The sequence below is a fragment of the Dermacentor andersoni genome, chromosome 1, assembly GCF_023375885.2.
Source record: "Dermacentor andersoni chromosome 1, qqDerAnde1_hic_scaffold, whole genome shotgun sequence".
NCBI lineage: Eukaryota > Metazoa > Arthropoda > Arachnida > Ixodida > Ixodidae > Dermacentor > Dermacentor andersoni.
Window position 1 is genome coordinate 339,884,493 of NC_092814.1, and position 72,089 is coordinate 339,956,581.

The following is a 72,089-nucleotide window of genomic DNA, read 5'->3' on the forward strand; positions in this document are numbered from 1 at the left end:
AGCAGACCATTATATGTCGCCTTTTTAGACATTACAGGAGCCTATGACAACGCAGACCGCAACATTTTGTGGGATATTCTGAAAGCGGAAGGCTTAGGTCACGATTGTCTACAGCTTTTGAGAGAGATTTAGCTAGAAAATACCGTTTGCGTTGAATGGGAAGGGATGAGGAGCGAGGAGAAAGTTCATATCAACAAGGGACTGAAGCAGGGGTGCCCTTTATCCCCGCTGCTGTTTATGATGAACATGGTGAGGATGGAGAGGGCGCTAGAAGGAAGTAATATCGGGTTTAATCTCTCATGCAAACAGGCGGGGACAGAAACAGAGCAACAGCTCCCAGGTTTATTTTATGCGGACAACATTGTGTTGCTAGCTAACAAGCAAAGTGATTTGGAACGTCTGGCTAATATCTGTGGGCAGGAAGGCAACAATTTAGATTTGAAATTTAGTGTCAGAAAATCAGGTGTTATGGTATTCAATGAAAACAGTGAACAGACAGTGGAGATACAGGGTCAGGAAATACCTCGGGTAACAGAATACAAATACCTTGGTGTATGGATAAACGAAGGCAATAGATATATGTAAACACGGGAAAAAACAATAACAGTGAAAGGGAAGAGAAATGCCGCCATAATGAAGCACAGAGCGCTATGGGGATACAATAGGTACGAGGTCCTCCGAGGTATGTGGAAAGGTGTAATGGTTCCAGGACTTACTTTTGGAAAAGCACTTGTTTGCTTTAAATCAGGGGTACAATCAGGACTCGGTGGGAACCAAAGGTCAGTGGGTCGCCTCGCATTGGGCGCTCACGGGAAGACTACAAATGAAGCTGTGCAGGGTGATATGTGCTGGACTAGTTTTGAAGTAAGGGAAGCTCGCAGTAAAATTCAGTATGAAGAACGGCTGAGGAACACGGAAGAAAGTAAATGGGCTGGGAGAGTGTTCAGGTATCTCTACAGAAAAAACATTTACTCACAGTGGAGAAAAAGAACTAGGAAGCTTACCAGCAAGTATGCGGCCTGTAGGGTGGGCAACACAGCAACGAAGAAGGTCAAGCGGAAAGTCCAACAGGCTGACATAATCTCATGGGTGGCGGCAATGGAAAAGAAACCTGCCATGAGTAACTACTTAAGAGGAAAAAACGAAATCAGGAAAGAAACCATTTATGATAATTCAAAGGGAAGCTCATTACTTTTCGAAGCGAGATCGGGATGCCTTAGAACACGCACGTATAAAGCGAGATATAAGAAGGAGGAAGAAGCATGTGCTTGCTGCGGTAAAGCTAGGGAAACTATGGAGCATGTTTTATTAGAATGTGAAGACGTCTACCCAGCTGTTGATTTAGGCACCACTGGCCTCCTTGAAGCCCTTGGGTTCAGCGGGAGCAGTGGAAAAATAAACATGTACGGAATAGGCATTAGTAAGAGGCGATTGTAGGATTGGTGGAAGAGTAGGCAAACGACAAAAAACGGAGACGTACAAAAGCACAGTTCGCAATAGGGGATCAGAAAATTTCGGTGTTGTAGTTCATAGTGTTTTTTTTTCTTTTTTTATTGTTTAACCTAGGTAGGGCATTAAGCAACATAATACCAAGAGCTTGGTGGCGTAACCCACCGCCCTGTTCCAAAGGGGACGCTCATAACATCCATCCATCCATCCATCCATCCATCCATCCATCCATCCATCCATCCATCCATCCATCCATCCATCCATCCATCCATCCATCCATCCATCCATCCATCCATCCCATCCTTGGTTGCGATGTCTGGCGATGTCCCTGGTTGGTGGTTGCGCCACCAAGCTCTTACTTGTGGCGCAACGCACTGCCTTGTTCCAAAGGCGACGCTCATAACATCCATCCAGCCATACATCCATCCATCCTAATTCCTGGTCGTGGAAGTGTGTCCCAAATTGCGTGCCCGTATCTATCTCGAGATGGCCGCCATCGCTGCCGCAGCCGCAGCACCACTTACACGGCGATAGGGAGGAAAGCTCCCCATTGTTCCTGACCTCGCCGGACCGGTTGACCTCGTCGGTCGCCATAGCGTGACGAGGGACGAGGTTGCCTCGGCGAGGAGCAGAGTGGTTGGGGAGACGGAGCAGCGTGGTCGTGCACCGAGAAACAGCTGAAGATGTGGTCGGCAGGCTGAACCCCCAGGCCGCAATCTTCGCCGGTAGATCGACAGACGGTGGTACGTGCCTCTGAGCCAGCAGACCAACGCCGGCTCATCCAGCACGCCGTGGAAGCCGCGGCATCCCAAGAGATTCCCGCCGACCTCCTCTAAGCATGCGCAACCGGTCCTCGGAGTGGTCCTCTCTTTTTTGGCGAAATAAAGAGTTCACCACCACCAGATTGTGCAAGTCCATCAAGATCTTCGGCAGCGAGGTACCGGTAGCCCGACGCTTCTTCAGATCGGGATCTCGGTGAGCACGCCACAGATAAGCCTCGCGTTCCAACCTGCTCTCAGAACTTTCCGACGCACTCATTCTTTTAATCGCGTTTCATCTTTCATTTACTTATTCAACGCGTGTTGATTTTTGTATGTTGTGTTAGTGTAGTGCTTGCCGCGTTTATTGTCGCGTGTATTTTGCATTTGTGTAGCGTAATTGTTTTTTTATTTAGAGAGTGTTAAAAATTCCCACGTGGTGGGCTTTGTGTCGCGCGTCAGGTCAGAGTTGGTGTTTTGCGTGACCCGCACGCCTTCCGCGAAGCTTGGTACCATCTGTTTCCAGTTTGCTTATTCTTTTTTTATCATGTCGTTGGCGTGATCTTATTTTATTAAACTGAGTGTTTGTTTGTACGTCGCCTCCCGTCTCATGCCTCTGGTCCACGGTCCATCAGGCATGGACCTTATCGCCGGTCAGCAGTCGAACCATCCATAAATGCACGCGGAGTGGATTTGCTGTCGCCCCATCCCCTCCGGAACGGAGAGTGAGGTAATCCAACCACCAATGTTTGACAGAGTCACGACCACTTGATTACGATGGAATGCCCAAGAAGGGCTGACGTGGGAGAAGGTGGTATGACAACAACCGCATAACGACAAAGATGTAACGATGACTGCTTGACGTCGAAGGCGTGGCGACGACGGCACGACGACAGTCGGATGACGAAGTTAAAATGATGATGGATGGACTTTCGACGGTATCACAACAGTATGAAAAGGAATGCATGATGGTGACTGTCAGATGACGAAGGGATGACTATGGTTGTGTAATGACAATGGCGTGACGAAGGCTACATTGCAAAGCCTGTATGTCAAGTGCCTGATGACGAAGCAGGAGTGACGCCGATGAAACGATCACGACAGCATCCAGACGGTGGTGTGACAACGAATGCAGGACTGTCTGACGACGATGGCGCGACGGTAACAGCGCAAGCACGGCGCCATGGCGAAGGTTGGACTACAATGCTGGAATGATGACGATGCAACAACCACGATGGCATCCCGACGAGGAGCATATACCTAGCGGTGCAAGCTCTTGTATAACGCGGACCAATGGGTCAGCGTAGAAGACGCGACGACGACGGCTTCACGAGAGTTAGATCACGAAGCTGGAATGACGACGACGGCATGACAACGATGGCATCACGATGAAGAGCGCAAACCTAGTAGCCCAAACGGGCAGACAACTTGTGTGACTGTGCGTGTAGTGGATCGATAAATAGATAGGCTCAAAACGTCTGAATAGGCAAAAAATGCTAATCACATTAAATGTCGTGTAACCTATTAGTTAAATATGTGGTCATCTTTAGGGCCACATAACCCGTTTTGCGCAAGTTAACCCCAGAAACTGCCTCAGAGTCATTTTTTTCTAGGAATATGTGTGCCGGCTAACGGTATGTGTAGCTAAGTACCAGGTGCCGCGAATTCGCGACATGACCACAGAGTTCATAGCGAATTCAGTCTTCACACAAAATACCGGTGGCACTTTGTTACGAGGGTGAAAAGAAGTTAAAATCTCGCGAATATTTTTTCCTGCCGTGCCTGCAATAATTCCTGTCACTAATGAAATTTCGCACCTCTGCGTGGCACACAATTACTCATCTACGGCGACAAAATTTGAAAGACGTATTTGCAGCAATCCCACGGTGACGCTGTTTGCGTCGGAGCACCGATAGGTAGCCGCTGCCGTCAGCGGACCGGCGAGCGCGCGACGTTTTTGCATTATCTGGTCGGTCGCGCCTCTCAAGCAAGCCGAAAACGGTCCCCGCCTAAAGAGTGCATTGCTGACACCGTGCACTGTAGTGGGCGACAGGCGCTCTAACCTGAAACAGCTTTAGAAGGTACTGCAATACGGCAGTTTTTATTTTACAGAAAAAGTTCCGTTTTGGTGCTTTACGCTTGGCTAATGTGGCCGATTTACGAGCTGGGACGAGCGTGTGTGTTACTTTTTCTTGTATGAAAGCTTAGTTCGTTCTCTTTTTTTTTTGTTTTAGTTGTGCTGCACAGACCGTCATGTCGCCTGAGGAAAAGAGCAATGGCGCCGAGTATTGGAGGTGTCGCTGGGCCAACCGCATCATTCCTTTTCACAGGCCTTCCCTTCACCCGTGAGTGCACTGCTTGTGTTAAACCTGTGGCGTCCTTCTCTATTGGCATATATATATATATATATGTACACACGCTCTCTTAATACCTCAAATTCAGATTTAAACACGGAAAACTGAGTGCATAGCCTAGCGTATCGTTTTTCATACGCCGGAGAAAGTTATCAGTTTTGGATACTTTAGCAATGCAAACACTGATTATTAACTGGTAATTACCTCCTTAGAATTCGGGTTGTCACTCGAATAACATTTCAACGCTTTTTTGTACAAGCGTCTCCATAGCCGTAAGTGAAAGGGAGCATGTTCTAATTTTCCTTGATGTGCAAGTGTGTTCAACCATTAAAGGGTTACCCAACGTTTAATAATGTGGCTAGGTCAAAGCTCTCTGTCGTGCAACCATTTAGTACACTATATTGCACGGTAGCATGTAAACGGAGTTTCTACGTTTTGCATAGAGTTTGTGTAAGTTTTCGTAGTTATCGATCATGATCGGTCTCACCTGAAACACAACGCAAAGTTGTGTTTCAGGTGAGAACCAACTTAAGCTCGTCAAGTTGTAATAGAGTAGCTCTAAAAATTATTTAGTTTTATTCGTATTTTACTAACCGCCTACAATAAAACAAAGTGATTGCATCCTACGAGTTGGATTGTAAATGCAGAACAAAGCAAAACTGCACTGTTATTTTCCGCAGTTATTTCCGGCACGCGAAACTCATATGTGTAATATATCTGGTTTCAAGAATGAGTATAATTCCCTTGTAGCATTCCCCTACCCCTCTCCCCTGCGCGACAGCTGCTCGAGGCACTTTGCGTATACTCGCGAGCTTCTTTCACGCTCGGAAAAAGCACTTTTATGTAGCACGTATCGAGCAACGGAAAGCTGTATCGGGAGCTTTTCGTGTTGCTTTACAATTTTCTTATTGACACTTTTCATCTGACTATATTTGAAAAGTTGATTAATTAATCAAGACTAATGATCGAATTAGGCGGAATGAAAAACATTATAATCTGAGCATCTACAAGCGACGGCAAGCAACATTCTCTGGTTCTGTCGCGCTGCGTGACATATTTGCATATTTTTAATGTTTGGCTCAAGTTACGTGCGACACCCTGTATATGCGCACAGGACCTGAAATATCAGGCCATGCGGTTGAGAGAAGAATAACAAAAGAGGAAGAGGAACAGGCTTGCGATGCGATGGTGTAGAGAAATAGAAAATACATAAATCAGATTGTACTTTAAAATACGAAATGCATGGTGTCATATGTGTATGCGGAATTAACGAATCTGATGGAACGGCATCTAACTGCTTCGATGGCGTTTTTTTTTTTTTTTAGGTATGCTTGGTGGGGACCCGATATGGCGCGATTATATAGTCTAGTTTCGATTTGACAAGTGAGCTTTAAGCTAAAAATTTTGCATGAGGTGGCGCAAGTGGCGCTTCAAGTATGCCAGGCTTTGGGTAGTAGATGCCATAACGTTCAGTAACAAGCTCTCGCCAAGACAAGTGGCCAGAAAGGGTGACACCAAGTTACTTGAAGGACAAGAATAGTTGAACGGGGACATTAGAAATTTTGTAGGAAACGTGGAGTTTGTCGGTGAGTGAACTTTACATTTATTAGGGTCAAACGTCACGAGCCACTTATCACACCATTCCTTCACGTGGATGATATAAGTTTGGAGGACGGGTTGTTCTAGTCGTTAGTGATAAAGGAAATTAATTACGAGGTTTCACATGCCAAAACCACGATCTGATTATGAGGCACGCTGTAGTGGGGGACTCTGGACCACCTAGGGTTCTTTTAAGTGCACATAATTCTAAGTACACGGGTGTTTTTCACGTATATCTAAATCGTGTTTATTTAGCGATGCCCTGAAAATGCGCGTTGTGGTTTTTTTTTAAAGAATGGACATATAAGTACACGGCTGTTTTCGCATTCCACCTCCACAGAAATGCGGCCGCCGTGGCCGGAATTCGATCCCGTGACCTCGTGCTTAGCAGCCCAACACCATAGCCACTAAGCAACCACGGCGGTTAGCTCTAGTGATTATACGGTTTATAACACAGTCGTCGACGAACATGTGCATGTTGCAGGAAACAGATAGCTGTAAACTGTATATGTAAATAAGGAACAGAAGAGGACCAAGAAAGCAACCTTGGGGGAAGCCTGACCTACCTGAAAAGGGGTTAGAATGCTGGTCATTTATGACTACTCACCGAGAGCGGCGTGTTAAAAATTATCCGATCCAGTTGAGTATGCTAGAATGTAAGTTATATTGTGAGAGCTTCAGCAGTAGGCCTAAGTTGGGTACTTCGTCAATGGCTTTACAAAGTCCAGGAAGACCTCATCTGTTTCAAGGCTACAAAGAAGGTTGTAATGGGTGTAGTGCGTGAAGATGGTCAGTTGAGTTTCGTGGGATAGGCGTTCGCGAATATTGGAAATAAATTGTTTGAGTATGCTGTGACGTAATCAGTCATGCGATAAGTCATTCGCATGGCATATTCGCGTGCTCGTAAGCTACTGTTGGATGCGCATGCGCCGAGAGATAGCGCGTGCATATACACGGGCCCCGAGTATCTTTATGGGCTCTATTGTTGAATTGAGGCTACCAGCGTGCGCCTCGATCATCTCGGTCTTTCATCAACATTTGCTGTTGTAGATTTCGCCTCCTTGAGCAACGTGCCGGCATGAGCTCCCTCGAATGAAGCGCCCCTCTTGCATCCTTTCACCATAGGAAAACTTCCCAGGGGAGTCTCGGATACCGACAGCCGAAACATTTTCTCGAGCGGAATTTTATTGCGATAGCAATTATATGGACACTCCAGGCGCATTTCTGCCGTCGCCGTCGCCGTGAGGTTCCATGTAAAGTCCAAGGGCGATAAAATCGTCGCTGCGCGCCGTATACTGTATGTGCGAGGGTAAGCCGGCGATCGCGGCTCAATCTGGCGTGCGCGAAGGAAGAAAGCGCAAGGCAAACGCGCCGTCTTCCGTCGCGCGAAAGGCCGTGGAGGGATTGGAGGGAGGGAGGGGGGCGGCGTAGTGCTCCGGCAGCAACTGCGCATTTCGCGATAGGGCGCAAGGGGAACTGACGATCGCGACTCAATCTCGCGCGACATATATGCAGGAAAGCGGGGGGGGGGGGGGGGGGGGGGAGGGCGTCCTCCAGTCTGTTACTCCGCCAACAAGTGTGTACGTTGCACGGCCGAGGGCGGCAGCGCGCCGTATCTTGAAAGGTATCTGCAGACGGCTCCATGCATTTGCGCGCGCTGTTTTCTCGGCGCTGTTGTGTTCAAGCGATAGACCACACGAAGGTCACTTCGCACGGCGCTACTGCCGCGCTTGCTCACACCAGGGTTTTGACGGCGAGTGTCCGCCCTCATCGAGTGTGATGGGTTCAACTTTTGATTGTGTGCGCGGACACCATGGTTGGTAATTCAGTCAGTAAGCGCATGTTTCCGAGTTTACAAGGTTGATAAAGCTACTGTCCTTACTTCGTATAGCTGTCTGCTAACGTGCTAACGCAAATCCATGCTTCGCTATTGGGGCGAAACTGCAACTTTTTTCGTGATACCTCACACAATGTTAATAAAATCGCAAAACAATCCCAAATTCGTGAAGGTTACGAAAAATGCGGAGGAGTTGACGGGTATGTTACAAGTGACATGCTGTTGCCTTTAAATATAGTGTAATGCATAGTGGATGACACATTACTGGTATCGGGGGCACAACTAAAGGTGATTCGCTAGTAAACACACATATGAACACAAAGATTTACGAACAAGTTAAGTCAGGGCGCTGTCTGGTGCCTCTTTCCAAACATACCCAATCCAAGACAATCCATTAGCGGCCATTGTGCAGTTTCTAGGGCGACGCGTCTCGTTAGGCCTATGGACGCAGGAATCGCCAAACGATCTCGGTGATTGGATGCGCAACGTACTCATAACGAACGTTTCAGGTGAGCTTGGAGGAAGGGAATGCTACTTTTAGGTTACTATCGATCAACGATAGCGAGAGTGTATCTATCATGAGAATTCACGCTGAAGCGGAGGCCGTGACTGCCTTCACGTTCGATAACGCAATTTCTTAGCGTACTAACGTACGACAGACAGTTTTAGAATAGCGTTTGCAGCCAAAAGTAAACGCACCATAACGTCCCACAAATGTGCTTGCATTTAGCCTACATAAGGCGACAAGCGCTGTTCTAAAACCGTCTATTAAATAGCGTACGTAGACCGCAGAGCCGAAATAACGTACGGAGCATGCACAGTGAGGATAACGCTATTTATTTACAAGCGTAATGCATTTACATGTGGTTCAAACGCTAATTGTAAAACTCGGTAATATCAGCGAATAGCTTCTACGTCTCGATGTGGAGACGTGTTCTTAGTTGCTTCTACGGTATCTGTTCGTCAGGTGCCGAGTTTAGAGGGGAACAGACCTGAGATTCCCTGTAGCTGGTCCTTTTATTCCCTCCTTGGGTGTGGGCTGCTTTCCACGAACCCCGCCGCGTGTAGCCCTCTTCAGGTAGAACGACCGGTCATCCACCCCTTGATGGCCGGCATTATGGGGTAAGGCTCCAAGTTGCGTAGGCCACGTGCTCCTGTGTGGGTTGTCTCCGGCAATGCTTTCTCTGCTGCCGTCAAGCGCTTTGTGAAGAAAAAAAAAAAGGTCGTTCGCGTGTTCAATATTGTTTTTCGATATCTTTCGTGAAAATAGGGAGAATCGATAATGGTATGCAATTTATTATGTTTTTTCTATCACCACCATTCTGGATCAGATACACTTTGGCAACTTGTAGACTCCTTGGAAATGTTCCGTACAAAAATGTTAGGTAGCACGCAAGTTTACCAGCGAACATTGATGCCAACAAAGTGCTAACGTGCCGTGCGTTGACGCTGTTTCTTTTATGTGGACAACAATTGTTGCATACTGCTTTAAATTTGTCATTTAAAATAGCGTAAGCCACATCCGCGTCACTGCCGTGAAAAAGATATTCACAATTGAGTTTAACGATGCCCTTGCAGCATGTTCCCAGGTGATCTTGCTTTTTTGTCTAAAACATTTAAATTACTTGTGGAACCTCTAAAACTTATTTTTTTATTTCAACCGGTGAGTACATAGGCAGGTCGCTAAAGCACCGGAGTAAAGCGGCTGAATGATATTGTTAGTAATGAATACGTAAATCATCATTGATTAGATTGGATGGTAGCAGGTTGGATGTTTTAAGCATCAAGTGCTTTTAGCTCCCGTTGTCGACGACCTTCGAGTGAGCTCTAGCCAAAAGCCAGAGCCGTATCCGGGCACTCAAACGAAAACATCCGGGCATGTTGCGCGAACTAAATGAGAACATCTGGGCAACCAGTCAAAACTTAAGAAAATATGTATCTGGCCCCCAACCCTTTGCACAGGACCACATTACAAACGTTAGTTACTGTCCAAACAAGTTACAAAAACTATTGCTACAATATCACTCAAGGTGTAACTTCTGTACGCTGAAGTTTCATTTGTCATTTCCAATAGGCGACGTTCATAAGGCGGACACAGGGCACCATACACTTCATTATCATCTTTTGGCGCTGAGGCGGGGTTGCCTGTGCTCTTTTCAACGTCAGCGGTCCGTTGGTTATGCGGCGCGGGTTTACGCGTCGCCCCTAGAGATGGCGCCACGCTGCATGGCGTCTCCTTCAGGCGCTCTTCTACTTCTAGCTGGGGAGTGCACTTTGTTTCCTTGGTATCTTTCCCTGCCTGTCGTGCTGCCTTCAGCCGAATTTCTTCTAGCTGGGCAGCGTCCATATGGACCAGAACGCAGTATGGCGTGGTGCGGTGTGGTGTAGTGTGGTCTGCCGTCGCCAACATGCACTCCACCCATTTTAAGATTGTGGATAGTATCATCTCCAACTAATCTGCTTTGCCGGTTGCCATTTCATGCTTACATCTACTCTCGATTATGGGAGAGCCAGCAAGTTTTATCAGATATTTCTAGTGCATGTATTTCAAGTGCGTTGTAGGAACTTGCACAGTGAGACGATGGATTAAAAAAAACTAATGTTCATATTACCGCCAAGTATTATTTTTGTAACCCGTCCAAAGAACATGTCTAAGCCAAACGAAATCAGATCTGTTCTGCGTTGGTGGATGGGACGGAAAATGCAGCAATCACTTTTTTATGTCCAAACTTCTTAATCGTCCTTTATATCAGAAAAAGTATGAATTATTTCGCAAGTGAAAGCATTACTCAGCCGTAACATGATGTTGCCGCCCCTGTGATGTGATCGGTTTAAGAAATGGGACGTGTAGCCTGAAATTTCGAGCGCGCCGCCTTCTTTCGGTACCAAGTTTTGGTTATGATGACAGCCTGGACAGGAGATAAAATTTACCGAAAGGTGCATTGAGATCATTTTCTTCTTTGTGGGCGGGTTGGACATTCAGGTGAAATCAAGAAATGCACTTTTTTTTCATAACGGAGAGACGTTGAGCTTGCCGGGTGTTAGGAGACCTGTGTCCATCGTGAAGTGATACTGAAAGAAATTACAGTGCATGAAAACAACTAGTCTAACTTTCCAAGCTCATTATTGACATGAACCACAGCAGAAGTCTCAGTCTTTGGGAAAAACATTTTTTCGCTTAGATCATGGCAAACGCCAGTTCCTTTACTTTTTTCTTGCGATCGTCATGCCTAGCAAGTCTTTAAACTGTGGTTAAAGTTATTCATTTGAGTAAATTGGAGAGAGGTTCCTGTCGCGATACGTCAACACCGGACAGGTGAAATCACCATACTTTGTCGTGAACAGCGTAGCTTTTAGTTTCAGATTCAAACTGAAGAACAATGGAGGTGGGGAGGGGGGCATGTCTTTTTTTCTAGGAATGGACATAATGGCACACGTCGACATCATTCGCCGTAATATGTTTGTGCATGGCTTCCCCGAGTATATCAGAAATTTTCGCCACGCATCCATTCGGGACAAGAGCGAAATATTTTGCTGCTGTTTCTGCTTTGAAAAATCTGCTCAAGGGCAGTAATTGCCTGTGAAGTTCGTGCAACTTTCTTCGTCGGTTGGCGGCATTCATTTCAAATAGTTTGTTTCGGTCATTTCAGCGCCGCGTTTCTTTTCTCAAGAAGTGTGCGTTGCGAGATCATCCCTTGAAACTTTTTGTTCTTTAGGGAAACGCGCATGTCGCATAAATGCTGCCGAAGCTCCTTGGAAAACATACTCCATGTCTGTGCGTGCCATGCGGGACACAGTATACTACAAACACACTGCGACAGCAGCAGCAGCAGCTGCAGCGAGACAGCTGTTACACCGGGTAATTGGACGAGTTTGTCTACCTTCGAAAATTCAGATATAGTTTTTTCAACGCTCGACCGTGAAGCTGCTGCCAAAGTGACATTGGCATCGCTGCCAAATAATTCAAACCAATAAGTGAGCAATCTGTAAGAGGCAAGGAGATGGGTCTGATACAGGAAATAAATTGGTCCTATACAGCTTCGGCTGGAAAAAATCAGAAGAAAAAGAAGCCAAGCTGTGCAGGCCCCGGGCTGGTTGCAATACCGATGAGGTTAATCGATAAACTGGGGCGAGAAAGCATAGACGTATTCGTAAAATCAGTGAAGACGTCAAGACAGCACAAGCAAATCTTACAATGATATCCGACAGAGCAGAATAAATCAAATTGACAAAGTAAAACGAAACAGACCAACCGGTATATTCTACAAACTGATTACAATATATTGATAAGCACGTGAGTTAAGAATCAAGTCAAAGTTGAAATTGTAGTCGCATGATTCAAGTTTCAAGCATGGTCAGAACAGAATGACAAAGCGGTAGAACTGCAGAATCGTTTTGTTCTCACATTCTATCATTCTCAGAGCTAATCTTGGACGCATACTCAAATACTCAAGAAAGTGGACGATGGTTTGGGGACATGACACCTTAACTGCTAAAGCACTGCCCCCATAATGTGATAGCTGTGACTTCGGCTCCCACCTGTGGCACGTTATCCTTGCGTACATTTTCAACTCACCTCCTTTTCTTAGTTATACAATTCAAACAAACCTATAAATTAAGCTCCTCTCGGATTGCGCTGGCGTCATTTCATGATTTTTCGTATGGTTGTAAATAACGAAAAATCGAGCGCGTTGGATCTTCTCATTCTTCTCATTCTATAGAATAAGCTAAAGCAAGGAATACAACTTTACAGTCTGCCTTCTTGGATATATTTGTTTATGTACACCCCATTCGTAACCGCTAGTCGGTTCAATGACTCAACGAGCACTTAAGCCAACACCGCAATTCATTGAAAGGTAAGCCAACATCCAATTTATCTCGGCATTGTCGGGAGTGCCGCTGCTCCCCAATCCAGGACAAAACCAGGATTCTGTATAAACGCACAAACCAGCTAGGGCGGGAAATTGTTCAGATATTTAATAGGAGAAAACACGGACACATGTGTGAGCCAGATTTGTATGACTTTGCACCATTGCGAAGTAGATTTCTTGAAGCGTGAGATGCGCAATCAACCGGTAAATTGAGATTTGGTAATGTTGCCTTGTCCGCTTGCTGACAAGCTGTCACTTGAAATGGGCACTCATTCAGGTCTTGATATATATTTCAGTTTCAAATACAAAATTCACCGACGATTACGATACTCCCTAATGCAAAACTTGAGCGCAGCTGTGTACGTGTTTTCATTTCGCGATATATTGGCTGGCGCGCACAATGTGTCTCATGCTGCACGTTGCAAACAGAGTGAACTGTAACGTGACTACCTCGCTAATGGCGACAGGTAGTGCGTGGGTGGCACGTGGGCGCGATTCAGAGCAGCCGCCGCCGACAGACCTCCACTCACGCAGTGTTGTATTCAGACATATGGTATCGCTTTACGCGCTCGCCACATGTCATCGGTGAACAGACGACGGCGCGCTCCTCTGGCGCCATCTGGTAGCGGTGGTCGCAAGCCTTACGCGGCACTACGCTTTTCTTCCGACACCGCGCTCGGCGTTCGCTTTCATCTTTCGTTGTGCTCATTCGCTCGGTGACGCCTAGGGACAACGCCGACGCTCACCGCATGAGCGGGCGCCTAAGAGCTGCGCCTCTAAAATTTGTAATTTGTTGGGAGGCGTTCGTCCTGTGTCGTTCTGTCTTCCTTGTCCGTTCCCACATTTAAAAATAATTAACGCTCACCAAATCGCCCAGTTTGCCATTTTATTGTGAACACCGAACTTGCATTACACATCCTGAAGAGTGAAAGGCTTGGGGGAGGCAACATCACGCGTCTAAAGCGAATACAGTCGAACTCTTGTACAACAAAATGACTTCTATAACGAAGGATTAGGTAATTATACCATTGCCAAAACTACCATCTTTTATGTGTTTTGCAAAAAATTATACAATAGAGACCACTAGAACAAATCTGAAAGCACATCGCAGGAATTTAGGAGTCCCCGACGGCTGAATTGTTCCTTCACAAGGAACGCCATGTAGCCGCGCTACTACTGTCCTCCGAAGACGCTACTCAGCTGCACGTGCACTCTGCTTACGGCCGCGCCAGCGACGCACTTGACCAACGTGCCGATATCGGCGACAGGGCCGTATATCGAGGCGAGGGGGCATTGCTCCACGAACGCATGCATCGACAAGTGGCATAGAACACTCTTATGAATTTCTCGCGGGCAAGCGAGCGCGTAGATCCGCTTGGCGTGTTTTGATTTTGCCTTACCGAGGGGCAGTTAGAACGCAGATGAGAGCTTGCAAGCAGCCATAAAATTGCGTATGCAAAAACCGGGAGAACCTTATGAAGGGGACATGTTGGAACGCAAGCGAACGTGTTGGCGGGCAAATTATGCAATAAAAAGAAAGCACTATAGCAGGATTTCTTTCATTTACCGAACACAAGACTGCCAGTAAAAGCCAGTTTATTGGGAAGATCGTCATGGTGTGCGTCGTATTGGAATTGCATATCTCTTAAAGTACGACAGTCTTGGTTTCAGGGGTAGAGTATGTAATGTATTCACCAGTAATGATCAGAAAGAATGCTACGCCCTCTATGAAAATGCACCCCACTGGGATGTTTCTGCGCTAATCATTTTTCCCTTTTTTATATCAGAAAAATCAACCAAGATCTTTCCACGTTAGGGTTGTTGAGATATAGTCAAAGGATCGTCATCTTGGTTGTATTCGATGAGAGGAGTGCTAAGTTCTAGGATTTACTTTTAATAAAAAGAAAGCAGACGTTAAATGGACCCTAAAGCGAAACAATAAATCAGTTTAGACTAATGAAGCATTGTTTGAGAACCATGCAGGCAGTCATTTAAAAAAAAATTTATTATTAGATGAGAAAATGAAGGTCCAAGTATCAATATTTGAATTTCGCGCCGAAACCCCAGCGTCGGTACGTCAGCGTGACGTCAGGGATTCCAAAGTATGTTTTCGCATTTGGGCCGCGTTGGCTGAATAAAGGTTCCCGAAACTTGCCATGTTTAATATTTGGTTCCTTTAGAACACAATGTAGTCAGTCTGTACCGCTATATATAATTAGTAGGCCCTAGAAGCTGCCATCAAGATCGAAGACGTCACAGCCCCCAGGTGCGCGAACTTAAGTAGGCGTCGCCACCCGTATTTCGTTCTTGCGCTTTTTCTGGCTTACCAAACGTTTTATTGTTGTAAGAGTGGTGTTTTTGGTGTTGTAGAACTGTAATTTACTGATGCAGAAGAAATTCTAATGGGTTCCCTAGTAAGCCTTGGTGATTTTGACCTCACCGTTCTTGTGACGCCGGGCTTGGTAATGAAAATTTCTGTCCAAGTAGCATGACGTCATAAAGCAAAGTGCACAGGCCTGCCCCGTAGGAGGCTGGTTCAGCCCAGCGGGTAAAACACTCGACTTCTGAGCGTGCGGTCGTAGGTTTAAAGTCACAACCTTCGACGTTCTTCCTTTCGAATTGCAGTTTTTTGTTTAGTTTCTTTGTTGCGATTACCAAGGCGAAGTGAGAACGCAGGCGAGAGCTTGCGCGGAAAAGGAAGGCGCGTGTGACACAAGCATACAGAAGGAAATTCCACATGAACGGACACTCCCATAGAGCCCAGCGGCTGAATCGACTGTAGCGCTCCAAGCCGCCGGCATTATGCCTGAATCACACTTCCGGTTTCGATTATGGGCGCGCGCGTTTTGAACGCTAGCTGGAACGCGTTACGCCGGCTGTGGTGATCGGAGCGACATTTTTTATTCTTTTTTCTTTGCGTCTACTCAAACGCGCGCGGTCTTCGTGCCAAGTCGTTTTATTATTAGGCAAAAATGATTGCGAACGATATTTACAAGCCTGCAGTGAATCTGCCACGTGCAATTTCATTAAGTACACGTAAGACGCCTTGTGAAATGAAGAAATGTGATTTCGGTGCATTCATGTAACGTTGCGGCACATGGTAAGCAGCAGTAGTTACCGTACGAAGCTCCACCGGAAGGCCCCCATCAGCTGAAAAAATTAAATTACAAGCCTGTGTCATTTTGACATTTAACACCTTATGGAATACTGCGTGCAGAAACGAAACGTGCGAAAGTGGTGAATGGGTGCTATAACAAACAAAAGTTACTCACTGTCACATACACGCCCCAGAAAATAAAATGCTCATACCAGACAATACTAACGTAAAATATAAATAAAACATCTGATTTCCAAGCGTTTACCCATTCCCGGGCCTTATTTCCTTCTCTTTAGGAGCACAGATACACGGGCGACTACCCGTTTCCTAAACTACTTGGCCTTAGCCAACGCGATGGTACGCTACTAACACGCAGGTTACCACAATAAAGGCTTTCACAGCCAAACAATGCTAGACGCTCGCAGAATGCCTTCTGCTCACACTCAAGACAAGAGCGTGGGTGCAAACCCCGTTTTCAGTCGTCCAGAAGAAAGAATTTTCGAGTTACAACGTTCCTGGTGTTTGAGCTCCTTGGCGTTATCTTTCGCGCATTCTGCCGGCGCGCGTAACCCCCACCCATGTTATCACTCTCGGCAATTGCTCGTCTCGTTTTCGACAAGCGTGAATACCGAAAGAAAGTACAAGTTGTTGCGGGGCCATGAAAAGCGTTACAAGTTTGTCCCACTAAGATTCAATACACGCCAAACTAACTTGGTCACCATGGCCGAACTTCTTTCCGCTAACTGCGTCACGACAGGCGCAACGAGCGTGCCTCAAAGTTATCCAAAAAAAGTAACGAAATTAATTACAATAATGCTTGGGGTCAGAGAAAAGCGTCCCGAACTTGTACCAGTAAGATTCAGTACACGCGAAACTGCGTCATACGACAGAGCTGCTGTTCACGTCACGGCGCCAGGCGCGGCACTCGTGCCTCGAAAGTATCCCAAAATGTAACGGAATTAATAACAATCATGCTGGTAGTCAGATAAAAGCTTCACAAACTTGTCCCATTAAGATTCAGTACGCGTGAAACTAACCGCGTCACAAGGCCGAGCTGCTTTTCGCTAACTGCGTCAGAACGCCATGCGCGGCGAGCGCGCCCAAAAACTACCGAAATCAGTTACAAATATGTGGAACCCACAGGAAGCGTCGCGAACATCTCCCGGTACGAGTCATAAATTCAAGTTAACTGCGCCAGGACGGCTGAGTTGTTTTTCGCTAACTGCGTCACATGTCTAGGTTCCGTGCCGTAAGCCTAAATTGCTTGAAATGCCGCCCCCCTCCCCCTGGTAGCCTGTCAAACTTCTCACCTTGCCGTAGTGCAATAGTGCAGTGGTGCTGTGTCGAAGGGCAGAAGGAACGCAAGAATAGGCCGGGAGCCCAATATACTAGGCTACATCAAAGAAAAAAAAAAAGAGAGACGTGTCGCCGAACAGGCGAACTTCACAAGCGCAGCCAAACCTGCTCGCTTCCGTTGCGTACCGGGCATATCGGGCGCTTGACGAATGCATCTGGCTCGTCTGGCATGCCGTTAGCTTGTTGCTAGGTGACGGAAGGAAAATAAGTCGCAAAGTATAAGTTCAATTATATGCAACCGTTTTAGTTTTAGTGGGAAGGAATGAAAAGATGAATCAATGTCCGTTAATTTCATTTCACCTTTTTATTTTGCGATGCTCGCGGCAGCTAACAGATGGCATAATACTAGCGGGACGTATTTCCTGTTGCCAGTCTTGCGCCGAGTGTCCCCTCTTGTTGAATTTCTTCCTCTGTGACGCAGGCTTCTGAGAGCGAGGGTGACGTGCGTCGGGGTGATACCCTCTCCCCTCATGCAGCACCTGGCGCGCCAACGGGGCAGTAGGTGCCCATTCGCTCGTATCTGCTCCGTCAGGCGAGCACGTGTAGCGGCGTCGCAGCTAATGGGAATTTAGGTGCCGTTTCGCCCATCCATACGAAAGACGCTGGTTTTTCGCCGAACGTGCCATTTGACGAATTCGCATGAATGAAAAGTATGTGCCGTTTACCTGTCAAACACACGATATTCTCACGGAAAACTCCACATTGACTTTAGAGCAACGATAGTTGGACGTTGCTGTTGTACATTTCCTGCGAACAAGGAAATATTTTCCTTGCTCGCTCCGAATGACCGCCTTAACCGGTCCCCCCCTACTAGTGCACGGTCATTAAGCCGTACACTAGGACCCCGGTACCCGCCGAGGGATTGCAGAACCTGTAACGCCGCCATGGACAGACGAATTAGATACACGATTTGGCAATGGAATTGTAGAGGATACGATCGAAAACGATACAGTTTGCAACAACACCTTAAAGACAAAGAAAATCCGGATATTATAATGATGCAGGAAACGCACGGGCTGGCAAAATTGTCGGGATACAAGTCCTTTGGTACTGCCAAAGGGGAGACGAAGGCGCTAACGACGTTGGTAAAGCGAAATCACTCGGTCGTTAAACACGACACGGAGGTTAAGTCAGTCGACCGCATTCTCCTAGAACTCATACCCATGCGGAAAACGAAGGACAGTCTCTTTGTATAAATATTTATAGCAGTCCAAAGTGCAGGCACGATAAATTTCGGTCGCTCTCTAAAAAAACCCTAGCCATAGCGGACAACCGAGCAGTAGTGATCGGAGGCGATTTTAACGCCTAACACGCGGCATGGGGTTACAAAATCGAAACTCAAAAAGGCAGGAACCTATGGCTAGACGCGCAACAGGAAGGCCTGACCCTCGTGACCGACGCATCGGTTCCCACGAGAATAGGTACCAGCGCTTGCGCGGATACTACGCCAGATTTAACATTCACCAAGAACATACGGGACACGCCGTGGACAAATACGCAACACGACTTTGGGAGCGATCACAATATACTAGAAATAACGGTAAGGGCAGGACCGCGCAAGACAAAAGGTAGACCACTTAAGATTGTCGACTGGGACAAATTCAGGAAAATAAGGGAGGAGGCCGATGACACGACACAAGGTATTGCGGAATGGACCGAAAAACTAAAGGGAGATGTGGCGGCAGCTACGAAAACGGTCCCGCCGGAGGCGCATTTAGAGAACGGAGACAGTAAGCTTCTGCACATGTGGAAAGCTAAGGCAGGGTTGCAACGGATATGGAAAAAACAAAAACACAACCGGACGCTTCGTAGAAAGATAGCCAAATTGAACACGGACATAGAACAGTACGCCCAGCAGGTATGCAGACAACAGTGGGAGGAAAAATGCAACAACATGGACAGTCAGATAGGAATGGCAAAAACGTGGAACATCCTTCGATATTTGTTAGACTCGGACGGGACCAAGTTGACACATAGGCAAAATATAAATCTGCTAATACAAACGTACCGAGGGACAGAGCAGGACTTCCTCAAGGAAATCGAGAAAAGATACATCTCGCAAGCACTGCCCGTCATACACCCTGACTACACAGGGCAGGCAAATGACGAATTAGACAACAAACTCGGCGAGTCAGAGGTCAGGGCAGCCCTGCAGAAACTCAATACAAATTCGGCACCCGGATTAGACGGGGTAACGAATGAAACGCTAAGGAACTTGGACGATGAGTCTATAGCTAAGTTAACCGAATATATTAACGAATGCTGGGGGGCAGGGCAGATTCCGCAGCAAAGGAAGACGGCACAAATCGTGTAAATGCCTAAACCGGGCAAGCGACTGCAAATTGAGAACTTGAGACCCATATCTCTCACTTCTTGCGCGGGGAAACTCATGGAGCACGTGGTCCTAGCGAGGATAACCACCTAACTCGAAGACTGGGAGGCACTCCCACCCACAATGATAGGATTCAGGAGAAATCTCTCAGCGCAGGACGCTCTGTTACAACTAAAACATCAGATCATAGACGATTCGGGCAGACCGTCAAAGGCAATTCTCGGGTTGGACCTAAAAAAGGCCTTCGATAACGTAACACATGCAACGATACTAGATAGAGTAGGAGCACTAGGACTGGCAAAACGGACGTACGATTACGTACGCAATATTTTAACGGGCAGAAAGGCAATGATCACGATAGCGGACCTAGTTTCGGAGGAGATTGAGATAGGCAGCGCAGGTACGCCACAGGGCCCGGTCTTATCACTGATGCTGTTTAATCTGGCGGTAATCGGGCTGCCAGCCATGCTACAAGAAATAGAGGGTCTCAATCATACCTTATACGCTGACGATATCACCCTATGGGTGAGAAACGGAAGTGACGGGCAAATAGAACAAGCGCTTCAAACAGCGATCGAGGCAATCGAAAAATATCTAGAGGGGACAGGGCTAACATGCTCGGCAGAGAAATCGGAGCTGTTGCTGTACAGACCGACTCGCAGAGGTCGCAAACCAGGCAACTACAGGGAAAATCTCACCTATATAGAGGAGATACAGTTAAAGACTGCCGATGGGAAACTCATACCCAAGGTCGATAGGATCAGGGTATTGGAGCTCCTCATTGAAGCCAAGGGCAACAACGGAGAAACCCTCAGAAGACTGGAGGGAACTGTGGCGCAAATCATGAGGCTAATCAAAAGGATAACAAACAAACATAGCGGGATGAAAGAGGAAAACACGATCAGGTTAATACAGCCCTTCGTAATAAGTAGAATAGTATACGTAGCGCCGTACTTAAAATGGCAGGTCGCGGAAAAGATCAAACTAGAATGCCTCATTCAGAAAATATACAAGCTAGCCATAGGACTACCGATCAGCACCAGCACGGACAAGTTGCTGCAATTAGGCCTACACAACACGATAGACGAGCTCATTGAAACGCAATGTACGGCACCATATGAACGCCTCTCTAAGACTAGAGCAGGCAGACACATCCTAGAGAGATTAGACATAAGTTACTACACACAGCACGGTGTTGACACCGTACTGTGTGGACATCCCGAGAGAGACGAAGGAAACAATGGTAATACCGCCCATACCAAAGAACATGCACCCAGAACACAATAAGGACAGACGAGAGAACAGAGCGAAGCAAATACAGAAGAAATTCGGCAGCGACAAGGACGCAGTGTTCGTAGACGCGGCTCGATACAGTCGCAGACGGGGGTTTACGGCAGCCGTAATCGATAGGGAGAAACGGTGCAAGACGTGTGCGACGATACGCACCACAAGTAACGAAATAGCGGAAGAAGTAGCCATAGCGCTCGCAGTAGATCAGACTAGCGCAACCGTGATAGTCAGCGACTCTGAGACGACAATAAGAAACTTTGCCAACGGCCAAATCTCCCCGGAGGCACTACGCATTCTTCTTGCAAGAGCCAGAGACATCACCTGGACACCAGCTCACACCCTCGCGGAGGACGGTAACAACGAGGCGGCACACTACGCGGCTCGAGGGCTTACGGTCAGAGCCGCAGTCGCAAGTGACGCCCCGACACCCTCCAGACGTAACGGTGCGGTAAATGAGTGGGAATGGGAAGACAGAATGACCACATATAATGACATCACGAAACACTATAGGTTACAGAGGTGCATATTCCTGCGACCTCACGCAAAATTGCAAAAAAGCAGTCTGTCGCATGGCGGCAGTTACAAACTAGGACATATCCGAATCCTGCGCTCTCGCACATCATATATCCGGATGTATATCCAACCGACAAATGCGAAACATGTGAATCCAGAGCCACTCTGGAGCATATATTATGGGAATGCCGAAGGATACATAACAATAAAGAAAACGCGGCCTCTAGCAGCAGCCTTCACACGCGCTGGGAATCCGCACTGCTCAGCCCCGCCCTAGAGGACCAGCTATGGGCCGTCCAGCGGGCCGAGGATGCCGCCAGGACCCAAGAACTCCTGGCCGTCACCTAGGCGGGGCCTTTGGGCCTCCCCACCAACTCGCAGGCCACACAATAAAGTTATTTCCTCCTCCTCGCTCCGAATGACAGTCACAGGCAGGATTCAACGTTATCCACAGGGGTGTGGCATTACTCTCCTCTTTGAAGGCACCAGCTCGATGCTAAGGGGGCACGCTTAGCAGAAAAGAGATGCAATGAGACGGAAAGGAAAGCAAAACTAGTCAGCGACGCGTAGAGCGGTGCTGTGAGCTGAATAGAGATGAGCGGCGTCTGATTGAGGTCACACGCATGAACGGCGGATGGTGCCTTCCTCTTCATTAAGAAAAGAACTCCATAGTTGACGTGACTAAGTCGTCCGTTAAACTAGTAAGGGTTAAAGTAGCGATGTTGAAGTTTATCCAATCGACCACGTTCTCAGGTACTTTACCAACAGGGTGATGCGTGAGGTCTCTGTGACGAAGGTTGTATCTATGCGCGTTGTTGCGCTGATGATGGCGTATAGGCACCTGCGCAAGCTGATGAGCTTCTTCAGAGCCTCGAGCCAATTCAGCAGCTTCTGAGATCATGGTGCGGGAGTGACTGGGTAGAAGCAAGACTTCCAGAGTCGTTGTAGCCGCGTGGCCATGCAGCAAGCGAAATGGGATGACGCCGGTCATTTCCCAAGCTGCAGTGTTGTGGGCGAACGTAACTTATGGAAGAACATCGTCTCAGTTTTAATGGTCGCCTCAACATACACGAAAGCACGACCGCTATGACAAACATGACAAACGCCACAAACCTGCATTTGCTCTCCTTTTCCTATTGATCATTTCCTTAAAGCGCCAGCTTTGAGGCCAAACCCGAAAGGGCGCACGAGCTGTCGCCCGCCATATCGCTTTGCCGATATAAGCAAACTGCAACGTGTTTTCTGGACGCGCGGGAGAGCGCAGCCACGAGCGAAACGGACATGTCAAGTGAGCGCACTCTCGCCGCGGGTCAGGCACAAGCGAAAGACAAGACGAGCAGTGAAATGGAGCTGCGCTCCAGCAGTCGCAAGCCGCCGCAAACATGCCGAGATAACAGAGCACAACACTTCGCGGTGCTGGCGTCAGTCCAAGCCGGTCCGGCCACGCTGCGGAGCGTCCGTGTTAAGCGTGCTGACGGCTATACGCGTGCGTATGCCGAAGTGGCGAGGCAGGCGGCGAGGCGAACGGCCGACGAGATCCGCGCGGCCGTAGAGTGCGAGTAACAAGAGAATTGCGTGCACGGACACACTGCGTGTCCGAAAGTAATTCCAAAATCATTTCGCATCATTCTTCATAGAGTTAGGGAGGGTAGCATTAAAGTATTATTTGCCTGCCTGGTATAGCTTGAACTTCAGTTCTTCATTGGCGCAAGACCACTTTGGCATCTGAAGTTACTTTCTTTCATTATAATTCACAGACACGGGTAACCTTTTCGAACTTCGTTTGGCATGAATTGCCTCAGATGTAACCGATGGACTGTGTATCGATAGCTTTTGTCGCGTTTTTAACAGGATAAATTTAGTAATTCGCCCTTCTCCGTGTTCAATGGGAAATAAAGCTTCATTCATTCGTTATACAGTCATGTATTATAGTCTTAAACTTATTCCAGAGGATGTTAATGTCTACCGACGGTTCGGAAACCACTTCAGAAAATGCTGTGAATTCATGGGCCCAGTCAGTCTAAACGTAGCACCAGCGGCTTTTTCAAAGTTCATGCCTCTGTTTCTGAAGGACGTCTTTGGTAATAAACATGCCAGTTGTAACTGATGTATGCGTATATTGGGGTGAGATATGCCTTCCATAATACTAGTCTGCAATTTATTTATTTAGAAGTCGTCGCTGAGAAGTATTAAGTCAAGTATATATATTTACAGCTCCTTGCGGGCCGTGTTGGTAGATTCACTTCCGGATAGGTAAAAACATACATTAAATCAATGAGTGGTTCGGAAGCATGTGACGTAGATTGCATTGCGTTCTGGATAATTCATAGACTATGTACATGCCTCTGCAGATAATCTTATACGTCCCTAAGACGATTTCCATTTGAGTGAGGAGTTTGGTAAACTCAGCCAGTAATTACGGCAGTGTCATTGCAGATAATTCTGCCGAATACAGCCTCTACCTATTTCACATCTGGTAATGGTACGAACGGAAGGGGATGTCTTTAATAGCAGAGCTGCACGGCTACCACTAGATGGTTCGCCCTTTCAAATAAATCTGAGATAGCCGGGGACTGGCAGGTCTCGGTTAATGTTGCTATATCTGGATTATTTGAAAGCAAAAGCTTTTCAAGTGCGTCAGTCCTACTTAAAATACTTCTGGCGCCTACATTAGTTAACGTTAGCGCTTCGACAGTGTTTGGCTTCACGTATTTGGTCTCTATCTACCAGCGTTTATTCCAAGCGGAACTTTTTCGTTTTATAGTGCTCGTCCAAACTTAAGCTTTGGTTACTTATGTAAAGCTTGTCTAAGGACACCTTGGGCGCTATATCGTGAAGCTATTCCAAACTGTTTCTATTCCAATTAGCCAATAAGCCCTCCACTATTGCTCAAACGCCACATCGCCAGTCTGTCACGCGACGTCACCAAACCGAAAAAAAAACTAGGCACGCCAAAGTGACGTGCATGCGTCAAAGATGCAATAATATGCCGGACAAAACTGCTTTTATTTTTCGATAGCCGGAAGCTGCTTGGTTCCAAAGGAATAGAGGATGTCGCTCACCTGTCGCTCTGGTACTGGCTACTCGCAGCTGCCGGGGAGAATGGATTTCTTTGGGTATGAGAACATTTTTTTGCGTGGCATTGTAACGTATCGAGCCCTTTCGTCACTTTTACGATGTCGCTCTGTCAAGTGACCTTAGCCAAGGATCAGTTTTAGCAGTATTCGTAACATTCCGTTGCACGCCGCCGCAATTTTCGATCAGCCACCGCAATCTAAGCCAGGGTAAGCGGGCCAATGCCAGAAGCCGGCACCACCCTGCTCCCCCGGTTATGTAGTTTCACAGCGCTAACTCGGCTCCACCGGAGCCCTCTCCGCTTCTGCGTCCTCCTCGTCTCTTGTCAGCTAATTAGGTAAGAAAAACAAGCCAAAGTAGGCAATTCTATTATAGCAAACAAAAGTGGCCTCATATATACGAGAAGAGCATTTGATTCATTTGATTGGGCAGTTCAAACAACGCTGCGGGTCACAGCCCGATGCTTGCGTTGGCGGTTACGTAAATTGGACGTCAGGAGATTGGAATAAAAACAGATTTGAATAGATTCGCGACATAGGGTCCCTTGTCATGACTTTCTCGGTTTTCCTTATCGCTATCCCTCAGCCTTTTTCTTATGTCTCGAGTTCTTTTAGACACGTCTTTCCCCATAGACGGACCGGCATTTTTCACCTTGGGTCCCTTTCCGAATATTATTGATTTCTGTCTCGATTCGAGAAGCCTAATTATAATTGTGCTCTATTTGTGGTGACTTGGTTTTGCCGAGAGGATGAACTCGCTCTGTGGCAACGCGTGGTAAGCAAAGAGTGTCTTGGATAATCGTTATATTTAGTTTGTTCTAGCTTCTTGCTGTTTTCGCCATCTGTTTCCGTTATGCCGCAAACTGAAGGGTTTGATCTTCTACTCTGGTTGTAAAACTGGTCCATTCCTTTTGCCGGTTTTTCTTTTGTAACCTGATGCATGTCTTCTATTCCTTTTAGGCACGATAATATCTTCGGTTCAAGGCGTGAGAGGGCATCTAGATTTTTCTCTACTATGTCAACAAGCCGTCCCTCTTAATTTCGTTTTATAGGCTGCAACTTGTTCCATGTTTGTTGCAATTTTTGTTATATCAGCGCCTGGATTGTTTTCAATATCCCCTGCGAGTGAAATCAGTTTCATTAAGAATAGCGTCATGTCAATAAGCATGCACAAATGCGCGGGCACGGCAGCGCCAGTAACAACTGGCCACTAGGATGAGTGCAGTAAGCATATCTTCTTCGTACCTGCACGATGACGACAAACAGAGTGGTGACCGCTATTACGCTGGTGCCACCGTGCCCGATGGTGGTGGTCACGTGGGTCATCGATGTCGCATGATGGGGCAAGTAGTCCCAAGGCACGGAACATATTATTTCCGCCACGTGAAACTGGGGGAAGCTTGTTTCACGCGCACATCTGGACGCTTCGGCAGGCAAGGCGAACTTTATGGAAGTTTTTTATGGTTAGATACGAGGCGAAAACTCATTCAGGACAACGTAGCTGGACTAATCTTACATGACTGTTATGATTTTATCAGGAAAGCTACTTCAGGCACAGGTATATGGGTGAATTGCGTGGCTTAGTACAGCACTCTGCCTCTTTAATATATAATTGCCTTACATTTCAGGTACCTGAGAGAATTTGGAGATCAATTCAGAACGTCGAAGAGAGAACTTCGTGTCTTTTTTCCCATGTGTGGAAAAATGCTCGAGATGAAATGGTGAGCCTCTAGCTTCAGCTTTGTTTGCCAGTGTAAGTGTTGCTTCTTCATTATTTTGTTCTTTCACAGGTTCTACGAGATAGGTCACACTGTCATCGCTATAGAAATTACGCAACAAGCGATCGATGAATTTTTCTGTGAAAACAACCTCACGGCTACGGAAAGTTATTGCCCCACCACCAGTTGTAAAATTTTTCAGGTAAATCATAAAGTTACGATATGTTTAGTTAAGATTTTGAGTTAGTGAAGCCGCTCGTGCAAGAAGTCGACAACAGAGCCTGCAAAGGAGCGGGCTGTCGAAAGCAGTACGAAAAAAAAAAGAAAATGCCGAACGCACACGTTAACCCAATAATAGGTGCAAGCTAGAAATATTTGTGCTGTACTGAATAATGCAGTCATCAGAAACTGTTGTATGCAATGTCGCAAAGCACCATGAGAATCGCTTGTTTTTCTAATTGCTTGCCCAATCCTGCCTTGCTCCTAATTTTCATAGCTGCCAGAATTTTGGAAAATTCATTTATCAAATGTGGTCAAATTTGATAATTCCGCAAACTATACGCCAATAGAAGTGCTAGGACTGCGTAAAAAGGCTGCCTCCTGATAAGCTGACGACACCCGCAGCGCCTGGCCCCTGCGTTCTGGCAGCGGCACAGTACATGACACACGTACAAACACACCACGATCATCAGAATTGTTATGAAAATTTGACAGTTAGGAAATTAGGAAAAAACAAAAAAATAATACAGTGCATCAACGCGTGCAAATCACCAACGTACCAAGTTGGTGTGTGAATTGCACGGAGTCTGCTGTAATAAAATATTCCCGTATTCGTTAACTGGTCCATCGGAACTATTGCCATGTGACATGCCAGACCATGCATGCTCGCTACCGCCATCTTTTCGCGCTAGCGCCATCAATGAAATGTTAGCATATATGGCAACCCACGGCAAAATCTATTCACAACACCGCGTTAATTTGCCAGTTTCTATCGCGAGAGAACGGGAATTTCGTTTGCCTTGCTTTAACAGGTGACGAAAAATGTCATTGTTTCACCGAAAAATTGCAATATCCCGTAAGAGAAGCTCAGTAAGCAAATGGTTCACAAGTACTCGTTTTAAAACAAAACTGTAACTAATAAATTCCCTCCTCAGGTGCACTGATCATAAAAATTATATATACAGATTACAAAACTGCGCATATAACACCAAACTTGAAGCTTTTTAGAAAAAGTAGAAATATTATTTTACAAAACTATTAGAATATTATTAGAAACAGTGCTTTCCCAGAAACATAACGCAAGCAGTTAACGATAACAATGATAATAGGGGTGGTCATAAACGAAGCTCATAGCAAGAAAAGAGAAAAGAAGCCAATAATACCACGGCAATCGTGTCCAATAAAGTAATAGACAACCGCTTAATAACGGCTAATAAATTCAGCGGCTGCTATTGCAGTCTGGCGTCCGCCATTGCTATATTCCTGAAATACAAGTGGGTCAGTGGCCTTATCCAGCTGTCAACTGCAGCACTTACTCCTTACTTTTAACGCAATCCGGTCCCTAAAAATGAATTCGCTAGCGCAATAGTATCAATGAAGAACCCGGGTTATTTTAGTTTCCGCACTATGATGGTGCGGAAACTAAGTTATTTCGATCTGTCGTTGATTGCATATCTGCTACGCTCCGTGATAAACACTTTCTCACTTTCATTGCGTTAGGAAGATTTCCTATGAGTCCTAAGATGGTAAAAATAATTCGAGTATTTAAAAGGAAATTCAGTAAACGCAGAAAACTCTATCAGTCCAGTGCACTTTGTCACTGCTATCTACGGCGATTGAAACACTACTGCTTAATCCTTGAATTTTTTTTTTCTTAGTGAACCGCGTTATCAATGATTCCCAGTATGTCTTCGTCTAAGGCAGATGTAATTCTGCACACTGATACAGCCGTTGGTTTTGCTTTTCGTAGCACGTTCCACAGCAGTGTAACAGCTGGCGGCACAAAAAGCCGTTGCGTGACTGTTGTAAAATTAGGGGGAAAATGATTATGCACATGTGTGAGGCAAAAGACCAGATTTCATAATGTTTGCAAGTAGGAGTGCTAACATGCATGCTTGGTTTCAAACGGCATTACAACGCCGACAAACTTGAGAGGTAGCAGAACTACTATCACGTACACAAAACGCAAGGAATAGTGGTCATCAAGGTTAATCTTCTTGGTTGAACTAGCTGAATATGACCCAAAAGTTGTACGTTACACTTTCTGAATGCCAACAGGGTTACCACTTTTTCTTCCAGACAATGGACAAGCGACTGAGCATCTACTGCTGCGACGTATTTGATTTCTTGAGGTAAGGCCCGTGTGGATTTAGCATTATCTTACGTATGGGAGCTTAACCTCAGTAGGAATCTGGGCGAGTTGGATTACTTCCATTTTGAAGCATTGCACAGTAGAGATAGATGCAGGGAAAATGCCCGCCGTGGTGCCTTAGCGGCTATAGCATTGCGCTGCTAACCACGATGTCGCGAGATCAAATCCCGGCCGTGCCCACCGCATTTCCGTGGGGACAAAATCCAAACGGTCCGGGTACCGCGCATTGGGTGTACGTTACAGAAACCCCGTCTGGTCAAAATTAATCCTGAGCGCCCTATTACGGCAGGCCTAATGATCAGTTCGTCGTTTTCACACTAACATCCAAGGATTTAATAGACCGTTTTATTGAGGGCGCCGCCATTTTGCGATCGCAGCGCCGTCTATCGTGTGGCGCCATGCTGGTATGTGCGATCGCGCTGGAGGGCGCACGGCGAACCTGCTGTTGACGACCAGCGGCAAGTTTTTCGCGCTTTCCCGAGAGGTGTCAACAAGTTATTTGGATTGGGAAACTTCTTAGCGTGTTGTCACTAAGCTTTTAGCTTCGGTATAGCCGCAATATCGAATGGCGACGGGCATAGAGGCGCTCCCACAGCTGTCCCCACGATCGAAATAGGAGGCGAGTCAAGTCTGAACACTGTCGATACGTAGAGTATACATGTAACGTGTTATTATTGTATGTCTAGCCTTGAACTCTATTAAGGTATCACTAAGGCGACAACATTCAGAGGTGTCTCCATGTGTCATGCGATGTGCCGCACCAGCGTACACCCCAATCCAGGTAACTGCGAAGCTCCGAGGGAGCACATTTTGCTAGCTTTGGTGGTCCTAAAATTCTCGCGGTACGATTTTCTAAACATTATTTATCTGGCACCCGGGCATCAAGCTTTACAAAATAAAGAACTGTAAAATAACTCGATCGAAAGGGCTGTTAACATGGATAATATGGGCTGATGATAGTGATTGCGAATATGCCACGATGAACCACACACACGCGACGCGTTGAAAGAGTATGCGCACTCGTAGGTCTCGAATGGTGCCTGTGCGTGCAAGGACACCTCGCCTACTCGAGTGAGCTGAAAAACGAACTCCTCTTTGCAACGACAACTTTATTTTCTTCAGTAATACGGCGCGCGATGAGCAGCGTCGACAGCTTGCCAGCGAGATTCGGAAGTACGGGAGAGCCCACGGGAACTAGGGCCGGCCGGCACACGGTAGGCATGACTATGGTTACAGAATGGAAAAGAACACACCTTCATTTCTTACTCTGCACGTACTGTTCTCATAATACGTCCTCGGTCAACTTCCGCCAGAACGTTGGTAGCCAAGCATCATAATCTTCGAGCACGTTTGACCAGGATAAGTTTAATGTGCGTGCACGAAGAAATAGCTTCATCCATTCGCTGTAGTTGACCGACTCGAATGCGCACCTTTCATTCACATCCCAGTTTGATCATGGGTGCCCAGTTCCAAGTTCGTCGCCGAGCGCTTACTGGGGAACAAAATCTTCCGAACATACACGCGATGGCATGAAGTCTTTTCTGTTTATAATGTTTACAATACAAAGCGGACGCTTCTCTGCTATCGCAGCGGCGGTGTCCACGAAGTCGCCGCGGCTGAAGATGCACTTCACGCTTGCTTCCCAAAGTTATTTTTGCAGCCGAATACAGCAGAGTGGTAGCCCGTCGACATTGAGTTATCTGACATCGCAGAAATCCCAGACAGGACACGTTAGAATCGCACTAATTCGCAATTAACCAGCTACCTTTCCAAGCTGTCGCTGGGAGAAAACGGAATCCGCCCCTACCAGTGCGAGGGGGAGAGCGGCGCGGCGCCCTGGTTCGAGGCTACGTTCCTACTCGCCGATAAAACGGTCTATAGGTTGGAAAGGATGCTACCACAGAAACGCTATTTTTCAACTTAAGGTTTAGTGCAGACACGCGACAAATATAGGATCAGTTTACAAGTAATACAGCTGAAGAATTTCAAACTCGTAAATACCCACATGAGTGCATATGTAATTCCACTATTTCGATAGGAAGGGATGAATGTACGTTTTTAGTTCACATTTTTTGCCATGGGTTTGCTGTGTAGCTGTTGTAAATTGTGCTTTCCTTCTGTGTGTGTTAAATTGCGGCAAAAAACATGTCTTTTAGCAAGCACCAACTAGGCCAACAAGCAGTGCTGTTGTAAAAGATGGTTTTCGGTTATTCTTCTTTTAATGCGTAAGCATTCTTAGGCGACTCACCCTGGCAATGTGTCCGTCGGTCTGTCGGTACGTCCGTAAAGCCTAACACGGTGCGCTCTATAGGGAGAGAGAGAGAAAAAAAAGAATAAATTCGAAAGAAAAAAATTACCGACGATTACGTTACTTCCTAATGCGAAATTTGAGCGCAGCAAATAAGCTGTTTCACCTTTTCGATAGATTGAGGCAAAGAAATCGAGCAACACATGTATGCGCTATCACAGAATTTTTTTTTTATTTTTCACACGTATTCCTTTAACAAAGACTCCACTAACAGTTCTTGACAGTCATGAAGGAAGCTTTGTGGTCGGAGAAATAGACTGATATATGTTCGACTTGGTACACCAATGCTTGATTCTCAAAGACGAGATCTATACAAGTGCCTCGCGAGGTTGTCACAGCCGTGGGACGCGTTACGAGCGAGAGGAACGGGATGTTCTCCCGCATAAGTGTTAGGAAATTGCTGTTTGTCTTTATGTCAACATTAAAGTCCCATCGGTCGTCTCGCTCATGGCTCAGAAAGAACTGGCAGATAATTTCGCAGTGGCGAACGGCAGCGGCAATTTCGGCTCGGGCGGTGCACATATACAGATCCGCCGCCACCGATCTGGCTCTCTGATTGCCACCGCACAGGGCGAACGGCAGCGGCCATTTCGGCTCGGGTGGTGCACATATACAGATCCGCCGCCACCGATCTGGCTCTCTGATTGCCACCGCACAGGGGTTGCATTGGAGGAGGAGCGAAGAAAGGAATTAAGTTCGAGCCGGCGCTTTGACAACCGGAGACTCGCAGGAAGAGGGGGGAGGGGGGCGGCGTGTACACCCAGCGGCAAACGATGGGGGCAGAAGCGCGCGCAGCAAGCGGACAACACGATAAAGGGAGGAGGGAAGAGATAGCAGCGACTGACTGATGCCGCTGACGCCGATAGTGAGTCAACCCCAGCTGCGGAGTTGGTTTCAGGGACAACGCCGCCGATGCCGACACAAACAATAAGATACCCTCGCTTCCGCAGCGCTAAGAACCAGGTCTAGCCGTGGGAAGGTGGTCACGTATTCGTCGACGTGCCGGGGCCTACGTGAAATAACCGGCGCGTCGGCAACTGAAGAGCACCCTATCCGCCACACAAGAACAGGGGGGGGGGGGACCCTTTCCTCCTCTTTCTGCATGGCGGCGACGGTGTTCTATGCAGTCACGTTATCTTGACTCTCTAGCTGCGTCAGCGGCATCCAGCGGTATCAGTCGGTCGCTGCTAGCGCTGGGGGGATGAAAGGGGGCGGAGCTGGTTACGAGGCCGACGACAACGCCGACGACGACGCGAAACCCAGGAACGGACGCCAAAGAGCTGCGCTCTAAAAAAATTACACGCGGAATTTCCAGTCGGAGTTATCTAAATGATGCGTAAGCATTTGATACTAATTACGTGCTGAGTCGTCGTATGCTGCCGTGTTTAGAATAATTGCGAGAAGCACCGAGAAATAATCGTGAAATGGAGAGCGCGGTTGCAACACCGAAATTTTAACTGAGACCAACATGAGACGACGAAGAGGCGAGTAGCAGCAACATTCACTTGTATTATACGTAACTTCTAGAATATGTGGACGTGGGATGAAATGGCGAGATAGATTTTGCTCATGCAGCAAAATATACAACATTTATTATGTACACTGCCTCTTGTTTGGTTCTTCTTGTTGCGTTTCTTCTTTATCTTCAAATTGGATGATGGTGCGTTTGGATGATGCCACTGCTTCTTGGAAGATAGGCACTGGCCAATCAGTGCTGTAGCACGTGACGTAATTGAACCATGTCACGTTTGGCAGACCTCGTACGTCGATGTACGGTCGATGACCTGGTAGGGCGACGACGCTGACGATGACGCAGACCTCGTACGGTCGATGACGCTGCCTCCTCTCGATGCGAGCCATTATCAACCGTGATCAACCGTACTCCGGCGGCGGCTGGGTGTGGCGCGACCGCGCGGGCCCCGTCTTGAAAGCGATCTGCAATGGGGACATAATGTGCCAAGTGCTGATAGCTTTGTATGCACTGTGTTCTCGCCGCTTAGTTCGCGTTGAAGTGAGAGGCAGCACGAAGGTCAATTCGCTCGCGGCTGTGGGCCCTATCTTGAAAGCGATCGTCCTACGTGACGGACAGACGGAGGGACGGACGGATGGGTTTCCTCGTTGGGTAAGCACAGAAATGCTGACGCGTTTAAAACACAGCAGATCCAACGAGTTGTAATCTATATATAGCGAAGCTTTGTATGAGTGCATAAGAAGTCGAAACACGAGTTCGTGTTTATTGAATGTCCGCACAGAGTGACCCAGGGATGGCTTTATTCAGCAATTGTATAGATGCTAGTGCAATGCCACCACCGCTGCAGCGAATGCGTAAAGCCCCTTAAACTTCGTGAACTAGCGCCACGCTTTGAAGAATGCTGCCTCCTCCTCGCGCGCTCTGGCCGAGGCCGACGCCGCGTCGCTATTGGTATAATAGCATCACGTGGGCCCTTGCACCGTGCTTCAACGCCATTTACGCTCGAGAAGCGTCTACGGAGTGGCGAGGAGCGCATGTTGGCGCCTTTGCTACGCTGGAGCGGTGTAGGCGGCGCCATGGTTGAGGAGGGAGCGTGACAGAGAGGGGGAACGAGGAGGAGTGAAGGTGGAGGAGGAGAGTGTCGCTACTTTACGAAGTTTGAGGGGCTTTACGAATGCGCGGAGGCGAGCGCCTTCTGGTGGAGGTGAAAAGCCAGCGGCGCGCGTACTACATTGTGATTGGTGGGCCTATACGGCAAGAGAAAGCCAGGCCGCAGCATCCACGGTAACAAAACCAGGTGTGATTAGCAAAGCGAAACTTCACTTTTAAAATTCGAGGAAAAGCGTTGGCGGTGGTATGTGTGGAACCTATGACCGCAAACTCAGAAAGCCTAATGTCTTACCCACGCTTGCAGAAGGCAAATATATCTGAACCATATGAATTTGTTGTACTCCGTTGTCTGTGTAATCGCACAGCGCAGATAGAGACGCAGTCAGTGAGTTGATAAGGATGGTAAGTAGTGATGAGGGTTTATATGGGTCTGATTGCGGTTGATCATGGTTCGATGCGGATGGATCAGGTACTAAACTGCGATAAGAGCTTAAATGGTCTGAGCAACTCTGATAATATTTATACGGTACGGGTCAAATCTGAAAAGATTGATAAGGACCGATAGGGTAGGATCATGTCCGATAATGTTGAGAGAGCTGATAAGGATTCCAATAAGATTGATAACGACATATATGCGTTTATAAGGGCCGGATAGAGTGAGGTGGTTGAGAACGACCGATAAGATGTTATAAGGGTCGGCTCATGTCCTATAAGGTTTATAATGACAGATAAGGGTTGGTGAGGGCCGGAGCAATTACGAAATTCTTGATAACGACTGATAAGGGCTGATAAGGTAGGATCGGGCACGATAAGGTTGATAACGCGCGATAAGGGTTGGTGAAGGTCGGTCAGGGTTGAATTTTCTTCTATAAGGTTGATGACCGATAAGGCTTGATAAGGGCTTCTTATACTGGTAGGATCAAGAACCAAAACCGATCCGAAGGCCAATAAAACATACATTTAATGAACCATGTACTGCTTGGACAGTCGCGGTAAACAACGTACGTCGTGTCGTATGTGTGCAGTTGAGCAAGTGGCACAGTGCTTACGCATACTTAGCTCCAGTGGAGTTAATGCATAATTTTTTTCTCTTCCCTTCTCGTTTGGCCTGGTCTGCGTAACATATACATATATACTGATCACTTGCCGGTATTAAATGTTCAGTTGAAAGAGAGTGGTTCTGCTGTTCCTTCCATTTTTGTTTGTGCCTGCTCTTGGCCCTGGTAGGTCATGAAAGTGTGGGAGATTCTTTTGTCAATACTGACAGCAAGTTACTTTCTGTAGTTAGAGAAATATTAGGCACCTGCCTTCCAGAATATCCGTATTTCACTAAACCTGAATTCTGCCTAGTGATGTAAGGCAAAAAATTACGGCTGATACTCCGTACAGAAGGATTATCGTCGTGCAAAGCACTATGTATTGCCTCCTTGTTTGCGTGTTTGCCACCTAACGTTCTTGCTTATCTTCTTCCGTTAGATTTGTGTAACGCTGCCTATTGCTGGCAGTTCTGGCGCATGACGCAGAAGCATCACTCACCTGCTTTGGTCGAGGCATGTTTGCAGCCCGAGAGCAGCTCCTAGGAGCTATGGAGAGTGGCGAGCGGCGCCCGGTGCCCAATTATTGCACCAATGAGCGTGCGATTCTGCGCCAGTTGTGCGCCATTTGCTCGGTAGCCGCACCTCCAGTGCATGAAGACGGCGGAGTTACGGTCTGTTGCGGTTGACGTGGTCTCCGTGCCCTTAGGGCCCGGAACCCCCACATTATCCTACGATCACGTGACTCACATTAAGTCGATGCTTACTGCATATACAACAGAGATTGGCTATATTTTCAAACTGTTAAGTGAACTCCTCACGAAATCAAGAAATTTTTTATTTTTACATTTCATTCATTAACTACTGCATATATCCTCATGACTTTTTATTACGAGAGATAATGTTTGGTTTACATCAAGATTGCTGCACTATTCTGCTGTAGTTGTAATTGGAAAATTGATTTTTTAATCAGGACCAGAAAAGTGAAACTGAGCTTGCACGCTCTTGATGAGCGCTTCCTATATAAGGCTTCGCATTGAGAACATACTAAGAACACAGAAAATAAGAACGTTACCAGGATATTAAGCTGGGCTTGTTGATTGCTCGTCGTTACAGGGGTGCACCATAGATGTCTAACGAAAAGACGCGCAAAGAAGGCACACACAGCCCTGCAATTTCAGCAAAACAATTTACTTTTTCGGCAATCTCTCTCTCTATCTTGCCGACGGTAGTTCTATATCTTGTTCTCATGCATACTGAGTGTGTTCTCTTTTGGCTTTCAGCTCGAAACCCAGTCTGATGGACGTGGTGTTTGATCGGGCTTCACTATGCATCATGGAGTCACAGGTTCATCGGCAAAGGTACGCCATGTTGAAATGCTATGGTGAAGTTTAGAACCACTGAAAGTTGATCAAGTCGGTGGGGATTCAGGTTCTTGAAAGCCTAGCGTGTAAGCACGGATGCAGAAAGTCTATGTTAAGTAGTTCTTCTCGTTTCTTTTTATGTTTGTGTTTGCACGCCTGCATTTCATTAAGGCCTCGAGGAAACTACCTGTGCGGCGCTTTGGCGCCTGCCGCTTAGCGCTCTCGCGTTACCGCTTCTCGGTAGTTTCCTCACAAAGCGACAAGGTTTTGCTGCCGCTGGAAAAAGCGGTCTTATTTATTTATTTATTTATTTATTTATTTACAATACATACAGAACTCGTGCGGGGCATTAGTGTAGGGGGGAATATTAACATAAAAAATACAAATGCATAACAAAGCGCAGATTGGTAAGAATAATTTATAATTGTCTACAGGACAACTTTGAAATGTGGTTTAAAAATAACTGTCTGCCACGCGACGTCACGAAAACCACGATGGCTCCTCATCTGATATGACGTGTACACACTGGTTATGCGTGATTGGACCGAAGAAAAGAAAAATCATTATTTCCGATTCGACGCTTTTCGCCATTAGCCCTCTGCTACTGGTCAACAGCTTTCGGGCTGCACCCACTTCACCTGCCTGTCACGTGACCTCACAAAACCGCGAAAACTCCCCGCGTCAAAGTGACGTGTACGAGTTAAAGACGCATTAATATGCCGAACAAAACTGGATTTCTTTTTCTTAATAGCCGGAGACTGCCCCGTTTCGAAAGGAATAAAATATGGCTGCCGCCGATCGCTCAGGCACTGGCTACTCACACCTGCCGGATAGCGTGGACTTATTTGCTTATAATAAAACTTTTTGCGTGGCCGTGTAACGCTATCGAGCACTGTCGACACGTTCACCACATCGCTTCGCCAACAGTTCATTACTGAGGAACAGTTTTAGCGGCATTCTTAACCTTCCGTTGCACGCCGCTGCGATTTTCGACCAGCCACCGCAAACTAAGTAAGGGAAAGCGCACAAATCGCAGATGCAGGACCATCCTCTTCATCCAGTTGTGTGTTTACAGTGCGCTGGCTCGGCCCCATCGATACCCTCTCTACTTAAGTGTGCTCCTCGCCTCCTTGTAGCCAATTAGAGAAGAAACACCGCTCAATATAGGCCATTTTATTCGTTTTGAAGGGAAATAAAAGTGACCTCCTATGAACGAGGAGAGCGTTTGATTGGGCTGTTCAGACAACGCTGCTGGTGCTTGCGTCGGCGGTTACGTAAATTTGACGTCAGGAGATTGGAATAAGAACATTCGAATAGTTTTACGTTATAGAGGGCCTACAATCTTGCTGCACCCCTATTCAATGGCTTGACGAACGCACTCGTTGATGCATTAAATTCTTCTTGCACACTAGTAAGTGCGGCTTCTCCACATGGCTTCATCAGTAGTGGGCAAGAACTGTAAGCAGGGTCACCATAGATGATAAACTATTGTCCCTTGAATCACTTATTCGAGTTTTTCATAGAAGTGCCTTTCACCCAAGATTTCTCTGCACACAGGGAATTAAAAGGAGCACAGTTGAGGAAGTAAACTCACACTGACGGCACACGCTTGTGTGCATCTTATAAGAAGAGCACTGTAATGAGCAAAAGCCACGAATGTTGCATCGCCGTAAACTGTTGCAGTGATTCAACATACGAAAATTGTTTAGCTGTACATTTAGTTCCAACGTGTTTATGCGATGCAGCTACTCGGGACAACAGAAAAACTGATAAACTGCAATGCGTCACAAACCACCATGAAAAGCAAACAGAAATGGCAGAGGCCTCGACAGTAGAAAGAAGGGTTTCTCGATTTTGAACGACACCGAGTTATGTCAATGCATGGATGACTTCAGTGCCGAAAAGACACGAAAGGCATTCTGTTTACGCAAACATATGTTGAACATCTACAGTGTGCCTTTTATTATTCTTAGGCAGTCTTAAAATAACAGCAGTGGGTAGACAAGATTTAGAAGAACTATTAGCATCGTGTCTGCTTCCAAGATACGGGCCATCTAGGTCTCAGGTGATTCCATTCGTGCACATAAGCGCTTAGTACTTCAATGCGTGTACGCTTTAGTCGGTTGAGAAGTAAACTCTGATGTTCCGTGGGTCAGAATATACGCCTCGCTATTCCATCGATAAACGTCCAGCAGTGCAATTCCTCTTCTGTAGACAGCCTGTAACATACCTACATGTAAATGAGTTAGTAGAAAACTTAATTTAACAGTACTCATACGGAGGGCAGAACATTCTGACATGGGCAAACATACATACAATGAGCGCATGAAAGCGCTTTTTGAATAATCAGAGTGGCAAAACAAAAGAGCTATGGCTCTAATTAAAGCATTTCCTGTACACAACGTGAACGTCTGTACACGTAGAGCGTCGATTGAACAAATATGGACAGCTCATCGTTTGCACCACGGTTTGAATGTAATTTCTCCCACGTAGACGCAGGCGAACATTTTATATTGAAAGCAAAATGGTGTACGTGCATCTCGAAAAAAATAATAATAAAAACGTATCTTGTCCTTTTCCCACAAGGCAGCAGGATTCAAACAATTGTCGCATGTCAAAACATCCAGCAATATTCCGAACCTCTTCTCTAGTGATAGAAAGCCCTGTTTGCGCTTGACATAAGTGTGTAATTGTTGCTAAACAGCTTCTGGATGTGGCACAACGTATGCGGGCACGCAAGCCGGCGTAGAAACAAACACAAAGCTTCGGAGGCCGACACGCGCACACCTTGAGCACTGATAATACATTGCAAGATCTGTACGGCCTTGACGACGATAGGTGAATCAGCCTTTGAAAGCGGAAATAGGACCGAAAGGTTTGTACGTCTCAGGAGGTGGTCTCCTCAATCCAGGTACAATTCCCAAACCATCTACGCCTCGACTCTTTTGTACGCATTAGCAAAGCTTCAATATCTTCCTAGCTCAGTTCCGCAAGACAATAAAAACCCTAAAGAACACTGTGATGCGTCATGGTGAAGCTTAATCTTGCAAACAATCGTTAACACTGCTTAAAAAGGAACCACAGCTTCGTTCATAACTTGACGACTGATCACTGGATTGGCTTGGTACATTCTCACAAAGGGCGCCTGCTTTGGATTGGCTTGGTACAAATGGGATTGATTGCGAACAAGCGGTTGCTGTTTTAATGGACACACCTGGCGCATTTCCGCCACCGCCGCCGCCGCCGTGATGTTTCACGTAAAGTCCAAGGGTGATAACATCGTGGCAGCGATATGATGTATGTGTGAGTGAAAGCGTGCGAGGGTGAGCCCACGATGGTGGATCGATCTCGCGCGCAAGGGAGGAAGGAGGGTAGGAAGTGCGTCGTTTTCCATCGCGTGCTAGGCACCGGGGGGCGGGCGTTCTACTCCGGCGGCGGTTGCATATATGGCGCGCCCGCATGGGCCCTCTCTTGCGAGTGATCTGCGATGGGGACAGAGTGCACCGAGTGCTGATAGCTTAGTGTGCGTTGTGTTTTTACCGCTTAGTTCGGGCTGAAGCAAGAGGCAGCACGAAGGTCACTTCGCCTACTGCTGCTACCGCGCTTCTTCGTCCTAGTGTTTATAACAGCGAGTTTCCGCGGTCATCCAGTGAGATGTGTTCATGTTTGCTTGTGCGCACGTGAACCTATGCTTGATAATTGGCGAATGTTTACACGTTTAAACGGCCAATAAAACTACTACCCCTGCTTCGTATAGTTATCTAATAATTTGCTATCGCAATCGATGCTGAACCTTTGGGTCTAAACTGCGGCTTTTAGCTCTAGGTGTGCCAAGAGAGTTTACGTACACTTGCGCTTGCGGAACCTAAAGGGTTGTTGCGGCGCATGACGCAACGTTCCGCCACGTACGTGAGTGCAACGTACCAAAGTGCGCCTATACGTTAAACTGAAAGTGGCTATCGTTGAAAGCTTATGAGTAGCACTGCTCAGCACAGAAAAAAAAAACATTATTGGAGAACATAGAGAGAGAAACTTGATTTGATGGGGCGAGGAGAGGGGTGGATCCCCGTGATAGGTGAAGCTCTCAGATCAGGGTCCCAGTGGCAGTGGCAGCGCTTTGGCCTCTGGCCATCAGTTTTTGCTCATCTTCCGATGCCGAGCTGGTCAGCACCATATTCCACTGCTCGTACGTTGCTTGTCGGTTGGGAGGGTTATTAGGGATGTTTTGGCAGCCTCATGTGGTCTAGTATAGGGTAGCTCGCCCTGTACAGGAAGGACCAAGGGGTTGATAAAGAGCGGAGTACATGGGGTGGAGGACTGTGAGGTCAGAATAGGTGTTTGTCAGGAGTTTCCTCCACGCCGTGGCTTCAGCTCTGGAGAGGGATGGGTGGAGTGGCGGCATCATTCTTCTCGAAAGGCGCTAATGTCATGGTTAGTGTGTAGTGATCGTGAACTGGGGTTCTCTGTCGTCTCTTGCAGTTCCCTGCTGCAATGACCTGGGGCAATTGTGTGCGCACGATGGCTTCCCGCTGACGGCTTCGGGTCTTGATGTCCAAATATCATAGTGCGGGGTATTTTGTTTAGGCAGTTGAGGATATCACATGGTACTTCATGAACATGGGCGGTCGCGTATGCTCGACATGCTGATTCACAGTCTGTGATATGAACTTCGTCATCCTGTCTCGATGCCGAAATGGCGAGGGCGATGGCGGCCTCTTCTGCTGCGGCGACGTTGTGCATGGAAAGCGTTCCAAGAAGATTGTCAAAGTTAGCGCAAAAATGAAATGGACGAATTACCAGTACTTCCGAAATATACTGCTAACGTCAACAGCAGTGCTTCATCATGGCAGCACAAATTGCTGTTTACGTATTGTTTTCGTATATTTATTCATAGAAAGCATGGCAGCGTGACGACAACGACGGGGGCTAAACAATGGCGGTATAACGACGATAGAATGCAAACTACGGATGTGATGGCGCGACGTTGATAGCAGTGTGACCAATATGGCATGACGACAACAGAATCACCACAGTGTGACGACGATAGCGGCGTGACGGGAAAGACGGTAGTGCGATGACAATGCCATGACAACGGCTGTGTACATCCGCTTTCTTTTCCACTTTTTAATGCGTAAGCATTTCTGTGCACTCTTCCAAAGCAAGAACTGTGAAGGCACAGCGACCCTAAATCACATGCTCTGGGCTTGCCCAGCGCTAAACGATCTACATGGGAGCAAAGAGTCATGGGAATCTTCCCTTCGTAGCCAGGAAGAACAAGCCCAAAAACAAGTAATCGGTCAAGCTCAGGCCGCCGCCGGAAGCCAACTAATTCTGGCCGACGTCTAGGGGGGAGGTAGACGGTGAAAGGAGGAGCTGCGTCTCACCCCGATCGCCCATACTCTCTGACGGGTGCAAATAAAGTGCTTTCTCTCTCCCTCTATGCTTGCTCAACAAGTAAAACCGTCCGTCCGTCACGTAAGACGATCGCTTTCTAGGTAACGCCCTCAGCAGCGAGCAAATTCACCTTCGTACTGCCTCTCGCTTCAATGCTAATAAATCGGCGAGAACACAGCGCTCACGAAGCTATCGGCACTCACGGCACTCGGCCCCCATCGCAGATCCCTACCAGGATAGGGGCCCATGCGTCTCGCTTCAACGCGAACTAAGTGGCGAGAACAGAGTGCACACGAAGCTATCTTCACTATGCGCTCTATATCTCCATCACAAATCGCTTTCATGTTGGGGCACGCACCGCCGACATGCGCACCCGCTGCCTGTGGTTCATCACGGTTGATAATGGTTCGACGCGGATGGATAAGGCGCTAAAGAGCGACAACGACTTATAATGACCGGAACGTCATCCGCGCACCTGGCGCGGCGACCTGCAGTAGTTCGCTTGCGTCGATTCACCTTGCGCCGCCATCCGCAGAAGTTTGTGTCGCCGCAGCTCTGTCGTTTCTGGTCGGATCAAGTTTCATTTGCGTTCATAATGACGCCGGGCTGCGTGGAGATGACCAAGTGGCACAATGCTTACGCATACTTAGGCAACTCTCAGAAGAGTTTCTTTCTGCGTGACCTTTTGCTTCACGGAAGCCACATACGCCTTCTACCATTCGCTTTAACGTCATACAGATCTTGCTCACCGTGCGCCGTGAGAGTCCGTCTAAGAGACGCTGTGGTTAGCCGACAAGATCAAACGGCATATCTCGACAAGTGAGAGAGAAATATTTATTAAAAATGTGGAGGACGCTTAAGCTTCGCCTTCAAAAGTGGAACGCGATAGCGTTATCGCACCCCGTTCGCAGTGCCTACTCAAACGCGCTACGCCAGCCAAACGTCGCGATCGGCATAGCTAGCCGGGCCCCGACGCGCCATGAAGGCGGACGCGATCATGGGGCGAGTGGCGCGCCACGTGTCGGGGCAGCGCCGTACATTGCGAGGAGGGGGCCTTCTGTGTTTGCTGCAAGATGGCTCTGCGTGTGGGCAGAGCGCAGAATAAATGTAGCGGAAACGTACTTCGCTACTCGTGAAACTGCGACTTCTGTAAGTTACATTGTCATAATTACCGATATACACCACAGTATAACTTTCTACGGCGCGTTTCTAAGGCAACACCGCATTCACTAGAGGCGATTTTGTCCCGTCTTGAAGGAACGAAACCGTGGCTGAGTGGTAGCGTCTCCGTCTCACACTCCGGAAACCCTGGTTCGATTCGCACCAGCCCATCTTGCAAGATGTTTTTTATTTATGAAGTGCCTTCTGGGATTTATCGCTCACGGCCAACGCCGCCGACGCCGACGACTTTTCTGCAACACGAGCTCCTTAAAGCCCGGAATACATGGAGCGTTTTTGAGGCGATTTTCGCCTCACGGCGCCGATTTCACGCCCGGCGTCAAGAAAAACGCCCGGCGCCGCCGATCAGGACCGGCTAGATTTTGACGCGGCGCGCACGCGTCTCACGCTACCAGAAGTGCCTGTCGGAGTCACTTCCGTCTGTTTTCGGCGGGAGCGGCCAGCCGTCTCACCGTTCCTTGCCGTTCCTTGAACACTTCGGGCGTGTGTGCTGGTCAGCGCCATGGCTACGTCGGCGAAAGCATCACTTTAACGACAAATTTATAGGCGCGATACAGAAACGTCCCATATTGTGGGACAGCACAAGCAAGGAAGCAAACAACATATAAGCATTGTTCGTTCATTTAGTGATAGCCAAAACATTTTTGCCTTTTCTGGCCACACTGAGGCGGCGTTCGCCGCTCGTACGCCTCATGTAGCTGGCGTCCCGCCAGCGCGTTTTTTTTTTTTTTGGCGCGCGATAATCGCATGAGAAAAACGCCCCATGTAGCACCCGCTTAACGCTGTCGCGTTAATATACATGCTGGGGTCAAGGGGGGGCGGGAGCGGAGAGACTAGCCCCACCGGAGCTCTTCCTCAGGCGGCCGCCAGGCCTTGTCTTGGCGGCGTCGTCGGGCAACCGGACTTCCCACAGTTGGTTCTCCGGGCATGCGCTGAGCAGCACTGCCTCCCACTGCTCCGGCGCTGTGATTTTAAACGTAGGGTTGGTTCTGTGTTTAGTGGTGTGTGTCGCTGCGGGACATGCCCAGATTATGTGGTCGAGGTCGGCGCGAGCCACCCCGCACGCTTTGTATTGGGGTGTGTAAACATCTGGGTAGATGTGACTGTACAGCGAGGTTGTGGGGAATGTGCGTGTCTGTAATAATCGCCGTATTGTCGATTGGTACTTATTTAGTGACTTGTCAGGAGGTGGGTAGTTCATTTATGCCTTGCGGTAATGCACGAGGATTTCACCATACGTAACCATTCTGTCTTTCGCGTGGCCGCGCCAGGAGACGACTGCTTCGTCTCCAGCCTGCTGGGCTGCACAATACGCACAGGGGACTTCGGCGGCGAACGCGCCCCGCAACCGTCAGCGCCATGCAGCGGGGAAATACCATGCACCATCGCCACCATCCACAGATGCTAAACCATTATAAGACATCACAAAACTGTCGCATTAAATTCCGTATGCCTCAAAGTTGTAGTGGTGTTCGGCGATGTACGCCAGCTTTTTATCTACTGTGCATGGACGAAGACGTTACGCCATGACCGCTCTTGGAACCTGTTACTCGAACCAGTGAGTAAGCCTCCGCTATGTGTATTGTGAGGTTCGTTGTTTCAAATCTTTTAAAACGGAGCTTTCTTGCCGAGTTCGAGGCATTTTTATACGTATCTGGCCTCAATAGCGAGCGTGTTTAACAGGGTGGTGGCGCCACCTAGTAACCTGATGGCAAACTAGTAGTTTACAAGTTTTAAGCATAGAGTTTGATACAGTCACTACTAGACGGAACTGCGGCGCTAATGTCGATACGGCAGGTGCAAGCAAGGCGATTCACCCAGCATTGGAATGATGGCTAGAACTTCCTTTTGCCTAAGCACCATCTTTGTGGCTCCGAACAGCTTTGTGACTGTGGAATTGCTGTTTATTAACTAAGCCTAGTCACGGTCCCCCCCCCCCCCCCCCCCCCTTCATTACCTCTATTTTAGTTTCATCTTCATATAAGCCGGGCTTTCCTGCTCAAGGGGTTCCGAAAGGGGACAAGCTCCGAGGATATTTCCAAAAAATACTCGGATATCCTGCAGCATTACAAATTTGAAAGAACGATATACCCCTTACTGCACCCAAGTTTAACTAGAGAAGAGGCATGTTGCTCTGCGGCGTCTTCAAACAAACTCCTATGTACACGTCATTATAATGCATAGAATGTACCCGACCCAATCCTCATAGCTTTGCCTGTCCTGCTGTGCACCGGACACCATTTGTCACAGGTTGATGGGGTGTCCTAACCTTGCCTAACCCAATAATCAAGAAGCTCAATCAAGAGCTGAAAACAAAAGCACACAAGAAAACCACCAAGAATCATGGGATGCGATGCTCGCGGCCGCAGACTTGGAGGACCAGCGAAAGCTGGTGAACCAGGTCAGGGAAGCAGCAGAAGCCAATGGCTACCTGGACTGAGGAGGCCACCCGCCTAGGGTGAAGAAAGAGCTCTTTCTCACTGATTCGGATTATTAAACGTTTGTTCACTCTCACTCTTACTGTTCAAAACCTGCACATTTGCTTGCAAGAAGCAGCCTGAAATGGTCTTCTTTTACCATTACTGGGTCTAGGTTAGCCTCTTTCTTCCTTAATAATTTTCCTCTTTCTCTTTTGAAACTGAGAGGAATCCTAGACCTCACTAACCGATGGTCACTGCCCTTAACCCCACCTAACAATCCTACATCCTGAGCTATATTGGGATCAGCAGAGAGTATCAAATCTATGTAATCTTTCTTTCTTCGTTAGGGCTTTTGCAGGTCCACTTCCTCTTACTGTACTTCCTGGAGAAGGTATTAATTATTCGGAGTGCATTTCTTTCGGCCAATTCTAACATATCTCTTCTGGCGGTCCTTAGAATCGATGGCGTGGTTGCTAATTGCTAAATCACCAGCCTGCTCTTCCCCCCTTTTGCATTGAAGTCGCCCATGACTACAGTATACTGAGTTTGCACCTTTGTCATTGCTAATTCAACACCTTCATAAAACTGTTCGATTTAGTCAAAGGCATGACTGGAGGTTGGAGCGTAGGCATGTACTACCTTTAATCTATATCTCTTATTTTGCTTTATTACGACGACTGTTGCCCTCTCCGTGCAGTAGAATTCGTCAGTGTTACCCACTATGTCCTTATGGATTAGGAGTCCTACGCCGTGTTCTCTTTTATCTGGATGGCCTCTGTAGCAGAAGACGTGGCCGTTAGTCAGCACTGTATAAGCCTCCCCAGTTCTTCTAACCTCCCTAAGGCCATTAATATCCCAAGCATTGCCTGATAATTCGTCAAAGAGCCCTGCTAAGCGAACCTCACTCGAGAGGGTTCGCGTGTTGAACGTTGCCAGGTTCAGTTTCCAATGGCAGCCTGTCCGAATTCAGAGATTCTTAGCACTCTCTGCCACGTCGCAGATATCACTGCCGCCTTGGTCAGATTCTACGTAGCCGCTGGGGACTAAAGGCCATGGGTTGATTGCAAGATTCATGAGGGAGTTAGTAGTCGAATACTGCACCAGAGGGGCCAGAGAGGGTGTGGAAGTGTCCTGGTTGAAGCTTAATGGGCCTTCCTAATTAAGTTGCACCTGTGCTAGTATCACCCCACTCGCTCTCAGCAATTTTTTTTCGCCGGTGTCAGGGGCCACTCCAAGCCTGAAAATGTAGTGGACTGGAGAAGGATTCCGAGCTTCGCATTAGAAGCCTGGTGTTCTACCTCTGCTCCGCGCCACCAGCACTTCTAATTACTGTAGAAAAATTACTGTAGTGCTCACTTTCGATGTCTATGGTTGGTGAGAACCATGAAGCAATGGTTTGACACTGCCTTTATCTCGCCGTCTTCGGCTTTATCTCGCCGTGCAGCAAAACGAAATAAAATGTCGATTGATTGTGAGCCTCAGGCAGCAGGAATTGGTCACTGAGTAGGGATCACTACCGGGCGTGATAAGGAAGTCTCCGGCAGAGTCGAGCGACACTGTCACAGCTCCCTGTATCCCAGCTAAAGTTTCAACCTTTTCAAACATCTTTAGTGTCGAATGTATTTTCCACGAATAAAGTATCCACACGGAGAAATATGTTCTGCCCATGTGTTGCGAGCGCCGAAGCAACGACCTACTGTCATCTCAGTTTGTTACTCTAGGATTTGTGTCACAGTAGATCACGTGGCGTCCCTCTACTCGCAGGTACGCTAAACTGATGAGGTCTGTGCTGGCACCAGCGTACACCTACATCCTCATTACTTTCAAACACGATGACCAAACTTACAAAGGTAAGAATGTGCACAGTGAGCGAGCGAGTTGTGTTGGAGTGTAACAAGGTAGAGAACTTGATTAGTTGGGTACACCATTTAACTGGTTTGAGTACCGAAAGAGCCCTATGGGAAGCTATACATGTCATAGGTTGAGAAAAATGTAAGATAGAAGCGAATGGACAGCTAAAAAACCAGGTTAGGCAAGTGGTGCTGAAGGTATGATGAATGCTGAAGCAATTTCATTTGACAAGCCCACATTTAGAATCGACGAAACGGAAACCGCAGGGCATAAATGATTGGAATCAAAATAGCCCGCGACTAGATCCAATGATACTGGTACAGATTTGCTGCGTCTCTACTACTCCGTGTTTATCATTGTAGTCCTTTGTATATGATATTCAAAGTTAAACTATTTTTTTCTCCTAAAACTGTGTTGTACCCGCTTGAACAACTCTAAATTATTTCCGTCCAGATATTGTACTACTTCCTTCTCATCTTTGTGAGCAATCCGGCCCTCTCAGCACTTTCGCTATCAGAAACTTCAATTTTATGCCTATGTGCCATCTGTGCTTTCACAGCCACATTTTCTAGTATTCCTTTACATTTCATGGTCTACATTGTTTGAGGGTTCTCTGATGTTTCCAAAGTAGAAACGCCTAATCTAAACTCCTGATCTAATTGTCTAGAGAGATTGTAGGAATGAAAGAAAACAGCTAGTTTCTGAAATGAACGTTAAACAGGTGTTTGACGGGTCGATCACCTTTTCATTGAAAACTTCTGGAGTCATGAAATTACGCTTAGCTTCAGCTACAGCATCGGCACTTTCGATACGGTAGATGTTTAAGCTATGAATCAACGTCGGCAGCAGGCCCTGGAAGAGATCTACAATTTTAAAAGTCTTTACACCCTATAGCAGTTGCGTTTGGCAATCGCTGTACCATTTGAGTACATACATTTCAGAAATTTTGCGCCTTGTTTGTACATTGTATATAGGTACTGGCGGAAATATTACAAATGAATCTACCTTGGGGTACAAAATTACGGAATATTTTTCTCCTCTTTCAGGTTTACCGAGGAACGTCAGTGACTGCAACGTGACGGAAATTTTCGGTAAGGGATTGTACGCAATTCTTTTTTCTTCTGTACCACACGCAGAAACCATGACAACTTCAAGAACAGAACACGTCAGCTGCCTGTAGTTGGTTCCTCCCTAAAGGAAAGCAACTGCGCGCAAATGCAAGACGATAACAAAAAGGTGCACGAAAGTACAAGAGTGGGCCACGCCTGCTGCCTTCATCGTTGGGCATGACACGCACCAAATACGCAAGTAAACTAATCACGCACGCAAGTATTCAACAGAACATGGAAAGAGTACGCAGAACGTGAAACTAAGTAGTCATTATGCCCATATCTTCGTTGAAACGTTCATGATAAAAAGCAAAAAATAAACATTTAAATAACAAGACACGTGAGTAAAATTGCGAGGGCACATAAGACATAGGGAAACTGCATAAAATCACAAACAGGATATTCTGATATAGTAAACGGTTCACTGAGAGCCACAGGTGCGAATCAGAAAACCACCGATAGAAAAAAAGAGAAAAAGTATCGTCGTATTGAAACCTAGAGCTGTGATTAAATTAGGTGCATTTATTATTACACCCATCCTATAAAAAGCCTCGACAGACGGTTAACAGTATGGCTGAATTAAAAAACAATGTAAAAAGTTCTAACGACACAAATAGCTCTGAGCAGAAAATGCATATCGGTTAGAGCCCGCTGGCGCATGAAAAGGAAACTTAGACATAGCTAGGAGAGGTCTTCGTCGAGTAGTGGTTGGAATAATCACAATGATAATGATAGTAATAATGAACTCGCGACAAAAGCACGCAGACAGAACAGTTGTGGAGAAAAAAAAATTCCTGGCAAAACCCATCTCACCATTACTGCTGACTTTAATGCGATTAGTACTTGCACAATGTAGTGACAAAGCCTATTGCCAAGTTCTTCACTTTCGTGTCACCTAATTCTTAACTTTCTTTTACCAACATCTTCTTCACTTCTATATAGGTGAACGCTCCTCGTTCAGCGCACGTTTTGGTTCCATTCTGTTCACACCACGTCTTTCTCCACCCTCGGCTGCTTTTGATGCAGACTTTTTCACTTCTCCGTAGCTGACTTCTTCCATTTCTTGTTGCCAACTTCTTCACTTCTTTCTTTGTATTCTGCTTGTCTATAAGGGCACCTACCAAGTAGCACATAGCCATTCTTGAGGACTGGAAAAGAATGTTGGCATATCCCATAGTGTCAGATGTTCAGGTGCACATATCCGATGTACAACTTCACTAATGCCAAGTTATTCATTCGGGTTCATATCCAGTGGCACATATACAGTGTCCGAAGTTGGCGTGAAAGGGGTTAGATACGGCCATTATACCAAAAAGGGTGTGAAGTTCCCGAAACCTCCTAATCGCATGAAAAAAATAGCAGACTTGTGTAACCCTACGTAATCACAACCCAATCTCTAGTGAAGCTGTTTTTTTTTCGAGCCGTTTAATGATAATTTCAGGTGCTTGTGAGTAAATCACTTAAAGCGTTACCTGCACAGGACCAGCCAGTTTACTTCTTTATTTACTTAATTACCTAAAGCGCCTAATGCTGGGCATTAGAGTAGGGATAAGAATATTTTACACGTGTACAAATATGTATATTATACTTTCAGATTAATATTCTTTGGGTTTGAGAAAGAACGACAGAAAAACGTTTATATTAAAAATAATAGCTATCAGTAGAAAACGGAACCTTTGTTTTGACTGTACAGTATGAAACCTAGCCCTTCATATAACGCTTTCGTGTACATCATAATATTTTACTGCTACAGGAATTAGATGGACACTCTAGACGCATTTCTGCTGCCGGCGTCACCGTGAGGTTCCGTAGAAAGTCTAGTGGCGATAACACTTTCGCGGTGCGCCGTGTGCGGTATGTACGAGTGTCGCACATACAGCAGACAGCGCGCGGGGACAGTGTTAGCGCCACGCGCGCGAAGGGAGCCTTCGATCGTGGCGCAATCTAGCGCGCGCAAAGAAGGAGAGCTGAGAGGAAATGCACCGTCTTTTGTCGCTCGAAAAGCCATACATACATGGCAGGGAGGAGGGGCGGCGTTGGACTCCGACAGCAACTGCGTATTTCGCGACCAGGCCCAAGGGGAACTGACGATGGCGGATCAATCTCGCGCGCGCAAGGGAGTACAGCGGGGAGGCAGCGCGGGAAGGGGGAGGGCGGCGGTGTCCTACTCCGGCAGCAACAGCGTACTTTGCGCACGAGACGTTCAAGAGATCGTTAGCAGTTTGTACGCAGGCGCGAGTAAGAGCGGGAGTGAGAGAGCAAATCTGGGGGCTTTTGCTCCTTGAATATATGGCTCGGCCTAGACACTACTAGAGTGTACTAGAATATGGTTGATTGGCACGAGCGGCTGGGGGCGGCACGTGCTTTGCAGCAAGGCGCGCGAAGACGAAAAATACTGTGGCGGCGCTGCGATCGAAGTGGATTGGGCCGCGTCAAGGTCGCACCGTTATAAACTGCTGGCGATTCTGCTCGGCGGGTTCGTTCGTGTGGCTTCGCGCGCTGCTGTTCGGGATCAGACCGCTCAAATGGTGTTTACAATTGGATGCCTTAGGAATGGATGCCCTTCTTTCTCTTCTTTCTTTCATTTTATTTATCTTAAATGCCGCTCGGTGACTGTGCGTGCATTGCGGCCGCGGTGTCGGCTTTCATTCTACTATGTTATTGTACGGTTCCCTTCGGAAAACAAGAATTTTTCTTGTTCTTTAAGCAGCATGAATCTCTTGTGTGTATTTTTGCGCATATAGTTTTCCATCAGTAGATCTTGCGGAACGCAGATGGAAAAAAAAAAAAACTTATGTAAACTTCCTGCTTGCCGCTTCAAACAAATAAAACACATCGACCCCATCCGGCACCATGTACTCAGATTGGCGGGAAGTATTCTTATAGAAAAAAAAACTGCAGTGCAACATTGCATTCATGTTTCCGTCTTCCTCGCGTAACAGAACGCGGAGTAATTGGAATGGGTTCCAATTACAAAGCTCTGCCGCGGGTCGGCCCGGCATTGCACTATCTTCGGGATTCGGCCACGTATGGGGAGTGCTTAACCCCTGCAAACGTAGCAAAAGGGTCTCAATATAAATTTGTAGTGGAAATAAAGCACTATTATGAGAGCGTACGCGCGCAACCCGTCTCAGGGCCCACAGCGAAATTACGTTGAATATGCCGCGAAGCGCGTCTCCGCCCCAATCCAGTTCGCTCGCAGCGCCCTCGCAAAATTTTTCCACACGCGGCGCCTCAGCTAGAAAGCGCCGTTCGGTCTTGTCCACTATTGTCTAGCACACTCTAGCACTACGAAGGAGGTTTCTTAGCGTTTGTCCCCTTCACATGCCGGCATGGACAAGAACGGCACCGAGAGCGGCGCTGCTGCGCCGCCGTTGAGGGCGCCGCATGCGAAGCAAAATTCTATTCGCGGGTGGTACCCCTCTCCCATCTCTCGTTCGCGCCGCCTGTCACTCCTCCTCCTGCAGCAGGGGCTACGCCATGTTGACCGCCTCCACCATGGACCAGACGGCAGTGCCCTGCTCTCCCGACTGCGCTCGCGGCCCCATTCACAGATGGGCAGACTCTGTGGGCTGTACGAGGCCTCCAGCGAACAACGCACAGCTGCCTCCTCCCCAGAGACCACCCATACCCATCACCACAGAGCTGCCCGGCGTTTCCAAACGGCGCTCCCCGACTTGTGCCCTTCAACAGACGGCTGCCTCCCTCCTGCATGAGGACCACGGAGGAAACCTGCAGATCTACGTTGACGGCTCGGTGATGCCAGACACAGGCTCGTCGACTGCGGCCTGCGTGGTGCCCGCTTTGCGGAAGAGCAAGCAGTGTCGCCTCCCCGACCATGCGACGTCAACAGCGGCAGAGGTAGCAGGCCTTCACCTGGCTGTGGACTTACTCGCAGAGGAGCTGCCGGTGACCCCAGTGACCATCTACTGCGACTCCAAGGCGGCACTTCCCAGCCTGCAGAGGCCAGAAAGGGCCAGCCTCGGGGTTGCCCTGCTCTCGACAAGGCTGATGGCGCTCCAGGAGGCGGGCTGCTCAGTGTCCCTGCACTGGCTTCCAGCCCACGTAGGGATACCGGGCAACGAGGAAGCAGATGCACTGGCAAAGCGTGCCCACCACTGCGTGGTCCCGCCCAGCCTGGCTGTGACAGCCAATGATTTCACAAGCCACCGGCTTCGGCGCCATCTGCTGGCCTGCCATCCGGACAAGCGGACGTCCTTGGGCCGCCCTTCGCGACCATTTCCACAGCTCGGCCTCGCACGCAGGGAGACCTCCCTCCTTCTGCGACTGAGGATTGGCTGCTGTTGGACGGGTGCTCGCCGCCACCGTCATGGCCTCATCGCCTCTCCAGCCTGTGCCTCCTGTGGGGAGCCCGAGACCCTGGTGCACCTCCTACTGGCCTGCCCTGCTTACCTACAGCAGCGTGACCGTCTCCTGCAGGAGTTCCGACGCCTGGGGCTTCCTTCTGCACGGCAGGAAGACATCCTCTTCCCTGGTCGCAGCGAGCTACCAGCCCTCCTAAATGTCGTCGAGTACCTCGACTCGTCGGGGCTCTCGGCGAGACTCTAGGATTTTCTGCAAAGACGGATAGCCTCACGGCTATCCAAACCACTACAGGCTACTCGACCTGCCCCAATCATCTGGCTCCTGCTGGATCACCGCCCCCTGGCCTTTCACCCGATCACCACTCCTACCGGACCCAATGGGCCCTTCCTGCCGGACTGCTCAGCCGCTGCCCATGGCGTCACTTTAACCCTCTACTCTCCTATCTCCTTTGCTCCCACTCCCCCCCCCCCCCCCCCACCCCTGTTGACGCTGAGCCGTGCTCCCGCAAGGGCTGCAGAAAACAGCGTCAACATTTCCTTCTCCTTTCAAGAACCACTTCTCTCTCTGCCTGCTGCACTACGCGTGTTTGGGCACGTTTCGTGCCGCGCGCGGTGTGTGCCTACATGTGTGCGCGTGGATATTTCCTTCGAGGGGCGGTGTACAGTCTGTTTCGCATTTAGGGGAAAACTCGGAGCGCATTGTATCGCGATGCGGCGAGCGCTTGAGTCAGGCGGCGGCAGCAGCTGGCGCAGGTGCTCGAGGGGCAGGATCTTGAACGGCGTCGTCTGTTACGGCGGCGCGCGCTGGCCGCATTGTCGGGAAACGTTCTACTGTCAGTTGCAGGGCGCCGATCCCATCGTTACTGCGCGAAATGAGCCGGTATTCTTTACTAGGCGTTGTGCGACGCCAACTGATACGCCTCGAAGGTAAGTTCATCGCTGCAGGGCAGTCATAGACGACGTACTGATTCCATACATTATTGACGGCCCGTTTCTGGAAGGCGACTATATATTCTAACGCGATAGGTCGCCGATCCACACTGCTCGTGTTGTGCAACAACTGCTAGAAGAGCGCGCAGTCACTCTCTTGGAGTGGCCGCCTCAAGCCCCGGGCACCAACGTCATTTAAAATGTCTGGGGCTCGTTGAAAGTATCGCTGGCGCACCATCCCCTCTATTAGTCGCCCGAGGATAGGCTTCGATCCACCATCGTCAGGGACTGAGACGTGCTGCGAATGAACACATCCCTGATCAAGTCATTCTGCACTTCACTGCCTTCCAGGATGAGCGCTGTCATCGCTGCCGTTGGGGACATGACGAGATACTAACTGAAGTTCCGAGCGTGACGTGTCCAATTCCCCGCCGGCGGGCAGAGTCTGTCTGGTGTAGCGAATGATTGTTGAGAAAAATCATTTCCAGCTCATTGTCTGAACCTAAAACGTTCATTTAATCGTATCCGTTTGTTTCATCGTGTTCAACTCCCATAGTTATCATTGTTGAGTGCTTTGTTTTCCTTTCGAGTCAAACAAAGACTGAACACGTTGCGCGCACATCTTGGTGCGTCTTGTCGCTGCTTATTACGGTAGCACACACAGTGAAGAAATATACGTGCACTGCCCCTGACAGTAGCACGCTTCCCAACAATGCGGCCAGCGCGCGCCGCCGTAGCAGACGACGCAGATCACGACTCCGCCCCTCGAGCGTCTGCGCCTGCTCGAGCTGCTGCCACCGCACGACTCCATTGCTTGCCGCATCGCGATGCAATACGTTCCAAGTTTTCGCCTAAGTGTGAAACAGACTGTAAACGCTTCTATTTGCCTTTCAGAAAATCGGCACACTTGACGATTATTTTTATGGCTGCAATGCGGTCAAAGGGCAGCGTCTGCTTAACCATGTAAGTGACGCTCAGCAGGTGATTGGAAACGACATCGTATGTACCTCCGGAAAAATCGTCAGCACATACGATGCGGCACATACATACGGCACATATATACGAGCTAAAGTCATTTTTGCAGTTTCTCACAATATGTTTGCTACAAATCCGTGTTGTCTCTGATGGCGACAACGGACTTCCATCGACACTGTGCGGAAATAAAGAAAATATATCGCTGCATAGCACAAGTACGACATGCGCACACAACTTTAACTAGTGCGTCCCCTACAATATGGAATAGAGGCAGCAATGTAGACAGCTTGGCCGTTTTTTAACAGTGCTCAAGAGACGGAAGTTGAAAGTATTAGTAATCATTCCTGCTTCAGCAATGCCGGCGCGACCAAGACGCGGGCGTGTACCGTCCAGTAACTCGATCGATCGGTGCAGTGGTGAAGCGGGAATGAACTCCGGTCATGTTCAATGCATCGTGCACATATTCAATTTCTCGGTACGCATGAACTTCGGCCACTGCTAGCGCATACAAGAGAAGTGGTTTCAATTCTTGGGCAGCGCACACATAAACGAAGCACGAGAAAGAAGACAGGACAAGCGCTCGTCGAACAACTTAAAGTTTTTATATGAATAAAAAGATTATGTACCGAGTAATTATTAAATTCATGTGGGTTACATATAAAAACCGTCATACACTCAGGAGTGATCAATGAACGAGCTCGCTTCGTTTTTCAGTTGTTTACTTCGCTCGGCGCACCGTAGTAATCCATGTCTGTCGTATGCTTTTTTCGTACAATTTTCTTGTGAATCGGCAGAATTTCACTGGTGGCATCAACCCTTTCGTGTTTACATTGCTGTCGTGACAGTTAACAACACAATAATAATTTCCGGTCATGCGAAGAGGCACCGTCGCAAACAAGAGACGTGTCCCGCGCAGCGCGAACTGCACGCGGGCGCGATCGTGAAGCGGAGCGGCGGCGGAAACCTACACCCGTCGGAGATGAAATCGTTCCGCAAGGGGAGAAACGAGCGCTGGCGTCTAGGATGAAACTTGGCGTGCGGTCGGCCATTGCGGAGTGCGGTTGAATCTGATTACGTTCCGCCGCTGGGATCCCGCGCGGTGAGGCAGTGAGCACGGACGCCGCATTCGGTGATCACGGCGTCTGAAGGGGCAAAGTTCTGATGGTGTTGTATAAGTCGCGGGTCGCTTTTTTCTTCGCGACGATAGATTGGATTTTTTACAACCACTGCTCCAGAAGGGCACATGTAACCGGCAAACGGAGGCCTCGATCAGGAGAGTACCTGAGGTTATAATAACGCAGGCGGCGCAGGATCTCCAAGGCTCCCAATGGGTAGCGGGGCGATGAAAGCTGGAAGCAAGGCGGCCCGTGGGTTGGGGCCGCGGAGGCCGAAGCTTGCCAGGGGGTGTCCGCATAAAAAAATTCGCTGTCCGCGATAGCGGGCAGCCGATCTTCTACTCCCCTGCACGCGCAGGCCTCGGCGAGTCCCAACCCACGGACCAGTCCGGGTTCTAGCTTTGGGGTCCTCGTTGCTGCTTTGGTGTGCTGGAGGCACCGCCAATAATGCGAAATAATAGCGCGTTGTTACAATTAGTAAAAACGCGATTGAATAAATATAATTACGTCTAGCCGCCAACTTGTGACGCTAAGTTCAGCACTACCGCGCCCCGCGATTTCTGCAACACAAGTCAGAACTTAGCCTCTGAAGGTACGTCGGACAGACTTTCTCGCACTTGCGGCGCCGGTACTGAGTCAGTCATCGTCACCGGCGGCCTTTCAGCGGCTTGCGTTCAACCGCGGTTGCTAAGGCGCTCTGCCTTCTAGATTTTCAATATGTGCAGCCCGGGCTCTACTGCAGTCGCTACTGCTCCCCCAGAAACATCTGTGATGTTATTTTTAAGGTACATGGCGCGTAAGGCGCGACAAAGCTATGATCCGCGACGACTGACTTAGCACGAGCGCCGCAGGTGCGAGACAGTTTGTCCGACACAGCGGTTGCGAAATCGGGTGTCAGTTCCCGCTGCTTCACCTATTCTACCGCGCCGGCAGCCAGCGTCCGAGCATAAACAAACTCGACCTCACTCCGCAATGCCGGCACGCCTAGGGACAAACGCCTACAACACGAGCTAAGGAACCTCCTCCGTAGTGCCTAGGCCGAGTGATATAGTCAAGGAGAAAAAAGCCCCCAGGTTTTCTTTCTCGCGCCTGCGCACAAATGGCTGGCGATCCCTCAAATGAACGTCTCGTTACTTTGCTGCGCGGCCACGCACGGTCGCGCGCGCCCTATCTTGAAAGCGATCCGCAGACAGGTCGTACTTTGTGCGTGCTGTCTTTTCACCGCTCTCCATGGAAGCGATAGACAGCACGAAGGTCACTTCGCTCGCTGCTGCGGCTGCGCTTCCTCACGCCAGCGTTGTGACAGGGAGTGTGCGCGGTCATCGAGTGCGATGTGCTCATGTTTGCCTGTGCGCCCTGACAGCACGCTTGTTTAGTTAGTAAGAGAAAGTGCCGAAGTTTATACGTCTGATAAAACTACTATCCTTACTTTGTATAGCTGTCTACTAATTTGCTATTGCAATCGTAGCTTCGCCTTTCGGTTGAACCTGCGACTTTTTTTATCGGACACTTAGCATCTGAACTTCCTTTAGTTCGAGAGATGTATCGTGCAAAAGAATAACATGGTGGTCCATGTCCATGATGTCCATGTAACAATGTCCGTATGTCTTCTTTTGATGTGAACGAATTGACGCCTATGCCACCTGCCATCCTTGGTCGTCGTCGAAAACGACCTCTTGCCGCACCTTTCAACCATTACAGCGGGTAGAGTTCTCGGCATACTGCATCGCGTAATGCAAAGGGCACTTGACAGCACTTAAGAAACTTTGGCGTCACGTCTTCCGTGAGCTCAATGCCCATTGAGCGCTTCATCAGAATTGACAGAAAACTGCAATAGAATAGGATCAGTTGTTGCTACAGTGCGTTTGTTCAGCCGATGCAGCGTAATTCCTAGTTTTGTGGCGAAAGTGTCAAATGACTCATTGAGCGAAAAAGCCAGCGTGTCTAGCAGTGAAACGGCTTCTAAATTCCCATTGGCTCCTACGCCACGTCAGGAGCGGGCCTCGCCGGAGCTGAGCTGGCGAAACGGTACACCTGCTGCCGCAATGCACGGGCGAGGGCATCGCCGCGGCCAGGTCTCCCTCGCTATCGCTATCGGAAGCCTGTGTTATCCGCGCGTCCCTTCACCGCGCAAGCTCTCGCCTGCGTTCTATATGCGCCTTGGTAATGCCAACTCAAAACTAGCCAAGCATCTCAACGCACTCGCTTGCCCACGAGGAGTTCATAACTCGAAGGACCGGTAAGCGGTGTTCCATCGGACATTAAGGCTTCCGCATTCACAACTGGGGAGTGAATGCGGAATACACCACTTCTTCCTGCATCGTTATGAACGAAGAGGTAGAAGTGGTGGAACTACCTTCATAAAGTCCGAAAAAGACAATGGGGTCGGATGACAATATCAATAAAGAATTTGTATTGCGTAAAGACGCGTTGTAGAGCACCTTGGCAGCAGTTTCTTTTAATGCAGGAACTCCAGGCTGGGGCCCTTTTTCGCAGGCAAGCAAGAAGCTTAGGCCGAGTTAGAAAAAAACATTCAAAAGTGGAAAACGAGCATTTAACATTGGTGCAGGCCTTGAAGACATTTCACTTGTACCTGTATGAGAACAAATTCAGAGTGCGAACTCATCACCACCCACTTAAATGTGTAAGCAAGTCAACTAAGTTGTCCAATGGCCGGCTGATGCAATGGAGCCTAACGATTCGGGAGTGTGAGTTCTACAATGGGTATACAGGGTGATAATTTTCATGTGTAATATAATTTTTAGAAATAACTTGTTACAGATACCATAATTCTAGTCCATGAGCTGTATTATTGAGAGAAACAGACATTGCTTGTGATCATGTTGGCTTCGACATGCATTGGCTGCGAGGCCGCCGTCGTGATGTCGTCGCGGTCATTCAATCGTCGTCACAGCTTCCTTGACTCACGTTTGTTGTCATAACATTAGTCATGGCGGCATAGTCATACAGTGCTTTTACCATCGTACTCACTTCAATAACGTCCTCCCATTGTCTCATGCTGTCGTCCTTATACAGTCTTCGTCAGTACATCGACGTCTTTCTTCCTTCGCCTTTCTATCGCAACTACGCTGTCGTCATTCCGTCGTGGTTATACTGCCAGTTTCATGCCATGGTCGGCATTGCGTCGCTGTCAAACAGTCGCTATCATGGATCTTGGCCATACCATCGTCGCCGTGTCATCGACGTCATTCCAGCTTCGTCATTCGGTTGTCGTTATCGTGCCAACGCCGTCATAATTCGTGGCGATTTCATTGTCCTGATGTCACCATCGTCCCACCGTCGTCGTTATATCGACGTGATCATTTAAAACCCGTCATCTCTATTTTTGTCGTGCCTTCGTCGCAATACTGCCTTTGTCGCTCCACTGACGTCACTTCTCTCTCGTCATTCCGTTGTCGTCGCTGCTTCGGCATCGTGCAGTCGTCGTCATGCCGCGATGCTCACGAGCGACCTTGGCAAGCGAGGGGCATAGCAAAGTGGGACATTACTACAATATGTCGCATATAGCCGAAACAAAGGAAGTCTCAACATGACCACTGCAGATGTTAAATGAACGTCGCTTGAGAAATGCGGTGTGTCGCTACATTGATCGAATGCTAATTGCATTACCATCGACAGTCATCGTGAGATGAGTTGTTCCGTGATTTTTTTTAAGCTTCTGAGCCTTATTTTGTTTCGAGTTCGCCGGAGTACGTACAGCGTTTCATCCTATTGACTCTTCAGCAAACACGCGCCTCCATTTAGAGTGAAACGCTTACACAACACTTGTCCTCAATCTACTGGCATCACACAGAAAAAGTTCCTAACAGTTGCCGGAGAGCGACTTCGCAAGAACAGTCTTGCGCGAATTTGTTTGTGTTACCTCGGACTTAAATTTGTTTGTAGGTAAGGTATTCGAAACTTGAACCAGATAGTTTTTGTTATTATTATGCAATTTTCCATTAGTGGTAGTGGATTATTTCCTGTAAACTGCGAACACATTTCACTAATCTCAGCTGCTGTATGTCTGATGGAATGAGAAAAATTCATATACGGGGAAATTTTATAAATGCGTTTTACGTGCAACAGACGTGCGCGTCGGATAGGAAATGACGACTTGTGCAGGTGACTACTGTGCGCTCATGTAGGGGAAATAAAATTTTCTCTTTTCCAGGAGAAAACCCAACGCTGGAGAAAGTTGGCGAACTGCAGGAAACCACCGTCCCAAACATAAAGGGCACCCTCACTGAAGTCATATGGCGCATGACAGGCTAATCAGGCAGCCCTACATCAGATGCGATCCGGATCAAGGCGTTATGCACCTTGTGGCTTGAAGAAAAGCCTTTAAATTGCAATGATATCTTTTTTTTTACAGCACATAAAGTTAAGCCAATGGGAAAGTAACAACCACAGAAGGCTATAAAAATAATGCACAGTGAACACAGACCGTAAAGATATGCTGAAACATACCTTGCATAAATGACTTCTACAGCGACAAATAAATGGCGAGCACCATTATACGCAACTACCATTGGCTCTGTGTATCTCTCTCACGTTTATTGCCTTCTCGATAGTGATTACGTATCTTCAAAAGTTGTTCATTCATAGACATCAACGGAATGCTTTCTTTCAATTCCTTGTGGCGCAGATTACCCGGATCACCTCTTTGTTATTTATCATTATTTACTTTTCTGTTCTAAATACCCTTAAGGTCACTCAGGGGAGGCAAGGGAGAGGTCACGCACTGAAAGGATGATGTCCTACTAGAGAAATAAACGGCATCAAAAGGAAGATGCATACAGGATCTGCATAAGTGTTACAGCAAAATAAACATTGAAAACACGGAGAAGGCAGGAGATGGAAATTCAAGACGATTAGCAAACCGAGAACAAGGTAAAAGCGGGAACTAACGTTTCGACAAGTGGACTTGGATTTTTCAAGGCGTCATATGCTTTCCTCGGCACAGTACGTATAGGTAGGCTTCTTTTAAAGTGGAGAGGGGTAAGACGGGTGGGCGAGACAATGACCGAGGGTGTGTTATCCGCGAGGGCGTGGAATTGAAAAGAAAGGGGAGTGCTATTGAATGTCGGTGGAGGGATGTGAGGTAGCGCCGTGTGTCAGCCAGTGACACGGCCGTATGTTTTTTTCGTGAAAGGGGCCTGGACGACGGTTGGTGCGGCGATTATCTGCTCCGCTGGAGGTCAGTGAGCTATCGTCTCTCTGAAAGAGAATAAAACAAGTGTCAGAAAATGGTGCTCATAGAAAAAAATTACTAAAATGGATTAAATATATAAATAAAAGAGAAAAGAAAGAAAATCAGAAAAACACTAAGCAACAACCAATTAAAAATAAATAAGTGCTGTTGCCTATATCTTGAAATTTAGCATAGCGGATGTATTCTAAAGCTCCCTTGAAAATTTAACGCCTATTGCTCGCAATGTCTTGAACTTATGGATGAGGTATGATTCTCTGTATTTTCTGTCTCGCGTAGAACGGAAATTTCACTGCTGGATGTAGCGTTTACATCCTATAGTCAACTTTCCGCACATACGCCATCGGAATCTGCATAATCGTCCTGCCAGACATGCGCTCGATAACATACTATATCAAGTGGCGCTGGCACGTTACTAATGCGGGTGAAACATTTTGTCAGCACGGCTAAGGGCAAGCTCACGTCTTTCGGAAAGTTCTGGGTCTCAGCGCATCGAAAGCAATGATATTTTCACCCGTGGCTTGCACGTTTGTAGCCGAAGTTGCAATTCGGCGCAAAGCAAGTGGTGCCCCTCCGGCTTCTTTTCTGTGCAAGAACACTTTCACTCTATCCCGAGGTCTCAGTATCTTGGCATTCACTAATATCGCCCGCAGTCTTCACTTCGCACCTTGAAGGTCTAAAGAAATTACAGGAACTCTGAGAACTATCGTGTTTGCGAGCGCAGCGCACCATGCCGTCAGCGTGTTAACAAACGACATAAATTACCACTTTTGAAAATTGCTCATTGCAGCAAGAAACATCGCACTTTTGTGCACTGTCTTAACATATTTTAACCATCTTATTTCATGTTTTACAGTGCAAGCCAATTATTTTATTTATAGCAGGCACGCAATAACAACACACTGAGCAGCAGACGACGCGCGCTTCGCGACAGGCCTCTGACCGCTGCGCCACTCCTGCTGTCATTATGCCGAGAAGTAGAAAACTACGCCGGTCAGCACACCTACCCATCTAGCCACCGTAGCCTGGTCACGCAGCGTGGCGCCATCTCTCGAAGGAGCCAGCGTAAAATCCGCGCCGCCGAACTCACGGACCGCTGGCGTTGAAGAAAGCACAGGCAACACTGTCTCAGCGCCAAAAGATGACAATAAAGTGTATGGGCCCTTGCATCTGCCTTTTGAACGTCGCAATTGCAAATCACAAATTAAACTTCAGCGTACTAATAGTTACAGCTTTAGTGATATAGTGAACAAACATTAGGAAGAAATCGGAAGCAATATTTTTTTTGTAACTTGTTTGGGCAGTCACTAGCGTATGTAATGCGGTCCTGTACAAGAGGTTGGGGGCCAGAGACGGCATTTTTTTAAGTTTTGACTGGTTGCCCGGATGATCTCGTTTTGCTCTTGCAACGATGCCTGGATGTTCCCGCTTCGTTCTCGCCCCATTCTTGTCCCCTTCTCGTCTTGAGGGCCCGGATAATGGCTCTGGATTTTGACTCAAGGTTTCTCGAAGGTCGCCGAGAACGGGATCTAAAAGCCTTTTATGCCTGAAATTGGAATACCTCGGTGCACCCCCTTTTCTGGGGGTGATAAGGAAGGGCGGAAAATGAGCTTGCCATAAAATTTTGCTCTTACTTCGGCAGTAACGCCAGCCAACCACCATAAAATCCAATGAGGGGACACCGCAGGAGTGTAAGAAACATTTCCTGTGGACGCAACTCCAAAGTATAAAAACTAAGGAGAAGGCAGGCAAGATCCGAAGTGACAGAAAGACGATAATGAGAGAAGGCGAAGCAAATGCAGGTGCTGATTCCACCCAGGTGGGTCAGTCCGGGGTTGCCGTCTACGTGAAGCTGAGGCCAAAGAGGTCTGTTGCCTCTGCCGAAGGGCCATAAAGGTCCGAACACCCTACATCGGCTCAACCAGCAGGATCCCTTTTTCCCCTGACACGGCTAGGCCACGCAAGGCTACGCGCGGGAGGGTCCGACCCCCATGGGTTCGGGTACGGGAAGTGCAACACACCAAATGCCTGCTTACGCAGACGCCCCTTCGCGGGACACTGTCACTGTCATACAACGACAATTCATTCTATAGTCGAAGAAACAGTGCAGCAGGTTCTAGTACGCATTATCAGTAGACAAATTCAGCCTGCAATATAGGTATACAAATCCTAATGTTGTCTGGGTACTCGCTTACAAAAAAAAAAACATAAGCAGGGAAAACATACATTCTATCCTCGGCAGTGTATACTAGCTTCATAGAAATTAGGGTCTCCCTGCACCAGACATGCAACAACAGAACTTCTGATTGACGAACGAGTCGCATCACAAGTTGCACCAAGGCAGGACACCTATAGGACGACTCCTGAACGACACGTTTGACTTTGGGGACTGATCTCGAGACGTCCTTTATTTGTACATGTTCTCTAACTAACGCAGAAGACCTCCGTATGCTAGCTCCCATCTAGGGCCAAGGGAGAAACGCTAATTTGTACGACGTTGGAAATAGCACAACAGCGTCTTTCAAATACTTGTGCCTTCTCGTAACTGTGTCCCTGATTGCCCTGCTGCAAATGAAACTGAAGTTTATTCTACTGTGACAATTTACATAACCCGCCGTGGTTGCTCAGTGGCTATGGTGTTGGGCTGCTGAGCACGAGGTCGCGGCATCAAATCCCGGCTACGGCGGGCGCATTTCGATGGGCGCGAACTGCGAAAACACCTGTGTACTTAGATTTAGGTGCACGTTAAAGAAACCCAGGTGGTTAAAATTTCCGGAGTCCTGCACTACGGTGTGCCTCATAATCAGAAAGTGGTTTTGGCACGTAAAACCCCATAATTTAATAATTTACATACTTAAAGGAGCGCAAAAGGCGACAATGCCTGACTAGTCGCTCTCTCCCCTAAAACTGTATGTATGAATGCGGCCTATATATGAACGCTTGACAGCAGGCCTAGAGTTTCAGTAGCCCGCATTCAAATTAAAATCAAAATAAATAGGGAACACAGGTTACACACGCACACGCATATATATATCTATATATATATCTATATATATATATATGTATGTATGTATGTATGTATGTTTGTATGTATGTATGTATGTGTAAACTGAGAGTCTGTCTTGATCCGGTAGTGGAACAGGCACTTGTAGGTTGAGGGCGCACCTATACAAAAAAGACGTTCCTTTCTTTCCTACGTTTCGGCCGTGTGTGTGTGTGTGTACAAAACTATATTAAAATAGACCAAAGCTGTTATAAGTGTATAACTGACGATATTACAGAAGAAAGAAGAAAACAAGTGAGCCACGAGAACCATGCAAGAAAATTCTTAAGAACTCAGCTTCCTTTTTCAGAATTTGTTAAGAATTGTAATCTCTTACCAGTTAATATAATCCGGGTTATTGCCATAATTAATTGTTTTCGTAATTTATAATTAGTCCTTACATTAATATGTGTGTAGGCAGAATATCGAAGTATCTTGAAATTAGAGATACGTTCAGAGTTAGGACAGGTATTATGAACAACTTGATATAGAATGAGAGGTAACCTCAGAGCTGTTATTGACGTGTAGGCAAAAAGCCGCAGTTTCGCCTGAAAGCGAAGAATTCGTTGCGATAGCAAATTATTAGACAGCTAAACGTAGTAAGGGTAGTATTGTCCGCGGTATAAACTGCTGTGAGCGTTGACTTACTAAGTTAACAAACATGGTCTCGCCCGCGCACAGATAAACATGAACACATCTAACTCGATGACCGCGAACACTCAGTGCCAGAACGCTGGTGTGATGAAGAGTGGCAGCAGCGGCGAGCGAATTCCCCTTTGTGCTGCCTCTCGCTTAAACGCGAACTAGGCGAGCGAGAACACGGCATACACGAAGCCATCAGCTATCTCGGGTCGGCTAGGCTTCGAACCTGCCACAGATAGCTCAAGGACGCGTATGGCCGCGCTCAGCAGTGGTCATGCGGAGCTGCGGCCGGCTTAAAAGCGGCGATGCGTGGTACCCTTTACCAGCTTCGGCCACAAGGCATGTGCTCATGGTCCTGATGCCGTTATGACAGTTATATCGTCGTCATTACAACTTGGTCTTCTGACTCTCGTCATGACATCGTCGTCATGCCTTCTGCGCCGACCCAGCGAATCAAGTTTAATATTTTGGGCAAACAGGTACCTGCTCGTGAGCGTGTATCGTCGTAGTCGTTCCATCGCCTTCATTCCAGCTTTGTCATCCCGCTCTCGTCATGACGTCGTCATCCCGCCATCGTCATCATACAGTGTCACGTATTCGTTGTCACAGCACCGTCGTGGTCGTTGCACTGCAACCTTCAGCTTTGTCATCCGACTTTTGCCATGCTGTCCCTATCACGCTATCGTCCTCATACAGGCTTTGTGATACAGTTGTAGTCACGCCATTGTCATTAGTCATTTGTCGTCTAATCATTACACTCATACCATTGTCATGCCATAATCGTCATCGCGTCGTCATGTATTGATTGCCATACCTTCGTTGTGCTGCCGTCAGGGTAATTCTATAGTCATTATTTACTTCATGTGACTTCGATCATGCCGTCGTGATGACGCCATCGTAGTCGCGCAGTCATCGTCATACCATTTCATCACTTCAATAACATCGCATCAAATTCGTCCTCCCATCGGTGTCAAACCTTCGTCATGCTATCGCATAAACGTACTGTCGTCATCCTATCGCTATTATGCCGCCGGTGTCATACCATGGCCGTGATCGCATCATTGCCAGATCATCATCTTCATCATCATCATCATCAGCCTGGTTACGCCCACTGCAGGGCAAAGGCCTCTCCCATACTTCTCCAACAACCGCGGTCATGTACTAATTGTGGCCATGTCGTCCCTGCAAACTTCTTAATCTCATCCACCCACCTAACTTTCTGCCGCCCCTTGCTACGCTTGCCTTCCCTTGGAATCCAGTCGATAACCCTTAATGTCCATCGGTTACCTTCCCTCCTCATTACATGTCCTGCCCATGCCCCCATTTCTTTTTCTTGATTTCAACTAAGATGTCATTAACTCGCGTTTGTTCCCTCACCCAATCTGCTCTTTTCTTATCTCTTAACGTTACACCCATCATTCTTCTTTCCATAGCTCGTTGCGTCGTCCTCAATTTAAGTAGAACGCTTTTCGTAAGCCTCCAGCTTTCTGCCCCGAAGGTGAGTACTGGTAAGACAAAGCTATTATACACTTTTCTCTTGAGCGATAATGGCAACCTGCTGTTCATGATCTGAGAATGCCTGCCAAACGCACCCCAGCCCATTCTTATTCTTCTGAATATTTCAGTCGCATGATCCGGATCCGCCGTCACTACCTGCTGTAAGTCGATGTATTCCCTTACCACTTACAGTGCCTCGCTACCTATTGTAAATTGCTGTTCTCTTCCGAGACTGTTAAACATTACTTTAGTTTTCTGCAGATTAATTTTTAGACCCACTCTTCTGCTTTGCCTCTCCAGGTCAGTGAGCATGCATTGCAATTGGTCCCCTGAGTTACTAAGCAAGGCAATATCATCAGCGAATCGCAAGTTACTACGGTATTCTCCATTAACTCTTATCCCCAATTCTTCCCAATCCAGGTCTCTGAATACCTCCTGTAAACACGCTGTGAATAACATTAGAGAGATCGTATCTCCCTGCGTGACGCCTTTCATTATTGTGATTTTGTTGCTTTCTTTATGGAGGACTACGGTGGCTGTGGAGCCGCTATAGATATCTTTCAGTATTTTTACATACGGCTCGTCTACACCCTGATTCCGTAATGCCTCCATGACTGCTGAGGTTTCGACAGAATCAAACGCTTTCTCGTAATCAATGAAAGTTATATATAAGGGTTGGTTATATTCCGCACATTTCTCTATCACCTGATTGCCAGATTACCAGATAGTCACTATCATACATCCGTTGTTATACTTCGTCGTCGTTCCTTCATGCATGGTCATGCCATCGATGTCACCCCATCGTTGTCACGGCATTCTCGTCATACCTCATTGTCATCACATTGTCCTCATACGGTTGTCATGCCATACACGTCATTGCCTCGTCGTCGTATAGCCGTCGTCATGCATTCGTTGTCGTATCGTCGTTGTGGTGCCGTCGCGGTTATTTCATCATCGCGATTCTAACTTCGATCATCATCCGACCCTCGTCACATAGTCGTCGTCGCATAGTCGTCATTATACCACTACCTTCATTTCATCGTAGCCACGCTGCTGTTTTACCATCGTCATCACTTTAGTAACGTCATCAAATTCTCATCATGCCTTAGTGATCATATCACCTTCGTCGATTGATGGACGTCATTCCTTCGTCATTCTGTCGTAATCATGGATTCAATCGTCATTAGGCCAGCGTTATCACAATAGTCGTCCTTGCATTGCCAAGAGGCAGTCGCTATCATGCATTAATTCTCATACCGTCGGTGTCATACCGGCATGGTCATGCCTTCGTCGTGATTCCAGCTTCGTCATTAGTTCTTTTCTTAGCGTCGTCACCTTGTCATCATCTTCATATGCTCGTCGTCATCACGTCGCCAAGCTGCTGTCGTTATATCGTCATTATCTATTAGGAATCTTCTTGGCATTGTTGTTATGCCGTTGTCGTCATAAAAGACCTGTCTTTCCATTGGCCTAATTTCGTCTTTATCGCTCCATCTTCTCCACTGCGCCAGCTTTACACAGCCGCCATCATGCCGCCATGTTCATGGCTAATCTTGTTGGTTTGACACGTACAGCCTCATAATTCAATTCAAGTTTAATACTTCTGCCACAATGCGATGTGCCATGTGAGGCAATGACTATGCTGAACCTTCTCAGAGGTTATAAAGTATGGCACGCAACAACGCCTCAAGCAAACACCTCTCCTTGTGTGTTCTGTGTACTACGCAGACAAACAGCAGGGGTGCACGCATGGTAACGTTTAACATCAACTCACCACTCTCACGTTAGCCTAAACGTTGATGAAATTAAGCTTTAGCCGTCAACATCACCGCTAATTATCGTCAATCAAAGCATCCAGCACGGAAAGCTTCACTTACATCGATTCCCACAGTGCATGGGATCTGCATAATGTTTTCGTCAATTTTAGTTCCTAGTATGTTCGCAAAAAAAAAAAGAATACAATAAAACTACTGCTTTGCCATGAATTGAGGTATTGTTTTTGGCTAACAAATATCGTGCACGTTGTGGTAATAACGAAACATCTGGGCGACTTCTTAGACTTCTGCTTATTTACACGTGAACCGGATACATGCTAATATGGTGTTAAGGTCAACTTCACGTCTCAGCTCTGTAACGACCAAACGTGTGCGCTGATTAGCTCGTTCGCACGTGGTCGCATGTTTTTTTTATTGTGAGAGTTTGTCAGAGTAGACTCTATCACGCGCTCGTAGTGAGTAACCGTGTCGTTTAAGCTTCGTCTGCCATTGGTGTTTCGTTTGCTTAAAGATCGCGACAGCAATCGTAAAAACTGCGTATACGGATGAATTAACTGAATTTTCTGTATTTATTTGTGCCAACACTCTGACTGTCACGTAGGGCGTTACAAAGAGGGGGTGGGGGATTCTGTACAATAAGTGGAAATCATGGTTTTGAAGGATGATGGAACCGCTTGTCGCAGTCCTTGGAAGGAAGGAATAATCATGCAGGTTTCTACGTGAGCTTGAGACGTGAAATACAGATGTAGGTGTCTGTATCACGATCGGAGCACTTGCTGCACGGGATAGTTAATTGGCCGGCCGCACTGCTGAACATTACCACGCTTGCCTTTACGGCTGCCATCGTAAAGACAAGCATGGTAATGTTCAGCAGTGCGGCCGGCCAATTAACCACCCCGCACAGCATATATATATATATATATATATATATATATATATATATACAGGGGGTCCCAGTTAACTTGGACCAAGATTTTTAAGAAGCCCAAGCGCTCTAGGGAAACCGTACCGACAGCATAGTAGCGGCAGTCGAATGTACTTACAGCCAGCCTTTTTATCATCACGAAGTATTCATTAGTTATTTGTTTTTAATTAGTGAGGTTTTTATTTATTGTTTGAATCGCAAACATATTAATTACAATGTTGTAGGGCACCTTAAATAACCTCCGAATCAAACATTTATTTCGTGCTGAAGTGGTCCTGGTTGTTCTTTCCAAGAAAAAACAAAAGCCCGCGAAATACGCGAAATACGAAATAGATGAGCACTCGCACGCCGCTACTCAAAGAGAGAGAGTTAACTTTCATTGAGCCCGTAGTAAAGGTTGGTGCGCGCTGGCACCAGACGGGGTGGAACCTTCTTCTCAGGTCCCATATGCGTCCAGCAGTTCCTGACCCCTAGCCGCCAGCGCTAGCTGGCGGCTAGGGGCTGGAACGGGGCTAGGGCCTAGTAGGTCGGGGCTGGACAACAAGGTCTCCCATCGCTCGGGTGGGGGGTTCTTGAGCTTAGTGCGCTCTGCAAGGATATGTGCTAGAGTGCCTTCTGATCGTCTGCAAAACGAGCATGAAGTGTCATCCTCTGTTGGGAACATCTTGTGCAAGAGCACGGGATGCGCTAGCGACCCAGCTTGCGTGCGTCGCACGATCGTTTGCTGCCTGCGGCTGAGTTGCAGATGCGGACGGGGAAGCCTACATCTGCCGCTTCTGTACATTTGGGTGATGTCTTTGTAATGTGTCACGGGGTGCGGTAGCTCTGGCTCGTCGTCGGCCCGGGTTGACAGTTCTCGGGCATAGTGGTCGGTGAGTGCGTTGCCTTCCACTTCCGAGTGAGCCGGGACCCACACGTGCTCAACGGCCCGTCCCGGTGATTTGCGTTTGGTGAGGATCGCTGGTGCCGCGGGAGAGATGTTCCCCTTGCGGTAGCTTGCGTAGGCAGTCTCGGAGTCTGTGACCACGGTCCTCACTCCCGCTTGTGCGAGTGCGAGGGCCACGGCGACTTCTGCTTCGGCTGTATTCGTCGTCCGTATCGACGCGCCTATGACCAGTTTATCGATGGTGGTGACGACCACCGTTGCTCTGGTGCCGTGCTTGGGAAGCGAGGTGTCCGCGTAGAGAACCTCGGGGTCCTCTTCCAGCTGTCGAGCCAGTGCCTTGGCCCACGCAGAGCGTCTCTCGTCGTTCCTCCCCGGCTGCTCCGGGGGAGGGGCTTGGTCTTAATAACGTCTCTCCACGTTGTGGGGAGCGGCTCCGTTGTCGGTTGCTGTTCAATTTGCCATCCTATCTTGCGTAGGTCGGCCCAGCCGTGCTCTGTCTGGCTCAGCCTTACTCTCTGGTGGGATAGGTGTGCTTCCACCAGCTCTTCCACCATGTTGTGGGCACCTATGTCCAGCAGCTTCTGCGTTGACGAGTAGACTGGGATGCCCATGGCGAGCTTGACTGCTTTCCTTATCTTCGTGTTCAGCGTCTCGCGGTTCACCTTCGTAAGCTGGAGGTACGGGGTGGAGTGCGTTACGCGTGACACGACGAATGCCTGCACCAGGCGCAGTGCGTCTTCTTCTTTGATCCCTTTGTTCCGGTTGGTGACTCTCCGGATCATGCTCAGGCCCTGCTCTGATGTGGTCTTGATTTTGTTGACGGCTGCGTGCGCCTTGCCGTCGCTGCACAACAGCAGGCCCAGTATCCGGATCTTCTGCGTTGGCTTGATCTTTGTGCCGTCAATGGTGATAATTATGTTCGGCGGCGGCACTTTCTTTGGTCTTCCGGGCTGTACCATGAGCACCTCCGATTTCTGTGGAGCGCAGCTCAGGCTGCAGGTCGTGGCATACTCGTGGACGGTCATTGCCGCTCTCTGCAGGACTTGCTGCACCCAGGCATCGGACCCCGCGTGGTTCGTCCACACTGTTATATCGTCGGCATAGAACGCGTGGTCTACGCCTTCGATCTGATTGAGTAGTTCGGGCAGGGGCAGGAGGGCCAGGTTGAAAAGCAGAGGCTACAGGACCGACCACTGTGGGGTACCCCTGTCTCCGAGCTCCATAGGCTCGGACCGTTCCTTTCCTATCCGGATAGTCGCCGTTCTATTGGTTAGGAAATCTTTAATATAGCCGTAGGTCTTGCGGCGACACCCCGTCTTGCGCAGGTTCTCGAGCACGCTGGCGTGGGACACGTTGTCGAAGGCCCCCTTGAGGTCCAAAGCCAGTATACCCCGGGGCACGTGCCTCGTTGCTCTCTTAAGCACTAGTTCGTGTAATTGGATCACTGTATATATCGATCACCAGTGTATATATCGCTGCTATAACCAAATACAGCATAACCAAGGCTGGCTAGCCACACAAGGTTAACCCTTACCGCCGAGAAATTTGGAACTGAAGAGAAGACAGGAAAGATGAAAAAGGTGAGCGAGAAAGACGAAGATCGGAGAGGAGGACAGGAAAAGGCGATGCCAATTTGCCCCAGGTGGGTCAGCCTGTAGGTGCCGTCTACGGGAAGCAGAGGCCAAAGAGGTGTGTTGCCTCCACCTTAACGGTCTTAACGGTCCGAACACACGGCATCGGTTCGACCCCTAAGATTCCTATTTCCCCGGACACGGCTAAGCCGCGCACGGCTACACGCGGGAGGGTCCGATCCTCGGGTGCTCGAGTACGTGGTGTCGCAAGACAACAAACGCCTGCTGACTCAGACGCCTCTGCGGGGGAAATTAGGGTTTCAAACACTATTTCTAAAACTCAACGGTAAAGACACGCACAGAGCTTGCTAAACGGGAGAGTGGCGGTCGAGGCGGAATTTTTGCTTGACAATTTCAAATTAGGGTTGTTAGCTTGCGTAAATAGTGAACTATTTATTACTGCACTGCTTACCATCAGAAAACATTCTCCGCAACGTGAAGTATAAGGGAAAATCTGTTTCAATTGCGCCCCCCCATCTTAAGAAAACGGCAAAAAAATAAATTGCCCCCAGAGATTACCGTAAATCTCTCGCGGCACATGGATGAGGTTTTCGTAGGATGCCATTTGTCGTGCTCAAGCCTTGCAACCCATATAATCCTTCTTCTAACACGACAGCGTTAAGGAGCTCGTGTCGCCGAAAAGCCGGTGTTGCCGGCGGCGCTGGCCGTGGGCGCAAAATCCCGGAAGGCAATTTATAAATAAAAACAACTTGCAAGATGACCTGGGGGGCAATCGAACCAGGATCTCCGGAGTGTGAGGCGGAGACCCTACCACTCAGCCATGAGTTCAATCGTTCAGTAGGGGACAAAAACACCTCTAGTGAATGCGGTGTTGCCTTACAAACGAGCCGTAGAAAGTTATACTGCTTTGTATATCGGTAATTATGAGCATGTAAATTACAGAAGTCGCAGTTAAACGCGTAGCGAAGTACATTTCCGCTACATTTATTCTGCGCTTTTCGCACACGCAGAGCCATCTTGCGGCAAACACAGAAGACCCCCTCCTCGCAATGTACGGCTATAGTGCCTAGAATATACTGCTAGGGTCGTACGAAGCGCTCTCCCAATGGGAGAGGGTGGCAGCGCGCGCGATGCCTTCCAACTTTGGCCGCGAGAGGCGCTGCTCGTCGTAAAGGTGCCGTCGCTGCCGGGCATGCCGCAGTCGCTGCAGTTGCATTGGTCGTGTGCGGTGTGTATTATAGTATTTTAGTCGCATCCGCGCTTTTTCCTGCGTGTTTCTCCGTGCTGTTCCGTGTGAGGGAAGACCACAGCGA

General features: G+C 47.9%; 1 protein-coding gene across 1 annotated transcript; it reads left to right on the forward strand.

Annotated features, from left to right (window-relative positions):
• The first annotated feature begins 4,244 nt into the window (after positions 1-4,244).
• Positions 4,245-59,634, forward strand: LOC126516421 (thiopurine S-methyltransferase-like). The gene is made up of 8 exons (XM_050166544.3): positions 4,245-4,552; positions 26,159-26,251; positions 26,321-26,450; positions 28,547-28,599; positions 35,826-35,903; positions 46,664-46,749; positions 47,797-47,841; positions 59,379-59,634. Exons 1-8 carry the CDS (start codon positions 4,461-4,463, stop codon positions 59,477-59,479), a joined length of 678 nt encoding a protein of 225 aa, XP_050022501.2. The 5' UTR covers positions 4,245-4,460; the 3' UTR covers positions 59,480-59,634.
• The last annotated feature ends 12,455 nt before the right edge of the window (positions 59,635-72,089 follow it).

Excerpts from the sequence above, each read along its gene's own strand:
- LOC126516421 (XM_050166544.3), top strand. The coding sequence starts at position 4,461 with ATGTCGCCTGAGGAAAAGAGCAATGGCGCCGAGTATTGGAGGTGTCGC. Across the intron at positions 28,600-35,825 it reads GACGTATTTGATTTCTTGAG|CTCGAAACCCAGTCTGATGG; the intron begins GTAAGGCCCGTG and ends TTTGGCTTTCAG. Across the intron at positions 35,904-46,663 it reads TCACAGGTTCATCGGCAAAG|GTACGCTAAACTGATGAGGT; the intron begins GTACGCCATGTT and ends CTCTACTCGCAG.